Source organism: Lepus europaeus, chromosome 4 (genome assembly GCF_033115175.1).
Source record: "Lepus europaeus isolate LE1 chromosome 4, mLepTim1.pri, whole genome shotgun sequence".
NCBI classification, from domain to species: domain Eukaryota; kingdom Metazoa; phylum Chordata; class Mammalia; order Lagomorpha; family Leporidae; genus Lepus; species Lepus europaeus.
Window position 1 is genome coordinate 30,871,917 of NC_084830.1, and position 72,089 is coordinate 30,944,005.

At 37.5% G+C, this 72,089-nt stretch overlaps 2 pseudogenes; one reads left to right on the forward strand and one right to left on the reverse strand.

Moving 5' to 3' along the window:
* Positions 1-32,470: 32,470 nt before the first annotated feature.
* Positions 32,471-48,779, forward strand: LOC133758662 (phosphoglycerate mutase 1-like; annotated as a pseudogene).
* Positions 48,780-54,868: 6,089 nt separating this feature from the next.
* LOC133758301 (protein-glutamine gamma-glutamyltransferase E-like) lies at positions 54,869-56,073 on the reverse strand (annotated as a pseudogene).
* Positions 56,074-72,089: the final 16,016 nt, after the last annotated feature.

Consider the following 72,089-nt stretch of genomic DNA (forward strand, 5'->3'; position numbering starts at 1 on the left):
ATTGGACATTCTGGTAAATGTTTTCTTAAGTTGTTATCTAATGGTTGAAACTGTTTGCTAAGTATTCATGTGATATTGCTATTGTCAGCAAGCGATCTAGGACTTGCTCCCTCATTTCTCTATTCTAAGCCCAACTTGTTCTTTCATTTCTCTATTCTCTTCAAGGTAGGAAACTAATTCTATTATGAAGGAATCTGTAGGACGCACAATTTAATCTTTAGACCTTATAAAAGAGATAGCTAACATTTTTCTGTAATAGCATAGCCAAAATAAGAACTTAAATAATAATCTCATAGCTAGAAGATAGAAACTATCTCATATTGTTAACATATCCTTCTGTTTACTTCCTCCTCAGAAGTATCTAGCACTAAGAATTCTGATTATTGTAGCCAGCAGAAAGAATTTTTCTTCTTGTTGGCTTTCCACTCTGCCATCCTTGAATTTTAACATTTTTCATTCAAAATCTGTGACCATTTTCCCACTTCCTTTTATGCTCTAAAATTGACAATTCTCATCTGTCCTTATTGCAGTGCATTTATACCATTGCTATTCATAATAAAGTATTTTAGTATTTGAAGATACTTTAAAAAATTATGGAAAATAGAATTAATGTACATTTTTCATAAACTTTTTGAAGCTCCTTTATGTTAGTCTTTCATATAAATATTACCTTAAAATATATATGATATATTAAATGTATATGCTCATAATGTATAATAATATGTAATGAAATAGAAAATTTTATTAAAATTTTGACTATCTTACCTTGCATTTATTCTTGCATTAGATTTCTCTTGCACTCTTTTTGCAGCAGTGATGCTATTGAGAAATCTAAATCAGTATGGTGGGCTGTTCATTTTTATACATGAGTTTACCTTTTTTTAGATTTTATTTTAATTATTTGGCATTGAAGTGTATAAGAGACTGAATTTAGATGCAAATATTTTGGTTTGCTTACCATAAAATTTGTTTAAAACCATCTCATAGTTTCTGGATTTCATTAATTTGGGGAAATTTTAAATACAAGTTCCTTTTCCTCATGCATTTTCTCTTCCCTACCTGTATGCCTGTTTGGTTTGTTGACACACATACTTCAACCCTCCATTCACTCTTTTAACTTTTATTTTATTTTACATTTTTTACTTGGTGATGTCTGCATAAATTCTGTACAATAGCAACTCAGTCTAATCTTTTGCCTCAGTAATTCAATTTCCTGTTGAGCTTTGCAGTTAATCAATTTGTCTATTGTCTTGCTTCAAAACTTTGTCTTTAATATTTGAAGTTTATTAAGAAATTTTTTGGTTTGTGTTTCCATTCCCCTTTTTTACATTTTCAAGAATATTTATTATGCATATTAAATGCCTTATTCTCAGAGATCATTATCTTTTCTTAATAATATAATTTTAGATAGGAAAGGTAAGACTACCTCAGGACAGTATCTGGTATTAATATAGGTTAGTCTTCTCCTATTTCTAAGTTTTCTACTAAATAAGAATTCCCTCAGGCAACTGCCCTTGAATTTGAACTCTTCATTTTCTTCCACTAGTTGCCCTCCTGAATTTTAACAGTGTAATCCCTACAGTAGAGAAGAGAGAAAGTTGGGACACTCAATCTAAAGCCCCTCGGTTGCATACTGAATTGCCAGTGTTTAAGTACCATCACTAAGATTGTGATTTGAGAAAGAGCAAACAGGCAAAAGTGAGTTGTTCTTCCCTCCTGCTTCTCATAGGAACCAAGATGTCTTCATTCCTTCCTCACACAGTAATCAGCCTCCTATGAGCTTCCACATAGTTTTAGTGTCAAATTCACTCATATTCTTATATCATCTTGAGCATTTTATTCAGAGAAGGGACTCAATCATAGCCCATGATAGTTGGCACATATCCATAATAAAAATGAAAATATTATAGGCACTCTATATGCCAAATGATTACTTGAGCTAAAGAATGCTATAGAATCTAGACCTTGAAGGAGATAAGATTAGCAAACTACTCACAGAATAGCTGACAAATCAAGGTCAAGCCTAAAAAATCTACAGAAATAAATACCCAGGGTAAAATCTAGCTAATGAGGCATGCAATTATGCAATTTCAAGACACCATGATTACTTATTAAAAATATTTTGTATATTATTACCATGTTAAGTCCAGGCAGGTTAGTATCTGCTAGCAATTGTAGCTAGCATAGGCTATTAAAAAAAAAAAAAAAAAAAGAAGAGGACTTTATCACTGGTTACAAATAGAGTATATTCAGATTAATAGATGATGTTTTGAATTTATTTATAATGGCCAGAAGATACACTGCTCTTAAAGCAGAGTCTTACAGACTACACATTTAATAAGCAAAATATATGTTGAAAGAGAAGTGAGCTTCAGACAGATGTATTTGTGCATAGGCATCTGCATAAGCTTTGTGTTTGGGAAAAGAGAAAGGAATCATTGTTACTAAGAGAAATGAGACTGAGATTTTGCTGTCTCTGAAAGGCTATTAATAGGTTAGTTTCATTTACAAGTCTTAGAAATATACATTAAATTCTTTAAAATCCCATTACCAAATGTTCATTGTGATCTTTTCACCCAGTCTCTAGCTATATGAAATTTCTAAATGAAATAGCATCCCCACGTGTTTTTTCCCTTTGCACTTCACTTTTTTTCATTGCATTTATCACCAACTCCTGTACTCTCTGTCCATCTACCACAGAATAATCTTCAAGATGATGGAGACATAAATTGTTTTGCTTGTTGCCAAATCTCAGTACCTTAAAACAGTGTGTTCTAGTAGTGTCTAATAAATATTAGTTAACAGGTAAAGAAAATTGCAACCAAGATATTAAAAGGACTCTTTTCTGGCCGGCGCCATGGCTTACTAGGCTAATCCTCCGCCTTGCGGCGCCGGCACACTGGGTTCTAGTCCCGGTTGGGGCACCGATCCTGTCCCGGTTGCCCCTCTTCCAGGCCAGCTCTCTGCTGTGGCCAGGGAGTGCAGTGGAGGATGGCCCAAGACCTTGGGCCCTGCACCCCATGGGAGACCAGAAGAAGCACCTGGCTCCTGCCATCGGATCAGCGCGGTGTGCCGGCCGCAGCGCGCTACCGCGGTGGCAACTGGAGGGTGAACCAGCGGCAAAAAGGAAGACCTTCCTCTCTCTCTCTCACTGTCCACTCTGCCTGTCAAAAATTAAAAAAAAAAAAAGAGGACTCTTTTCTAAAACTGACAGCCCAGATATTTGTAATCAAGTAATCCAAAATCCAATAACCATGTATTTGAAATTTGCAATCTTTCTTTGTGGCCATGCACACGCAGCAGATCATCAGTATCACAACATGTCTGTTGCTGGTCACACTGTACCATTTATGACATTGATACATAGAGTTGAAAACAATATACTTAACTATCCACTTTTTTTTTAACTTTTATTTAATGAATATAAATTTCCAGTGTACAGCTTATGGATTACAATGGCTTCCCCCTCCCATAACTATCCACTTTTTTTTTTTTTTTAACTATCCACTTTTTAGATGCTATTTATTCAAAAGGAGAGTTTGGAAGAATCAGTAATACCAGTCAAGTGATGATCAATATGGGTTGAGTACAAATCAAATTGAATAATTTCCTATCAAAGTAATGGCTTAAATTAGGTTAAAAATTTATTACATTCTCATCTCCTTGAAACTTTAAGTAGAATGAAGGAAAACACCTGGACCCCTAGAGGCTCTCTGATTTACTAAATTTTTTTGTCTATTTAAAAAAAATATCTATTTTTTCCCCTGGCTCTTCAATGTGGGATTGAATCCAAACCAGTCAGAGTGATGAGTTCTTTTCCCAAAATAACAAAGTTGCCTCATAACTGCTTGCTTTATTAAAGATTTATCATGTTCCAAAAGGACAAATATCATGTCTTTCCCTGATATGTGGTAACCAATAGAGCATTAAAAAGTGTATTGTTTATGAACAGAATTGATATTTTGAGAGTTCAATACTGTTTACGGCCCTTGTTTTTGCTGTTGAGAAACAGTGTTTTGTTTTTTTTTTTTTATTCTATTTGTTAAATTCTTTACTTAGTGGAGGGTTCAGCCTATGATTATAAAATAAACTGAAAGTATGTCATTGAAGAAAATTAAAAGAATGTTAAGAAAGGAATGAGACGAGAGGGTAGGAGCATGGGCAGGAGGGAGGTAAGGGTAGAAAGTATCACTATGCTCCTAAACCTGAATGTATGAAATACGTGAAATTTGTTCACCTTATATAACTTAAAAATTACATAAAGAAGATAAAAATTAAATATTTATCTTGTCATCAGAGGAGAATTCTCTTAAGTAGGAAATCATAAGGCATCATAACACTTCTAATAAGCAATGAGAAAGAAAGTGATCCAGAAAGCAATCACTCTGTAAAGATAATGAGGATAATAGTATCTATCCTGGATGAGAGGCACGAAGACAAAAACCCTCGAGAAACTAATGCTCCCTTCACTCAGGACCAGGTCCCTCTCCTAAGTTTTCTGAGGGACTTTGTAGGACAGATAAATCTATCAGGGAATCAAAGACTAAGTATGGCAGGAATTCCTTCCAAGAATTTGATACAGAGTACAAGTTTCAAATACTTGCTTCTCTAGGATTAATGGGACCCATATCTGTACAACCTGATGTGCATGGTATAGTCTTAAGTGGGGAAGCTCTTTGTGCACCATGGTTTTTGATTTTGTCATGTGTGTGTGTGCGTGTGTGTGTATTTGATAAACAGTAAAAGATAAATACAAGAAACATCCTTTCCATGGCACACAAGCATTGAATTCCCCTGTTACTGGTGCTTGATGTCATTGTGAACTGTTGATAACATGTGAAATTGTTTAATACCACAAGGCTTCCATGTGTTTTGTCATGGCCCGAACTAAGATCTAAGAAGTGACAATACTATGAACCTGTTTTACCATCACTTATCTGTTAAATAAGATCATGTAAATTCATCAAGAATATAAGCTTCCCTGAAATAATTTTATAAGGAATACTTCCAGTTCTCAGTTCAGCAAAACCTTCCCAGTCAATTTAATGACCTCCCTGTGAAATGGATCTTTTAGTCATTAAGAGTTAAAAGAGGCCGGCGCTGTGGCTTAACAGGCTAATCCTCCACCTTGCGGCGCCGGCACACCGGGTTCTAGTCCCGGTTGGGGGGCCGGATTCTATCCCGGTTGCCCCTCTTCCTGGCCAGCTCTCTGCTATGGCCCGGGAAGGCAGTGGAGGATGGTCCAAGTCCTTGGGCCCAGCAACCGCATGGGAGACCAGGAGAAACACCTGGCTCCTGGCTTTGGATCAGCGAGATGCGCTGGCTGCAGCGGCCATTGGAGGGTGAACCAACGGCAAAAAGGAAGACCTTTCTCTCTGTCTCTCTCTCTATCCACTCTGCCTGTCAAAAAAAAAAAAAAAAAGAGTTAAAAGAATCAATCCATAATGAGAAATGAAATCATTTACATTTCTCATTTTTATGCAATTAAATCCACTTTTCAGATAAACACAATTAATATGAAAATAAAATAACAATTAGCAGTGAACACTGAAGTCAATTTTCTCTTAATTCGGTACTAAGAAAAAAAAAATCTTTGTCATAAGACATAGTATCTTTTCCTATGAAACACAGTGGAAATATATGGAAAATGCAGGGCTTATCATAATTTTTCTTCAGATAAAATTAAATTTTCTTTTCTATTATAATTTTTGTTCAAATGTTAGAATTTAATCTTAAAAATCTTTTGCATTTCGTAGGAATGATTTTGGAGAGTGTATTTCGCTCTAATACAAATTTACAGTCCTTCACTGAGGCAGATAAAAGGATTTGAAGGTCAAACCCTACCAAAGGTGTTTTCTTTTTTTTGAGGACTTTATGACTAACAATTTCCTTTGAAAGGATTGTCAAATTATCTCAAATTAGGAGTACAGTTTATGAAACTGGATGTGGCCTTCTGATGACTGGGACACACAGCACAAAATCTTTATAAAGGAGAAATTTTAATGTCATACCAAGCATGTATTAGGGAAAATAAAATTATGCAAAACTTAATCAAATAAATAAAAACTTTATATATATATATATAATGTATATATAAAATAAGAAAAATAGTAAAAATTGAAACAAAAAGGGAAAAGTCATGGGATTTTGCTTCAAACATTCACTTTTTAGGTTTTTAAAACAAAGGTTTATTTATTTATTTGAAAGGCAAAGTTACAGAGAGGGAGGGAGAGACAGAGAGCAAGAGATATTCTATCAGCTGGTTCACTCCCCAGGTAGGCAGGGTTTGGCCAGGTCAAAGTGAGGAGCCTAGAATTCTATCCATTTCTCCCATGTGGGTGGCAGGGGCCCAAGAATCCAGGCCATCTTCTGCTTTTTTCACAGAGAACTGGGATCAGAAGTGGAACCTTCAAATACTGCAACTTGAGCTGGTACTCATTTGGGACGCTGACATGACAGGTGGCAGCTTAACTCAGCGTAGCACAATGCTGGCCCCTTCTCTTTAGTTCTATGTGATAAATATGGAAATTTATTTAAAATACTGCAGTTATTGGCTGTCAAAAAATTTGGAATTGTTTTTGGCACCTAGCTGAATGGATCTAGTAATCTTTTTTAAAGATTGCTTATTTGTTTATTCATTCATTTATTTTCAAAGGCATAATGACAGAGAAGGAGAGACTGAGAGAGAAATTTTCCATCTACGGATCACTTTTCAGTGCCGCAAAAGCCAGGTCTGGGTCAAGCCGAAGCCAGGAGAAAGGGACTATTTCTGGCTCCTCCACATGAGGGTAGGGACCCAAGTATTTGGGAAATCTTCTGTTGTTACCCCAGTTGCTAACATTAGCAGGAAGATGGATAATAAACAGAGTAGCCAGGACTTAACCTGGCACTCTGATATTGAATGCTAGATTTGCAAAAGGGCAGTTTTATCCACTGTGGTACAATGTCAGCCACAGAGTAATCTGTCTTTTAAATTTATTAGATAGACAGAGTTAGACAATGAGAGAGAGAGACAGAGAGAAAGATCTTCCTTCCGTTGGTTCACCCCCCAAATGGCAGCAACAGCCAGAGCTATGATGATCCAAAGCCAGGAGCCAAGTTCTTCTTCCTGGTCTCCTATGGGGTGCAGGGCCTAAGCACTTGGGCCATCCTCCACTGCCTTCCCGGGCCACAGCAGAGAGCTGGACTGGAAGAGGAGCAACTGGGACTAGAACCAAGCACCCGTATGAGATGCCTGTGCCGCAGGTGGAGGATTAACCAAGTGAGCCATGGCGTCGGCCCCCACAATCTGCTTTTTTTTTCAAAGCTGATATTTTATTTGTTGACAGTAAATTTATTATTATTTTTATTAACATGTATAACAAGTAAATGCTATTCATATTGATATCAGCTCCATTTATAAATACAAGGCATTGGATTTATCTGATACAAAATTTGTGGTTCTTTAGAGAAGTGGTTTGAAATTTTAAGAATTTTTAAAATGGAAAATTTAACGTACACTCATAAAGATTATTTCCTTAATTTTAATACACAATTACTTTTTAACTATATTAAGACTAAATTCAATCAACTATAAAAAGAAAATTGTCCCATTTAAAAAGAAAATGGTGATTAATTTTTGCTTTAATCATGCCCAGATCCTACTTGAATTTTTATTATTTTTTTTCTCTTTTCTGCGTGGACAGTAACATTTTTCTTTTTACTTCTCTAAAAATTACTTATTTAATAGTTTCTCCTTAAATTGTTACATTACTTTTTTGTATTCTGCATTAGTTACCACAGATCATGAAAAACAATGAATATTTATTTTATTGGGACTGGCTTGTTTCACTAAGCATAGTGGTCTCCAGTGGCTCCCATTTTGTTGTGAAAGACAGGATTTCATTATTTTCTATGGCTACGTAGATTCCATCATGTATATATACAAAGATTTCCTCATCCAGACACCTGTTGATGAATGTCTCAGTTGATACCATATCTTAGCTAAAGTGAATTGAGCTGCTATAAACATGGGATACAAATAAATGTTTCATATGCTTTCACTTCTTTTAGGTACATTCCCTGGAGTGGAATGACTGGATTATATGGTAGATCAGTTTTCAGATTTGTGTCTTTGATAATGGTTGTACTAGTTTACGTTCTGACCAACAATGTAGTACATTTTGACCCACAACCTCACCAGCACTGGTTACTTTTGATTTTTGAATGATTACCATCTAACCAGGGTGAGGTGAAACCTCATTGCAGTAAACTGTAAACATTTGCATTCATCTGATGGTTATTGATCCTGAGCATTTGTTTTATGTCTGTTTTTCATTCTTATTTCATCCATTAAAAAATGCCTGTTGATGTCCTTTGCCCATTTCTAAACTGGTTTGTTTGTTTTGTCATTGTTGAGTTTCTTGTGTTTCTTATATATGCTGGATATTAAACCTTTATCAGATTTAAAGTTTTTCAAATATTTTCTGCCATTCTGTCAGTTGCCTCTTTGTTAAGCATTTTCCTTGCTGTGCAGAAGATTCTTATCTCAATAGCTTCTATTTTTACCTATGATGCTTGTGCTTGAGGGGTCTTATCCACAAAGTTTCTGCCTATGCCAAAGTCTTGTGATGCTTCCCTATAATTTCCTCTAGTAATTTGATGGTTTCAGGTTTTTAGGTTTAGATCCTTCATCCATTGTGAATTGATATTTACATAGGGTATAAGGTGGGGGTCTTATTTCATTCTTTTGCATGCAAAGATCCATTTTTCCCAACATTTTTGAGGAGACTATGATTTCTCCGGAAAGTGATTTTAGCTTGTTTGACAAAGATTAGTTGGTTGTAGATGTGTGGATTAATTTCTGTGGTCTCTAATCTATCCCCTTAATCCACATACTAATTTTTTTGCCAGTACCAGGTCGTTTTGATTATAACTGCCTCATACTATGTCTTTAAATCTGGAATTGTGATGTCTCCAGCTGCATTTCTATTGTTTAATATTGCTTTCACTATTCAGGGCCTCTTGGATTCCATATGAATTTTTGTTTCATTTTTTTAAAGATCTGAGAAGAAAATTTTTGGTATTTTGATTGAGATCACATTATATCTGTAAAATATTTGGAGTAGGATGTACATTTTGATGATATTAAATATTTTAATTAATGGAATGGAAGGTTTTTCCATGTTTTTGTGTCTCTATTTCTTTCCTTAATGTTTTATAATTTTCATTGTAGAGATCTTCCATATCCTTGGTTAAATTTATCCCAGGATACTTAAATTGTTTTGTAGCTACTATGAATAGGACTTATCTTTCAAGTTCTTTCTCAGCTATGATATTGTTTCTGTGTACAAATGCTTATGATTTTTATGTGTTGGCTTTATATCCTTCAAATTTGTCCAACTCTCTTATGAATTCTGATAATCTCTTTATGAAGTCTTTTGGTTCCCCTATTTATGTGATAATGTCATCTGCAAACAGGAATATTTTGATTTCCTCCTTTCCCATTTGTATCCCTTTGATTTCTATCTGCAAGAACCAAGCCTCACCAGCAAATATACACACAGACTGAAAGTAAAAGCATAGAAAAAGATATTCCATGTCAATGGAAATAAAAAACAAGCAGGGGTAGCCATCATGATATCAGACAAAATAGACTTTAACACACAAACTGCTGAAAGAATCAAGAAAGGGCTTTATGTAATGATTAGGATCAATTCAACAGGAAGATGTGATTATATAAATGCATATGAACCCAATGCTAGGGTACCTGACCATATAAAACAAAATTAATGAAGCTAAAGGGAGATATAAGCTCCCATACAATAATAATGGGGGACTTCAACACCCCACTTTCACCAATGGGTAGATTAACTACACAAAAAACATTGACAAACAACAGAGTTAATCTTCACAACTGACAAGAGGGATCTAATTGATATCTACAGAACATTTCATCCCACAGATACAGAACACACATTCTTTTCTTTCTTTTTTAAATATTATTTATTTATTTGTTTGAAAGTCAGTTATAATAGAATACACATTCTTTTCATCAGTACGTATAACTTTCTTTAGGATAGATCATATGGTAGACAAATAAAACAAATTCAAAAGAATTGAAATTATACCATGTATCTTTTCTGACCATAATGGAATGAAGCTGGAAATTAACAACCTAATATGAAAACACATGGAGACCAAACAACATGCTTCTGAATGAGTGGGTTATAGAAGAAAACAAAAATGAAATAAAAAAATTCTTAGAAATGAATATGACAACACAGCATGTCATATCTTGAGATGCCAGCAGAAGCATTGTTAATATGAAAGTTTACAGTCATTAGTGCCTACATTAGAAATCAGAAAAGCATCAAAGAAATGATTGAGCAATATACCTCAAGGATCTGGAAAAACAAAAGCAAAGCAAACCCAAAATTAGTAAGAGGAAATAAATAATTAAAGAAAAATCAAACTAAATAAAAAAAAAATATATAGAAGATCAGCAAAATGAAGAGCAGGTATTAGGAAAAATAAACAAGACTGATACACCATTTGCGCAACTAACCAAAAAAGTAGGGGAGGAGAAGACCTAAATTAACAAAATCAGAAATAAAAAAGGAGATGTCACAATGGTGACTGAAATAAAGAGTTGAGTCATGAAGATGTATAAAACCTAAATAGACCAATAACAAAGACATAGATTGAAGTAGTAATAAAAACCCTTGCGGGGCCAGCACTGTGGCTCTCTTGGTTAATCCTCCTCCTGAGGCACTGGCATCCCTATGGGTGCCGGGTTCTAGTCCCGGTTGCTCCTCTTCTGATAAAGCTCTCTGCTGTGGCCTGGGAAGGCAGTGGAGGATGGCCCAAGTGCTTGGGCCCCTACACCCTTGTGGAAGATTACGAGGAGGCACGTGGCTCCTGGCTTTGGATCGGCATAGCTCCAGCCATAGTGGCCATTTGGGGGTCAATGGAAGGAGGACCTGTCTCTCTGTCTCTCTGTCTCTCTCTCACTGTCTAACTCTATCTGTCAAAAAAAAAAAAAAAAGAAAAGAAAAGAAAAAAAAAAGACCCTTGCAACAAAAAAAAAAAAGCCCTGGGCCAGATGGTTTCATTACTGAATTCTCCTGAACTTTTAAAGAAGAATTAATCCCAATTCTTGTCAAATTATTCAAAACAATTGAAAGGAGGGAATCCTCCCAAATTCTTTCCGTGAGTCCAACATCACTTTAAATTGCAAACCAGAAAAAGGTAAAACAAAGCATACTATATACCAATATACCTGATAAAAACACACACAAAAATACTCAACAAAATACTAGCTAATTGATTCCAGCAGCATATCAAAAAGACCATTCACTGTGACCAAGTTAAATTTATTCCTGGTATTCAGTCAATGTGATGCATTGTATTAACACATTGAAGAATAAAATCCATCTGATTATATCAATAGATGCAGAAAAGCATTTGATAAAAACAGCATCCTTTCATGATAAAAATCTTAAATATATTGAGTGTAGAAAGAACATACATAAACACAATCAAGCAGTTTATGACAAACCCATAGCCGGCATCATATTGAATAGGGAAAACTGAAGCACTTAGTCTCTAAGATCTGGAACCACATAAGGAAGCCCATTCTCACCATTACTATTAAAATATAATTCTGGAAGTTTTAACCAGAAGCATTAGACAAGAAAAAAGTAATCTATTTTTAATAGACCAGATGATGTAGGGGTGGACCTTGCATATGAAATCTCCACAGCATAAGGAGTTTAAGTTTTTTTCTGATATTAAAGATGTTTTAATTTGCTGTCGTCCAATTAGGATCTTTATTCAGTGAAAGAAAAGAGAAATCTTCACCTGAATCTACTTTACAGTCTCATTCTTGGTCCTTTCTACTGCTATATTCATGGAATATCACTGGTTTCCCTATCACAAGAGGCCAAAATGCCTGCCCTCCACCTTCATGGTGTCTGGGAAGAGCTAGCTGCTTTCTTCTGAAACTCTTCATTTTGAAGAGTTTTCACATGAGTCTCCCTTTCCTTGTAATTTCCATTTTCCAAAATGGCAGAGGAGCGACACCTTGTATTCTGTCAGAACTTACAGACTTTGAATAAAAAACTTAATTGTCTTATTTAACTTGGCTAAGCCAAGGCTGTTCATAGGAATGCTACAAGCTTCTAAAGCTTGTAGAATTTGAACAAATTCCTGTTTCTGCCCATCAGACCTTAAGCTTATCACCTTTACCTACTTCCTTCCCAAATGCCTGATACAAAAGATTTTGCTATCTTGTTAACTAGTTTTGCTAATAGATTTTCTACTATTTAATATAGTCCATTAGTAGTGCCTCCCTGACTCTCCTCCCCAATAAATAAATGTACCTCTCACTAAAGAAAGAATAGAATTCAACCGTCTCCACCTATTTTTCCAACTCAAAATTTACCCCTATTTCTTTATGTTTCTTCTTCTGTGACATGCCATGTTTTCCTTTATCTGTTTCTTGTTACATATTCTTCATATCTCAGGAAAATCCACATTAAAACATTATCACACTTGTGAGAGAAAGTTTTGCCATTAAACATTTTAATCACATGTTTGCCTATATCTTAATCTAGTTTTACCTAACCTTGAGTCTGTGAATTTTCATATGTATTCAATTGAATACTCAAAATGGGGTCATTTTGTTGCCATGAGAGTAAGCCCATAATACATATTTATCTTAAGAGCAAGAGAATTGCCTTTTCAAAACCATATCAGCAGAAGTGTCAAGTCCTAATTAAATACTTTTGATTTTAAACTTGGAAGACATCCAATGCAAGTAAATAATCATCCATAGTTTTTGTCTCTAAACAAATTTTCCCTTTGCACTAAATTTTTTTACCTTTCAGCATAAATTATTATGTTGAGCATTCAATAAAAAAGATTTAGAAATTCCCTGAAACAGAGCTCCATAGTAATTACAAGAACAAGCAACAAATGTGTGTACTAAAATTTTTTTCTTCCTAATCACATTTCTTTCAGCATTTATATATTAAAATTATCATGGCTTTAATATTTCAGTGTGGAAAGACTATAAATTATTGTATTAATAGTTCTTATCAACATTGTTGGTGTATAAAGCTAAACTATTAGTAATAGCAGTATTAAAATGTCTCTTTTTAATTAATAAAATATGGCCCTTAGGCCATGTATGTCAACCTTTCCGATGATATAATTTGGTTTAATGAATGGTTTATGTCATTTGAGTAAGTCATATAACCACTTTGTGCCCCAATTCTACATTTGCAAAAAGGGTCAGTCTTAGGCCAGACCCCAAAACTGAAAAAGTTAATACATGCAGATGACCTTGATTAGTGCCTGGCACAAAAGAAAAAGCAAACACATAAAACTATTGCCATCATCATTATTAGTATTTTGAGTTTATAGGTTGACTTATCTAATTTTTTTACCTAATGTATGAACATTTTTATGTTTTTATGTCAGAACACAATTATAATTCTATGCTTAGTGTTTTGCTCTTGAACCTTGTTTTCACATTGTTTACCTTCCTTCTTCTTTAGTAGATTACTGGTATGTGAAAGCAGTAACTATAATATGACCAATATACTTTTTGACTTTGTCATTTAATAAAAGCCAGTAATGGATTTTAAGAGTTCATCACATCTCTTCTTTTCTGCTTTCCAGTTGAAATTCTCAAAGTTGTTAAAGAAAGAGCACATCTGAGCTGAGCTTTTGGAGTAGCAGCTGTCACTTGGGACGCCAGGATCCCATACTGGGGTATGTGATTCAAAATCTCAAGTGTTTTACATCCAATTAAGCTTCCTCCCAATGCATCCTTGAGGCAACAGATTATGGCATCAACTACTCCTGTCCCTGCCTCCCTTGGGGAAGGTCTAAATAGTTTCTCCCATTCTGTCAGTTGCCTCTTTACTTTTTTTGCAGTACAGAAGCTTCTCAACTTGATACAATCTCATTCACCAGTTTTGGCTTTGATCACCTGTGCTTCTGAGGTCTGTTCCAAGAAGTCTTTGTCTATGCCAATGTCTTGCATGTTTTCCCCAATGTTCTCTTTTGATGGTATCAGGTCTTAGATTTAGGCCTTTGATCCATTCGAGAGGAGTTTTGTATAAGGTACAAGGGTCTTACTTCATAATCCTGCACGAGGAGATCCAGGATCATAGTGTCATATGTTGAAGACTGTCCTTGCTCTAGGGATTTATTTCAGTTATTTTTTCAAAGAAAAGCTGGTTGTAAATGTATGGATTAATTTCTGAAGTTTCAGACTTTAATGTAGTATGTCTTGAAATCTGGTATTGTGATGCCTCTAGCTTTGTTTCTGTTGTATAAATTGGTTTAGCTAATTGGGGTCTGCTGTGTTTCCTTATTAATTTCAGTTTATTTTCTAGATCTAAAAAGCATGTTGTTGGATTAGAATTTTGCATTGAATCTGTATATTTCTTTCAGTAGTATGGACATTTTGGTGATATTGATTCTTCAAATCCATCAACATGGAATTTTTTCCATTTTTTGTGTCTTCTTATATTGCTTCCTTTAATGTTTTCTAACTTTCATCATAGAGAACTTTAACATCCTTGGCTAAATATATACCACATTATTCACTTTTTTGTACTTATTATGAATGGGATTGATCGTAGCAGTTCTTTCTTAGCCAGGGCATTGTTTGTGTATAAAAAGTTATTGATTCTTCTTTGTGATTTTATATGCTACCACTTTACCAAACTGTTTTATGAGTTGCAACAGTATGTTAGTGCTGTATTTATAATTCCCTATATAGTATTATGTTACCAGCAAATAGGGATAGTTCAACTTCCTCCTTCCCAATTTGCATACCTTTTATTTCTTTTTCTTGCCTAATGGCTCTGGCTAAAACATTCACGACTATATTGGATAGCAATGGCGAGAGTGGGCATTCTTGCCTGGTTCCATATATTAGTGGGAAAACTTCCAACTTTTCCACATTCAGTAGGATTCTGGCTGTGGGTTCATAATAAATTGCATATTCAGAAATGTTCCTTCTATACCGATTTTGCTTAAGGCTTTCATCATTATATAATGTTGTATTTTATCAAATGCTTTCTTTGCAATATTGAGATAATTATATGGTTTTAGTTCTTCAGTTTGCTAATCTGATATATCACATTGATTGATTTGTGAATGTTGAACCATACAAGCATACCAGGGATAAATCTCATTTGGTCCAGGTGAATGATCCTTCTGATGTGTTGTTGGATTTGATTGGCTAGTATTTTGTTGAGGATTTTTGCACCTTTGCTCATCAAGGAAGTTGGTCTGTAGCTCTCTTTGTTGTATATTTTTCTGGTTTGGTAATTAAGGTGATGCTGGTTTCAAAGAAGGTATTTGGAAGGATTCACTCTCTTTCAATCATTTTGAATAGCTGGAGAAGAACTGGAATTAGTTCTTCTTTATGTACAGGAGAACTTAGCAATGAAGCCTTTGATCATGGACTTTTCTTTTGTTAAGAGTGTCTTTATTATTGATGCAATCTCCATCTTTATTGGTATGTTTGGATTTTTTTCTGTTTTCATTACTCAATTTTGGTATATTGTATGTGTACAGGAATCTATCTCTCATTCTAGGTTGTTCCATTTTATTTTTCAACTATTATTCTATTGATTTGGGTCTTCTCCCTTTATTTTACATGGCCAACAGTGTATCAATTTTGTTTATTTTTCAAAAAATTAGCTCTTCAGTTCGCTGATTTTTTAGTACTTTGCTTCAATTTTGTTTTTTCTTCTGTATTTTAAGTATATCTTTTCTGCTACTAATTTTGAGTTTGGTTTCTTGTTCATCTAGGTCCTTGAGGTTTATTGATATGTCATTTATTTTGTGTCTTTTTTTTTTTTGACAGGCAGAGTGGACAGTGAGAGAGAGAGAGAGAGAGACAGAGAGAAAGGTCTTCCTTTTTCCGTTGGTTCACCCCCCCAGTGGCCGCTGTGGCCGGCACACTGCGACTGGCACATCGCACTGATCCAAACCCAGGAGCCAGGTGCCTCCTCCTGGTCTCCCATGCGGTGCAGTGTCCAAGCACTTTGGCCATCCTCCACTGAACTCCCAGGCCACAGCAGAGAGCTGGACAGGAAGAGGAGCACCTGGGACTGAATCTGGTGCCTCGACCGGGACTAGAACCTGGTGTGCCGGTGCTGCAGGTGGAGGATTAGCCTATTGAGCCATGGTGCTGGCCTTATTTTGTGTCTTTTCAATATCTTGATGTAGGCACCAATTGCTTTAAACTTACTTCTTAACACTACTTTTGCTGTATCCCTTAAGTTTCAATATGTTTTGTTGTCTTCATTTGTTTCAATTTATTTATTTCCATTTTGATTTTGTCTATGACCCACTGTTCATTCAAGAGCATGCTGTTCAGTTTCCATGTGTCTGCATATGTCATAATGATTCTTGATAATTCCATTGTACTTGGAGAAGATTTATGATACAATTTCAATTATTTTTTTGAATTTGCTGAGATTTGCTTTATGACTTAGCATGTGGTCTATGCATGACACTTGTGAGAAGAATACATATTCTGTAACTGTAGAATGAATAGTTCTGTAGATATCTACTAGGTCTATTTGGTCTATAGTGTTTGATTAACTCTGTTGTTTATTTGCTGATTTTTCGTCTGGTTCATCTGTCCATTGCTGAAAATGGAGTACTGAAGTCCCCCATAACTATCTGTTGAGATCTATGTCTCCATTTAGATCCATTACATTTATTTTAAATAGCCAGGTGCCCTGTAACTGGGTGCATGCATGTTTATTGCAGTCATATCTTCCCTTAATAATTACATAATGCCCTTCTTTGTCTCTTTTAAAAGTTTTTGATTTAAAGTCTATTTGTCTGTTATTAGGATAGCTACACTGGCTCTTTTTGCTGTTCATTAGCATGGAATACCTTTTCCCATCCTTTCACTTTCAGTCTGTGTGTATCTTTGTTGTGAGATGTGTTTCTTGTAGGCAGCAAATAGATGAGTCTTGTTTTTTTTTTTTTTTAATAGGCAGAGTGGATAGTGAGAGAGAGAGACAGAGAGAAAGGTATTCCTTTGCCGTTGGTTCACCCTCCAATGGCCGCTGCGGCCAGCGCAACGCGCTGATCCGAAGCCAGGAGCCAGGTGTTTCTCCTAGTCTCCCATGTGGGTGCAGGGCCCAAGCACTTGGGCCATCCTCCACTGCCTTCCCGGGCATAGCAGAGAGCTGGCCAGGAAGAGGGGCAACAGGGATAGAATCCGGCACCCCAACTGGGACTAGAACCTGGTGTGCTGGTACCACAAGGCAGAGGATTAGCCTGTTAAGCCACGGCACTGGACCGAATCTTGTTTTTTGATCCATTCAGCCAATCTGTATCTTTTGACCAAGGCCATTTTCATTTAAGGTGATATTAAGGAATAACTTGGCCATGCCATTTTTCTATAAGTATTCCTATTGTTTACTTTGGATGTCCTTTGTACTTTTAATGGAAGATTTTCTGTCTTTACATTTTTCATAGTGATGACTGTGTTTCTGTGTTTCTTTTTGTAGCACCTCATTAAGCATCCTTTGTAAGGCTGGTTTAGTGGTTATAAATTCTTTCAATTTCTGTTATGGAAAGTATTTATTTCATTTTCTTTCATAAATGTGAGCTTTGCAAGGTACAATATTCTGGGTTGACAGATTTTTTTTAAGACTTAAGACTTAAGACTTGGGGCCGGTGCCGCAGCTCAATAGGCTAATCCTCCTTCTTGCGGTGCTGGCACCCCGGGTTCTAATCCCGGTCAGGGGGCCGGATTCTGTCCCGGTTGCTCCTCTTCCAATGCAGCTCTCTGCTCTGGCCCGGGAGTGCAGTGGAGGATGGCCCAAGTGCTTGGGCCCTGCACCTGCATGGGAGACCAGGAGAAGCACGTGGCTCCTGGCTTCGGATCAGCGTGGTGTGCCGGCCACAGCATGCCAGCCACAGCGGCCATTGGGGGGTGAACCAACATTAAAGGAAGACCTTTTTCTCTCTCTCTCTCTCTTTCATGTCCACTCTGCCTGTCCAAAAAAAAAAAAAAGACTAAAGACTTGGAATATATGTCACCATTCTCTCCTAACTTGTAGGGTTTCTGATGAGAAGTCAGTTGTGAGTCTGCAGATCCTCTGAAAGTAATATGGTATTTCTCTCATGCACATTTTAGAGTCTTTTTTTTATATTTTTACTGTTGGAAGTTTGACTACTATACATTGTATTAAAGATCTTTTTTTTTTGTCATGTCTATTAGGAGTTCTGTATATTTCCTGTTCTTCGACTTCCCTTTCTTTCTCCAAATTGGGGAAGTTTTCTGAAATTATTTCACTAAAAATACCTTCTAGTCCAGTCTCTTTCCACCCCTTCAGGAACTCCTAAGTCCTGTATGTTGGGTTGTTTGATAGTATCCTATAAATCTCCAAGACTGCTTCTAATTTTTCTAATTTCTTCTTCTTTTTTTTTTTTTTTGATGTTACTGTAAAATTTCCAGAGATTCATCTTCTAGCTCAGATACTTTCTTATGCCTCACCATGTCTGTTATTGAGGCTGTCCACTGTATTTTTCATTTTATCTGTTGAATTCTTCATTTCTAATATTTCTTTTTGGTGTCTTTAAAATATGAATTTCATGGGAAAAATCTTCTTCAAGTCGTGTATGAATTTCTTTAATTTGTGAATTTGCTTCTGAGTAATCCTATTAACCTTTGAATGTCATCAATCTCTTAAGCTTTCCATTCTAATATTGAAATATTGTGTTCCTTCGGGATGGTCATGGTGTCTTCCTTATTTTTGTTCTTAAATTTCTACATTTATTGTAGGGAATTTGTGGAGATACATTTTTCTTTCTCTGATGGCTTTTATCTTCACGCTATGCTTTTGTGGCTTAGTGGTGTGTCTGCTCTTTCAGTGAACATACAAATGCTTGTACTGGTTGCGGTCAGGAAGATATGTTCCATGCTCCAGGGTGGGGGGAGTATCCAAGGTGATATCCAAATTGGTCATGGCACATCACCTCTTTGTTTTTATCAGAGGGAGAGTTTGATCAGCCCTGTTGGCATAGTATTACCCTCACATCCTCTCCTCCAAGGTGACCAATGTCCGGGCGCTAGCCCCAGTGAGTGCAATATTCATCTATGCTGCCACAAGAACCATACAGAGGATTTGTGCAGTACCCTGTATGAGCACAGATCCTCCTCAGTGACCCATTGTATGCAATGAGGGAGCCCTGAGCATTTGGAGCTGCCCACAGTGACTGCTCAGAGACCTAGCTATACCCTGCACCCTCCACATAGCCATAGTGTTTCCACAGTCCCAGAACAAAAGGATCCCACAGTAAAGGAACATTGAGGACCCACCCACCCACCCACTCTGCCAGTCTGTCCTATTCACAGAGAGGTGGAGATGCCCCAAAGTCAGCATCCTATGGGTACTCTGACCAGGCAGTCTGAACTCCAGAGCCTGTGACATGCTGAGATGCTGCAGGTACCTCACCATCTTATAGTAGGTTCTCAGCCCTCTGTCAACCCTCCTAGGCAGGCTAAGGCATCTCCTCTCAGCTGGTTGAAGGGTGCATGAACAGAAGCTGGTATAGCAGTTACATGTGTCCAAAATGTTGCCTGTCCTCACTCAGCCAGTTGCAAGATACCATTGTTGGGAGAATGGGGAGACAGAACTGTGCTGCTTTTTTCCCTCTAGGTTGGTAGGTACACTGTCCCCTTAGGATTCCAGTTCAGACTCATGCCAGGCTTTCCCTGCAGCTATATTACCAGTGGCTTGAGTTGCTGCATGCTAGTCTCATCTCACTCTCCAAAGCCAGTGCTGAGGCTCTCGGCTTCTGGGGCCCTGTGTTGTGTCTGTGTTAGTGCTGCACATCCACATAGAGCCACAGTGTTCCTTTTCCTTCCATGAAGTTTCCACTGCTTTTTTCTCCCTCTTTCCTAAAATTGCACTCTCTCCACTCTTTTTTTTAACTATCTTCACCCAACCTAGAGAAGTAAGCTCTGACCCTATTCCACCATCTTGGAAACCATTTTCTGTACTCATTTCTAAAGAAACAACAGTGTTCTAATCAAAGCAGAGACTATGGTAGCAAAAGATAATATTTTCTTGTATTAATAAATGTAGCTAATATAGATATAAAATCATGTCATAGTACATATTTTTCATTCTATGCTTATGTTAAAAATTATTTAAAGCTTCAAATCATTACTTATAAATTAAATTTTCTATAAATATTTGATAAATATATGCTATAAAATAAAGTAATTATTTTATTCAAACTCAACTGCAAACTTTAGTCAAAATAACTAAAGCCAAAGAATACAAAAATTATCTTTTTAATCTTTCTATAAATTGTAATTACTGAAATTAAATTATAAACTTTTTAAACTTTTATTTAATGAATATAAATTTCCAAAGTACAGCTTATGGATTACAATGGATTTTCCCCCCATAACTGCCGTCCCACCAATAACCCTCCCCTCTGCCGCTGCCTCTCCCATTCCATTCACATCAAGATTCATTTTCAATTATCTTTATATACAGAAGATCAATTCAGTATATATTAAGTAAAGATTTCAACAGTTTGCACCCACATAGAAACACAAAGTGAAAAATACTGTTTGAGTACTAGTTATAGCATTAAATCACAATGTACAGCAAATTTAGGACAGAGAGCCCACATGAGAAGTAAGTGCACAGTGACTCCTGTTGTTGACTTAACAATTTGACACTCTGCTTTATGGCATCAGTAATCACATGAGGCTCCTGTCATGAGTTGCCAAGGTTATGGAAGCCTTTTGAGTTCCCCAACTCCAATCATATTTAGACAAGGTCATAGTCAAAGTGGAAGTTCTTTCCTCCCTTCAGAGAAAAGTACCTCCTTATTTGATGACCTGTTCTTTCCACTGTGATCTCACTCACGGAGATCTTTCATTTAGGTCATTTTTTTTCCAGAGTGTCTTGGCTTTCCATGCCTGAAATACTCTTATGGGCTTTTAAGCCAGATCCGAATGCCTTAAGGGCTGATTCTGAGGCCAGAGTGCTGTTTAGGACATCTGCCATTCTATGAGTCTGCTGTGTATCCTATTTCCCATGTTGGATAATTCTCTCCCTTTTAATTATATCAGTTAGTATTAGCAGGCACTAGTCTTGTTTGTGTGATCCCTTTGACACTTAATCCTATCATTATGATCAATTGTGAATTGAAGCTGATCACTTGGACTAGTGAGATGGAATTGGTACATGCCACCTTGATGGGATTGATTGGAATCCCCTGGCATGTTTCTAACTCTACCGTTAGGGGTAAGTCCAATTGAGCATGTGCCAAACTGTACATCTCCTCCCTCTCTTATTCCCACTCTTATATTTAACAGGATCACTTTTCAGTTAAATTTAAATACCTAAGAATAATTGTATGTTAATTAAAGAGTTCAAGCAATAGTATTAAGTAGAACAAAAAAAATACTAAAAGGGATAAAGTATTAAGTTGTTCATCAACAGTCAGGACAAGGTTTGTTCCAGACATTGTTTCTCATAGTGTCCATTTCACTTTAACAAGTTTCCTTTTTGGTGCTCTGTTAGTTGTCATCAATCAGGGAGAACATATGATTTCTCTTCACTATCACACTTTCATGTTCTACTAGTTGCTTCATTTAATTTTGATTCCTCCTTAATATTTCATTTTTGCAAGAGGGACTTTCTATCCTGCCCAGTAAGGATTTCTGTAGTTCAAGAATTTGATTTTTGAGAACTTCTTCATGTTCTTATCAACTTTTTCTTAAACTTTTATTTAATGAATATAAATTTCCAAAGTACAGCTTATGCATTACAATGGCTTCCCCCCTCCCATAACTTCACTCCCACCCTCAACCCTCCCCTCTTCCGCTCCCTCTCCCCTTCCATTCACATCAAGATTCATTTTAAATTCTCTTTATATACAGAAGATCAATTTAGAATACATTAAATAAAGATTTCAACAGTTTGCAGCCGCATAGAAACACAAAGTGAAACATACTGTTTGAGTACTAGTTATAGCATTAAATCGAAGTGTACAGCACATTAAGGACAGAGATCCCACGTGAGGAGCTAGTGCACAGTGACTCCTGTTGTTGAAAACAAATTGACACTCTAGTTTATGGTGCCAGTAACCACCCTAGGCTGTCGTCATGAGTTGCCAAGGCTATGGAAGCCTTCCAAGTTTGCTGACTCTGATCATATTTAGACAAGGTCATAAAAGACAGGGTGAGGATAGTAACCAATGATCCTAAGAGTGGCATTAACCCGGTCTGAACAATTATACAGCATTAAGTGGGGAAGAGGACCATCAGTACACACAGGTTGGGAGTAGAGCCATTGGAGGTAGAGTAGAGGTTATGATTACAAAGGAATGAGGCCCAAGTGTGCTAGACAGGATCTAGAACAAAGGGCAGAGTCATTATTAGAGGAGCTAAGAAAGGTGCTGTCTAAGCTACAAGTAATTTTTCTGATTGAGAGGCAAATAGAACCTGACAGAAGGGGCTTGATAATAATCTGGTGGGCTTTAGGCCTTGTAAGTTAAGAGGCCCAGACCTATGTATCTCTTCACATAGGGTCCATCCTAAGGGAGGTGTGAACCTCCTAGGGGAAGGCACTCTGTTGACTTTCATTACTTGGCTGGCCTGGGAGGAGAGCTAGCCAGGTCAAGGCAAGGGGCATCTCTAACAAGAAATTTACAGTTCTGCCTTCAATGTTGCTGACCCTACTTGGCGGTCCCCTCAGCTGCAGTGGTCAGTTTGGAAGTTGGGCTGAGTGAAGGGCTTTTCAGCTTAGAGCCAATAAGATCTGTGGCTCTGACCTGGGCATCCTTCGACTCCAGGGCAGGTCCATTTCCAGTGATCCAACTCTTGGCAGAGCTGCCAGGGCTCTTCACAAGCTGACTTCTGCTGAAGCCCAGGCTTAACCACATTGAAAGCCACTGCAGTGGACTGGCCTGTTGGGTCTCCTTGAGGGCAGATCACTGTACAGATCAGCCATTAATAGGCCTGCCACCCATTGCTTCTGATGCCTAGCTTTCTTTTCCTCCTGGTTTGTGTTAAAGCAGACCAGAGGGTGCAAGTCAAGGGAGTGCCCGTGTCCCATCTCTAATCTTCGGTGGCCTGAACTACAAGTCTATAGTCACAGGCATGTTCTGTAGTAGTTTTTCTAAGGTAGACAATGCCCATGAGGAAAATTATATGCTCACTTTAAAACTTTCTTTCCCTTTGGTCTGAAAGGGAGGTTTTTTCTACTTACTGTTTACTTTGCTGATGGCGAAGTAAATCTAGCTATGAGATTATTATTTAAGTTCTTATTTTGGCTATGCTATTACAGAAAAATGTTAGCCATCTCTTCTATAAGGTCTAAAGATTAAATTGTGCGTCCTACAGATTCTTTCATAATAGAATTAGTTTCCTATCTTGAGGAGAATAGATAAATGAAAGAACAAGTTGGGCTTAGAATAGAGAAATGAGGGAGCAAGTCCTAGATCGCTTGCTGACAATAGCAATATCACATGAATACTTAGCAAACCGTTTCAACCACTAGATAACAACTTAAGAAAACATTTACCAGAAGGTCCAATGCCTTCTATAAATTTTAAGAATCATGTATTTGAAAACACCTCTTAAATATCTAACATGGTGTAGTTTGTTTAACCAGTAAACTTAAGCACAACCATCTAAAATGTTTTTAGTTTCTTTCTACCAACAAGTATAAAACATATGATGCAGAGATTCAGGTCACACGAATTAAAATGTATCTTTGATTAATTTTAGCAGCTTAAATTTATGGACAATCTTATCTATAAGCCAATTAAAATAAAGTGTTCTTATCAACTTTTTGAGATCTTTTTCTTACATTTCTTCTATCTCATCATCTTCTTAATCTTGAATTGGGGTGTCTTGTTCATTTGAGGGCGTCACAGTGTCTTCCTTGTTCTTGTTACCTTCGTTTTTGCATTTGTTGTTTAGCATTGTGGAGATATTCTTTGGTTTCTTTGCTGTAGTGCTTTTTCTCATTATACTATGACTCTAGATTAAGTGGACTGTCTGCTTTTGATGGATCCTTAGAGGCTGTGATGGGTGTGGCCAGAGAGCTCTGTTTGGTTCTTTAGGGTTAAGGGTGTGCCAAAGTTGAATCACCCAGGTTGTTCTCTCTCTCACTGGTTCTCTCTCTCTCTCTCTCTCTCTCTCTCTCTCGCTTTTGACTCAGAAGGGAAGTAATTCTGTACAGCTGAGTGGAATTGAGGGTAGTTGATGTATGAAATCTGGCCCCTGTGTGTATTTGTCTACTCTACCCCAGGGACCACACAAAGCATTTATGCAGCCCTCAGTGTGGTCTCAAATTTCTCTGCAGTCCCTCACCTGGTTGCCAAGGTTACCGAGTTTGTGTACTTGGTGAGTTCTCTGGCCCACCCTCAGACTTTCACAGTCTCTGTTTGTTAGCGCCACACTTTCACTAGGTCCTAACCTCCTGTTATTTCTCCCCATCATTGTCAGGTTTTTCTGCTTGGCTGATGGCGTGCTACACTTTACATATGTCCAAAATGGTGCCTGCTCTTTGTCTTGCTCAGCTTTGTAAGTTGAGTGGAGAGAGAGGCTAGTGTCTGTGCCAGTTCCCCTTATTTATTCATTTTTTTCTCTCCTCCAGTCAGCCTGGTGAACTTTCCCCAGTGGGGCTTGCAGCCTCATTCCCTCTAGGCTCTTTCTGCCTTTCCCTTTAACCTGTCTCAGGTTACTGAGGTTTTTGTCTCACCTCCCCTTCCAGTGCTGGCGTGCAGACTCCGTGGCTGTCCTCCACGATGTGGACATCTTTGCTCTCCCCATAGGTCCTCCGTGTCACCTCCACTAGCTCTGGGAGAGTTTCCTCTGTGATTTTTTCCCGAGCCTTTTCCTGAGACTACACTAATTCCACTTTTATTAAACTATCTTTTCCCTGACTATCAGTGCGCGCCCTCACTATTACGCCATCTTGGCTCCTCCGACCTCTGTTTGGTTTCAAACCTTCTATTTGCTTGGAAAAAATTTACTCATTTAATTTGCCAAACTATGACCTTTAATGTAGAATATCCCAAGATGCAGCCTACTTTCATATTGTTCGCTTTGGCTTCTTTACAATGGAGCTATAAAACAGAAATATTGAAATCTGCCTGAGTCTGCATACATACATATGCTAAGTTAGTAGCTTGAATAAGTAGAGTTTAATCAGTGGGACAAGCAAAGAATCTTCTGTCATATTACCAAAAGTGACACATTTTTATTAGTACCTAAAGGAATGAGTGATTGAAATAGAAGGGGTTTCTGACTGAGAGGGAACAAGGTATAATTACGGGGTATTAAGCAATCAGGTATTTTCTGAGTGACAGTAATAATGACTACATTATAATCAATTACTCTTCCTTGGAGCCATTCAGCTTTAAGAAATAGTCCTTATGCCAAGCTCTTACCCTTATTATGAAACAGGGCCATTCACTTCACTACACCAGGACATGGTGCCTATATTGCAGTCCATACAAATGGACGATTTGAGCTGTAAACCACAATCCAGACTCCTTGGCTATGGTTTTCCTTCAACTGGGTTTAAGTTCTGATATCTCTAACCTCTTATTGACATTAATCGTGGCTCTTACTGACTTAATTCTTCCAGCAGTTGGAAAAGCTTATTTCAATGCATTGTAAACATGAGCAAAATTAAGTAGAAATATCTAGGCTTCTTAAACACAAGATAGTTTGGAGTAGGGAAATATTTATGGTTAGATAGAATAACATGATGCAATCTCGTACTATCTTATCACTCACTTTAGATGTAGACTATTTCTTCTATCAAAAACTGTCATGGAATCTTTGGAGTGTAAACAGTAATCACAATTATGATTCCAGGTACAGTTTTCCAAATTAATCTTGTATACTTGATTGCTAGCAGTCTCTTAATAACTAAGGAAAGTGAAAAAAATAGTTATCAGATCTGCTATTTTTTCTCACAGGAGAAGGCAATGCCCACTATAATGACTTTGCCAGCTGAGTTACAAAGATAATGCATACCTTTGAGAATCATTTTCCAAAAACCAGAGATGAAAGAAGTTTGCTGTTTGAAATAATTCATTTAGAAAATAAATAAAAGCCATTGCATAGGAATGTTTTCATCTCACCCTCTCACCATCATAAAAATAACCTACCTTTTCTCTAATTCTACCTTTGTTGCTCTAACAGCAAAATAAATGCAAGGACACTTCAAAAAGCTAGTGGAAAAACAAAATTAAAAGTAGAAGTTTATGTTTGCTGCAAAAGCAATTTTAAATCATGCATAATTTCTCATAATATGCATTTTCCACATGTTATTAAAAATCTTGTACCAAATAAGGTCATACTTTTTATTCCATTTCCCACGAACTTTTTGAAATATCTTCATACCTTTGCTACCATCAAGGCCACCCTCCTCCAGAATTTTCTTTAGCATTTCATTCACTAAATTCTTAATGATGTTAAATTCTCAATGATGTTTTTCTTTTTATTTTTTTGCCATCTGACATTACTGAAGCATCCACCTACACTGAATCATTCTCATCAACCATCAAACATGTTCTTGAGTATTAATGCGTTTCTTGTTAAAAAAAAAAAAAAGCTTTTTACCATGTATCTTCTAATTTCTGTGGGGTTTTTTTTTTTTTTTGTCTTTCATTAAATTCTGGGTAGAATGATTTACATATAGTTTGTGGGTAGATTTGCTTATCTCCCATTCTCTTCTCAACTCTCACACCCTTATCTTTTTCCCTGATCTCACTGAGGATATTTGCCAAGATCATTAATGAATATATTTTTGTTTAAAGTTTTGCAGGATCTGGAACTGTTGTTTAACCAATTCTTCTTGGAAAAAAATTTTTTTTCTTATGGGCTTGTGAGACTAAAGTTGTTTTTTGTTTCTACTTGCTTAACTATATTGCCTACTCAGTCCCTTCATTGTTCCTCTCCTCTGCTTGAACCCCTTGAGATGTGGTAGTGACCTATTTGTCTATCTTGGAACCCCTACTATTTTCTTTATATACATACTTCATGGATGTCTTGTTTTAAACTATTTCTTCCACAATTCCAGGCTCACACCACCAATTCCAAATGTCATGTTTCCAAGTGTATATATTCTTGGCACCTCAAATTTCATGACAGAAACTGATCTACTGATTTATCTCCTTAAATGAACTCCATTCCTTGCCTCGTTGTCTACATCTCAGTAAATGGTAGTACTCAGTTGTATGAAACCAACTTATAGCAGTTTCATCACACTCTTTTTCTACTCCTTTTTCTACTCTTATATGATCTAGTCCTGTTGAACTTATCTTCAAAGCATATCACAGAAGGGTCCAATTTTCTCTATCTCCACTAATTACTTTAGCCCAAACTACCACTATCTTTTCATGGGACTATTTTCTTTTTTTTTCAGGACTAATGTCCTACCATCATAACTTATTCCTCTCCTAAAATCCATTTGCTATCTCGCTTCCTCTCCTAAAATCATTTTCCCACATAACTAGTAAAGTGTTCAGCTCAATCTGTTAATTAGAAAAATCATCTCATGGCCAAAACCCTTCAAAAGGCTCCTGTCAAAACACACATATGATTCACTTATTAAATGAGTTGTATTGAGAAATGTCTTAGCACTGCAATTCAAAATCACTATTGGAATGTTTCCTTGAGCTGATTCTATAGATTTTTCTATTCACATTCATTTATTAATGAGCAGTCTTGTTTTCTGATATTAAAAGACCAGACTAGTGAAATATAAAATCCTCAATCTGTCATATAATTTAAAGCATCTCAAAAAAAAATCTATTTGATAGTCCTAACTTGATTTTAAGATGGCATCAGAGAAAAAGCAGCATATTTTACTTCTTTTTTTTCCTCACTATCTGCTATTCCTGGCTTTTGTAGATTATTATGTAGAAGAAAGGCAGATATAGAGGAAATGGGAAAGTTATGCGATTCATGCTGTTGTATTTGCTGTTGTGTCTTACTGTGGAGCAGAAGCTTTAAAATACGTTTTTATCTGTTTGCTTTAAGATTCTTGACTGTATTGACACCTTCCACTTTCTCTTTTTCTGGTATGAGCCACATCCTCACAATTTGCTACTTATAACTCACCTCTCAGTTCTTCCTTCCGATGGTATTCCTTTTCCCTTAATTCTCTCCTCACTGCATTCCTTCTTTCCTTCTCTCTGTCTCTCTTTATGATTAATATGTAATGATTATACTTATTTACAGAATGCTGTGATATTTCTGCACATAGGGTAATAGGAATATTATTTGTTATGTGGATTCTTTTTTAAAAATGTTTATTTCATTTATTTGAAAGGCAGAGTTATGGAGAAGTGAGGGAGGGAGAGAGAGAGAGAGAGAGAGAGAGAGAGAGAGAGGTCTTCCATTTGCTGATTCACTCCCCAGATGGCTGCAATGGCCAGCTCTTGGCCAGGACGAAGTCTAGAGCCAGGAGCTTCCTCTGGGTCTCCCATGTGAGTAATAGGAGTCCAAGCATTTGGACCATCTTCTGTTGCTTTCCCAGCACTTTTAGCAGGGAGCTGGAGGGCAAGTGGAGCAACCAGGGCAGGAACTGGCACCCATATGGGCTGTCAGAGCCATAGGCAACAGATCAACCTACAAGCCTTTTTGATGAGATCCTATCAACAAATCTATTATCTTCATAAAAAATATGGGGTTGAGGAGTTAGGAAATGGATTCATGGATGCAGTCACTCTAATGAACTATCAATGCTTCCTCACCTCCTTAATGAATCCATTAACTGTTTTAATTTGACTTACAGGTTCCAAAAAAGCAAGAGCTACAAAATTGGCTTTGATCCACCTTCTCAACAAGTTTATTATTGAGTAAGCCCATCATTTGAAATTTCATGTTTCTTGCCTCCCTTTGTACCTGTTTAAAGTCAGAACTACAGAGAGGAGGAGAGACAGAGAAAGAGAGAGAGAGACAGAGACGGAGACAGAGAGAGACAGAGAGATCTTAGAGAGATCTTCCATCTTCTGGTTCATTCCTAAAATGGCTTCAGTGGCCAGGGCTGGACCAGATTGACGCCAGGAGCTTCATCAGGATCTCTCACACGGGTGCAGTTGCCCAAACACTTGGGGCATTTTCTACTGTTTTCACAAGCTCAACAGCATGGAGCTGGATAGAAAGTGGAGCAGCCAGGACTTGAACTGGAACCCATATGGACTGCTGGCTTCGCAGGTGGCAGCTTTACCTGCTATGCCACAATGCCACCTGCTTTTAGGTTCTATATTTAACAACAGCAATGTGTCTTTAACATGTGACTACATGTATGGAAATCTGGTCCTCTTACCTTGGCTTGCAGATATTCACAGGATATGACTCTTGCAAAATTCTATTATCCTGTCTTTTTTAACAACTCTTGCCCACACGGATGCCCAAACAGCAGCAGCCTCATTTCAGTCTTAAACACAAATTCTTCCTTGTCTTATGAGGTTTTGTTTGAGATTTTTTTCCTCCTAGAATATTTCTCTTGCTATAACAATGAACAACTTTTCTGTTTAGTGTTTTGATTAAACATCCCTACTTGAGATAATCCCATACTGATCTTTGTATCTATGGGAGTGGCTAATTCACTGTTACCTCAAACCTGTTACATTTTTATACAGAATTTACTGTCCCATGCTCTCAATTATTTCATTTCCCTTGTTTCCACAAACACCACTATTTTATGTTTTCTTCTTATTTTGTGACTACGTTTCTCATTTCTCAAAGAAACCAGAAGCAATGGTAAGGAAATCATGTCAGTTCCCTTTGAACAATCTTCTGTATTATTTATGTCTACACTCAGATCCTGGCTTCCTGTTCCTATGGATGGACTATCTCTAGTCATATTTAATTCAAGACCCTATCATTTTGGGATGGGTCCATCTCACCTATTCAAGCATGATAGATTAATCTGTCTCATTCTCTACCTTAACCAATTTTACAATCCAAAAATGCTATCATATTTGTTAACAAAGCAAACCTCTTTTAGTGTTACATTCCTCTCTAGTTTCCATTCAGTTCTGTTTCATGTATGAAAAGGTTCTCAAAGAAATTTAACATGGCAATCCCCATTTCTAAAGAACACATGCAACTGGAATCAGTCCTGTGGCACAGTGGGTTAAGCTCTGGTTTCCTTACTTCTGATCCATTCCTGTGCTAATGTGCCTGAGAAAGCAGTGGAAAACAGTCAAAATTTGTGGGCCTGTGCACCCATGTGGGAGATCTGCATGGAGCTTCAGGCTCCTTGCTTCAACCTGGCACAGTGGGCATTCAAAGAGTTAACTAGAAGATGAAAGACCTCTCTCTCTCTTTCTCTCACCCTCTGTCATTCTCCTCTTCTCCTTGTCACTCTGTCTTTCAAACAAGTAAATAAAATAAATTTTAAAAATGCAATTGCTTCTTAACCAACACCATTCACTCTAGCATTATTCTGGTAAATGTTACTAAATATTTCAGAGATGACATAAACTGTAATATAATCTCATTTTTCTTTTGTGTTTAGTATTCATCCGTGCCATCTACAAAATTAACACTGGAAAAATCTATATATAAACCTTGCATTTATTCCAAAATGCCAGAATTCTCTTACTAATTCCCAAGGTGTATTTCTGAATCAGTGTCTGACAGGCACTTAAATTTGTATGAACTATATCACTTGATCCAAGATTTTGAAACGATGAAATGATCTACAGGTACAATACATTAACACGTGATCAACTTACTTATATGTTAAGAACATAAAGTAGAAAGTATATTGAAAGAGCCTGAATGGCACCCATAGATCACTATTGACTAGCAGCCAATATTCAGGAATACCTTATTGTTTGCTCTTACATTTTGGCTCTCAAAAGCAAAGGATAGAAGATGGACAATGGAAAAAGCTATCTTCTTAGTACTTTACCTACCTTTTTTATTGTTTCTTTCATTTATCAATGCATGCTAATTTTAATCATCCCCAAGCCACTTGCAGTTTTTAAAGTAGGAATTTCTTACATATACATGATTGGTTACCAAATGCACGGAATCATCAAAATGTCTATGCAGAATGTATATTATACAAAGTTATGTGCAGATTGAAGAAAAATTTTGTCAAAATAAACTCATATTAACTTGTTAAAACATGTATCAACAGACTCTAATTTGAGACACTAAGAAAGACTAGATATCAGTGTGAAAATTTCCCTTATCAGAACAACATGCATTCTGCTAAAATGGAAACAAGAAATTAAATTAGTGGTGAAGTTTAGGTGGAAGAACGTGAAAACATCCATTTTTAAAAGATTCGTTTATTTATTTAAGAGATAGAGTTAAAGAGATAGGGAGAGAAATGCATAGAGATCTTTCATCCTCTGGTTTACTACACAACTACCAGAGCTAGACCATCCTGAAATTAGGAGCCAGGAGCTTCTTCCTGGTCTACTTTGTGGGTGGCAGGGTCCCAAATATTTTGGTCATTTTTCTCCATTTTTCCAGACCATTAGCAGGGAGCTGCATTGGAAGTGGAGCTACAGGGACATGAACCGGTATCCATATGGTCAACAGCTTAACCTGCTAGGCCACAATACCATCCTCCATTCATGATTTTTGTGGGAACAATGTCCCAAAGATATCAGCAAATTGCAAATTGTTTTAATAAGAAAGGATAAGATGTTGAAGATGGGGCCTGCAGCCCCATATCATCCATCTCAATTTGTGAGGAAATACATAATATTATGTCCTAATTGAAGAGGACTAAAAGTTAATAGTAGAAACATTAGTCAACATCATAGACATCATTGTCCAACTTATGCAATGACTGAAAAAAATAAAATATAACAAACGTTTTACAAAATAGGTGCCAACATTGTTGTACCTATATCAGTTAGACAAAAACAGTGCTCTCAATTGGAATCTTGATGAAGTGGGATCAGGATCTTAAAATGTTTCACTGAAGAAGTGTAAGAGGAGATGAAACATAATTTTACCATTACCATCCTGAGGACAAAACACAACAATAGCAATGGTTACCAAGAGAAGGAAATGAGCCAGTCAAAGCCAAGCTGAACTAGTCAATAAAGGTCATGTCAATAGCCCTTTGGGATGCTCAAGCTATTTTCCTTCTTAATTTTGTAGAGGGCCAGAGAACCATAAGATCTGCTAATCATGATTGTGTTTGAGAAGCTGAGCCAAAGCTTTCAAATAAAAATGTACAGGAGTGAATGCAGAGGTGCAGCCAGTGAATGGAGCTACAACTTTGGAATCTCAGCAAATCCCAGTGGAGCTGCATTTCTGCGTTGCTGCTGTGGCTCCCTACAACTGGTACTGAACTGACATGGTGATAACATCTAGAACCTGAAGAATCAGCTTAGGGCTGATAGGATGCCAACCTGAGCTCCAAGCCCTGGGAGATGTTGGGGATACGTTGGCATCTTTTTCACCTTGGTGCAGAAAAGAGCCCTTTGGACCCTCTGGATGTTGCTCGATGCTATTGATATGTGGCTGCCAGTTTTGTGGACTTGGAACCTCAAAGAGTGGCACGGTGGGGGCCTAACTGACCTCAATAAAGCAGAAAATGCTTCCAAGCATGGGGAGGCCCAGGCAAAGACTGGAGGAGCCTCTGTGATGTTCCTCCACACTCCCACGGAGCCTGAGCATCCCTTCTACAGCAACATCAGTAAGGTTCACAGGTATGCAGATCACGCTGAGGAGCCATGCCCTTTTGGAATGAAGAGATTGTGCCCAAATCAAGGAGAGGAAATGGGCACTGATCACAGCCAATGACAGCAGCCTTCTGGGCATTGTCAAGCATCTGGAGGGTCTCTCTGGAGAGGTTATCATGGAGCTGAAGCTGCTGATAATATTCCTGTTGCCTATGAACTGGACAAGAAGAAACCCATCAAGCCCATGCAGTTCCTGGGGGATGAAGAGACTGTGCACAATGCCAAAGAATCTGTTGATGCCCATGGAAAGGCCAAGAAGCAAAAGCAAGTGAACAGACTACTGTCCTCAGGACCACTCTTCCTGCCTGCCCATTCCTCTGCACCTGTCCCCTGTACGTGTCACGTTGACCACATCTGTAGGCACTTGGATTGCAGCTGCAGGTGGGGACTGGTAGCTCCTGCTTTCCCTTTAGCCATTTTGTCTCTGCACCATTCCTTTCACAGAATCTAGTCAGGACAACAAACCTGGGGTATAGGCTCTTTTTTAAAAAATTATTTATTTTACTTGAATGTCGGAGTTACATAGGGAGAGAAGGAGAGCCAGAGAGAGAGAGAGAGAGAGAGAGGTCTTCCATCCGCTGGTTCACACCCAAATGGCCACAAAGGCCGGAGCTGTGCTGATCTGAAGCCCGGAGTCAGGAGCTTCTTCCAGGTCTCCCACATGGGTGCAGGGGCCCAAGGCTTTGGACCATCTTCTACTGCTTTCCCAGGCCATAACACAGAGCTAGATTGGAAGTGGAGCAGCCAGGACTCGAACAAGCATGCATATGGGATGCCGGCACTGCACAAGTGGTAGCTTTACCTGCTACGCTACAGCGCCGTGCCCTGAGGTATAGGCTCTTAGTATAAGTGAGGGAAGGGTCCTCTCACCCAACAGAGTTGAGAGGTCTAAAGGCCCACATCTGTTAGTGCTCCATTCACTAAGGGCCTCCTGGAGTAGGGAGAGGGAGGAGCCGTGCAAAGACCTGACCAATAAGCAGAGGTAGAAGAGTCTGCTGTGTTCCCAGGAGCCAGTGCTATGAGCTTGTGCAGTCAGTTCATGTCCTGGGGGACTCTAGTCATTCCAGTGGAAGATGAATGTAATCTGCATGGTGATTGTAAAAAAATTACCAGCACTTCCTCCCTGACCCCAGAGGGGCTGGCTCCAGAAGGTTGGGATTATGCCTGAATTAAGTTTTTGTGATGCATTTACTTTTACAAAAAAAAAAGTGTGTGTATTATATATGTATGCATATGTATATATATATTCAAATAGTGCCCCATGTGATCACCAGAAAATAAGCCATTCCTCCAATCAATTTGGGATAAGCTGGGCATCTAAGGGGTAGGAGTGCCGCCTGCTGCATATCTTAGGAGCCCTCCCCTGCCTTGTTTTGTGGCAGTGAAAGGCATCTTAATGGTGTCCAAGTGTGTTGCTCTCTGATTCTACATTTCCAGTTACTTGGCTCCGCCATGTAGGCCCAGTACTCATTTTAAGCATAAATGTACTAAATTATTTTGCAAATCAGAGTAATAAAGGAGTTATGTGCAATTTAAGAAAACATGTCCAGGAAAACTTAATTGGGAGTCTTTCTCCACAGCAATGTTCCTACTTGTGTTCATCAAACTGAAGATTTGGAAGAATTTCTATGGGAAATCAGACATCTATCCTATGATCCTGATTCAGTTTCTTTTGACTTATTTTTTCTAATCTGAAACATCCTTTAGAGATTAATCATTTTTCTTCAGATAATAATGTGAAAAGACTGCATTAAATTCCCAGGACCTTCAGTTCATTACATTTCAATGGACTAAATAACATGGCTTACAAAAGTGTCCTGAACATGATGGAACTTATGCTAAAAAAAATTATATTTTCAAAATGTTCTTCTTTTCATTCCATTTTCCATAAGCTTTTAGAAATCCCTTCATATTTATCTATTTTTTCATAACCTTTCTCATTGTATTAATGGGTCTCATTGATTCTTCTCTAAACCATATTTTAAATCTGACCTTTCTCATTTGTTTATTTCACTGCCAATGACACAACCCAAATCTACAGCACCTGCCTTTTCTAATGATCCTTCCTTAATTCTTTAATTCTTCATCCTGTTTCTTCCTCTCCTACCTCTCATCACAAGTAGGTAAGCCTCTTGGGAACACAGATCTAGCACGATTTGTTCTCTGAAAATTCTCAATTTTGATAGCATTGATTATCATTTAGTCAGTACCTAATAACTTTTTATTGAATAAATAATCATCCCTTTCCTCATAATGAAATAATTATTGCTATTGACTAGTTTCTTTGTCAACCCTCATTAAAATGCATTGATGTGGTAGGCATTTGATGTAGTGGTTACGAGGCTGCTTAGGATGCCTACATTCCATATCAGAGAGTCTATATTTGATTCCCACCTTTGCTCTCAACTCCAGATTCCTGGTAATGTGGAATCTGGGAGTCAATAGGTGGTGGCTTAAGTGGTAGAGTCACTATAACATGTATAGGAGTCCTAGGTTGATTTCTCAGATCCTGGCTTCGATCTGGCACAACCCAAGCTATTGCAGTGGATGGGACCACTCTGTTTTTCTGTCCCTGTTTCTATTTCTCTATCTGTGCCTTTCAAAACAAAAATTAAGATTTTCAGAAATGCTTGATTCTTCATATGAATAGAGTTACTCTTCAGGATATCTTTCTTTTTAAGATTTATTTAGGGAGTCCACTCTGTGGCACAGTAGGTTAATCTTCCACCTGTGGTGCTGGCATCCCATATGTGTGCTGGTTCTAGTCCCAGCTGCTCCACTTCCTATCCAGCTCTCTGCTATGGCCTGGGAAAGCAGTAGAAAATGGCCCAAGCACTTGGGCCCCTGTACCCACGTGTATGACACCAGAAGAAGCTCCTGGCTCCTGGTTTCAGATCGGCTCAGTTCCACCCATTGCGGGCATTTGGGGAGTGAACCAGTGGATGAAAGATCTTTCTCTCTGTCTATCTCTCTCACTGTCTATAACTCTACATCTCAAAGGAAGAGATACAGAGCAAAAAGGAGAGAAAGAGAGGGAGGGAGAGAGAAAGAGAGAGGACTCTATCTGCTGGTTAATTCCCCAAATTGGCCGGCGCCGTGGCTTAACAGGCTAATCCTCTGCCTTGCAGCGCCAGCACACCGGGTTTTAGTCCCAGTTGGGGCGCCGGATTCTATCCCGGTTGCCCCTCTTCCAGGCCAGCCCTCTGCTATGGCCCGGGAAGGCAGTGGAGGTTGGCCCAAGTCCTTGGGCCCAGAACCTGCATGGGAGACCAGGAGAAGCACCTGGCTCCTGGCTTCAGATCAGCACGATGTGCTGGCCGCAGCGGCCATTGGAGGGTGAACCAACGGCAAAAAGGAAGACTTTTCTCTCTGTCTCTCTCTCTCTCACTATCTACTCTGCCTGTCCAAAAAAAAAAAAAAAAAAAAAATTCCCCAAATAGCTGCAATGGTCAGGGCTGGGCTGAACCTAGGAGCTAGGAGCTTCTTCCAGGTCTCCCATGTAGGTGCAAGGGCCATCCTTAGCTGCTTTTCCCAGGAACATCAGCAGGGAGCTGGGAAGTGGAATAGCTGGGACTCAATCCAGCACTGATATGGGATGCTGACACTGCAGGTAGAGGCTTAGCTTTCAATGGCACAGCATCACCCCCAGGATATCTCTTTTACACAAGACTTTTTGAGACCACATTATATTTTGTGTTCAATTTTTATTATGGTTGTATTTTTCTTATATCATTTAAATGATAAAGCTCCATAAGTTTTTATTATATTTGTGTAGCACAAGACCTTTATACATACTATGCTGGCAAAAAATATAACCTGTGGTGTGAAACTACATGGAATAAAATTTTACTAACATTCTTCAGTTCATCCTCATTTCTGAGGAAAAGTAATAGTTACAGTTAATAAAAAGACATCATAATGGACAGAAAATAAAGTGTCTGGAAACAGTACTTCATCATTAATTTATACCAAGACTCATCTTGCCTATTTGAACCAGTGATTTACATGTTGTATGTTCTCAGTTACTTGAATTCCATATCCAAGGTTTTCTGACTAACCTTAAGTGTTCCTAAAAACTATTATAAAAATAAATGGATGGGATAAGTGCTATGACACATTGGGTTAAAGCCTCAGCCTGCAGCGTCGGCATCCCATATGGGCGCAGGTTTGAGTCCCAGCTGCTCCTCTTCAGGTCCAGCTCTCTGCTGTGGCCTGGGAAAGCAGTAGAAGACAGCCCAAATCCTTGGGCCCCTGTACCCCCATGCGAGACTCAGAGGAAGCTCCTGGCTCCTGACTTCGGATGGGTGCAGTTCCGGCCATTGCAGCCATTTGGAGAGTGAGCCAACAGATTGGAAAACCTCTCTCTCTCTCTGGCTCTAGCCTTCTCTGTAACTCTGTCTTTCAAATAAATAAAATAAATATTAAAAAAATAAACAGGTGCATCAATTTAAGCTGTCTACTAATAATCTGAATTGTTTTGGGAGAGATTTTGATCATGACTGCTTATTTTAAACCTCAACTTTAGGGAAGATACATGGTCTGTAAGAACTTCTACCAGGTTAACATTTACCTACCTGACTGAGGAACAGGAACCTGAAAACTCACGAGGGCCACAGTTAGGACAGGGTATTAAAAAGTTTGTCTTCAGATTGTAATAGGGTTTCAGAGGTGTTAATGTGAGTTTTGTTAACTAAAGGCAGGAAGGAATTGAGACTAAATAAATTACTCCTTTATTTCTGACTCTTAATTGGAAAACTACTATCTAAAGAGATATACTTGCTTTTAATTTTTTTACTTTAATTTTAATTAGTTTTTAACAGATTCAATGTGGCTTGTAGATACAATTCTAAGAACATGTTATTCCCTCCTTCCTCCCTCTACTTTGTAGTCATATACAAAATTAGACCTATTTTCCCCACCATCGTGCACTGTCAGTTTGAAAAGAGCTTCGTGTTAGTCTTCTGCAATGGTACTTTTTATTAAATCTGTTAACAAATACATTCTATATATTTCAAAGTATGCCTCTTCAAGGCAAAGGTTATATGTTATGGTCCCAGTTATCATTTTTTTCTTTCAGGTCCAAGTTCATCTTTCAATATTGCTCTCTGATAGTAAGTGGAGTCTCTTTAAGCATTCAAGAGAGAACAATATTAACTGTTTTCAGTAGCGGTGCTGAGGGACATTGCAGGAGGAGGGCTTCAGCCGCAGGTTCTTCATGCTTTACAGTGGGGCAGCACGGTGGAGATGAGGACATCTGGAGGAGCTTAGCCCCTGTCATACTCCCAGAATGTGTGGTCCCTATAATTGCAACTTGGTCCTGGAGCCACCCATTAGCAGCCCTTCTGTTTGCTAAATGAATTTGCAGGTAACCTGTTCCCACCTCTACTCCAGAGGTTTGATGACCGCTAGCCTACTAATTATATTTCAGTGGAGGTTTGGAAAAATGGAATATTAATCTGCAGCCCAGTGGAATGAACAGCAGCTTTTCCAAGCAGTTTCCTCTTAATAGTTTGTATTTTAGTACTTTCCATTACTCCTAAGGTATCATACAGTTTTCTTATATTGTGTAGCTGCTCTTTTCATGTGCAATTATCCTTAAATTAAAGTCCTGTTTAACACATGGTAGAGTTTTTAATTTCCTAAACTATCCCTAGCATTTAGCACGCTTACTGACAATGTATGAAACATGCTCATTAAGTGAATAATCAACAACACATTCTTTATTCCAACTTCACTCTCTTCTCATCAATACCAGTGGATTACCTTCATGAATTTATTTCTCATGACACTTTGTTTCTGGGTTTCCATAGCATTTTGACATCTTTCCTAATTAATCAAATTTACACTTCTATTAAGCTTTTCTAACAACTTATTTCTCTCCCATATTTAAATAAATGACATTTAGGAAAATCCTACCTTTTATTTCCTTTTAATATTTAATACCCATTGGATTCCAGTACTTTTTGACTATACATTGATATTAAGATATAAATCCTTCCTCTGGTTCCGACTGAACATAGCAGACTTTTAGATTATGCATTACTTAGATATTGCCCTTTGGTATTAAACTTGTTCAATAGGAAACTATAAAGTTCATTAAATGGAATTCGATTCTATTGATCCACAAATGATTGTTCACATATGGCCAAATTTGTAAAATTGCTTGGCAAGTAAGTATTCTTAACATCTTTCACTTTTTAATCAAAAAAGTGATCCATATTTACATATTGGATGGGTTTCAGGATGTAGATATTTAGAAAATCACTCTATGGAGTTCGAGTTTTCTGGAAACTAGTAATAATTTTTACTTTCCATGTTTCAAGAAATACCATTAAAATATTTTAAATTAAACATGCTATCAGTAATAGAAAATGATAAAAGAGCACTCCATTACAACACATTTTATATAATTACAATGCCTTTGTATAAGAAGTGTTTATTTATTAGTTTTATTTATTATTTATTTATTTAGAGTAAACTCCCTTCCACTGGTTTACTCTCCAAATGTCCACAATGGCTAGGAACTCAATTCAAGTTTTCCATATTGGTGGTAGGAAGCTGGAATGAGGAGCTAGAGTCAGAGCTGAAACCTATATTCTGCGATGTGGGATGCTTGAGCTTAGGTCTTGACTAGTGACTTAATCAGTAAGCCAACTGCCTGCCCTTCCTTTATAATTTTTTTTTTAAAGTCTACATTATCTGAAATAATGTAATTGTTCAGAATGATGTCATAATCCCAATGTCACCCACACATTTATTTTGTAAGATTTTTAGAAATGATTAAATCTATTTAAGGCAATAATTTTTTTTTTTTTTTTTTTTTTTTTTTTTTGGACAGGCAGAGTGGATAGTGAGAGAGAGAGAGACAGAGAGAAAGGTCTTCCTTTTTGCCATTGGTTCACCCTCCAATGGCCGCTGCGGCCGACGCATCTCGTTGATCTGAAGCCAGGAGCCAGGTGCTTCTCCTGGTCTCCCATGCGGGTGCAGGGCCCAAGGACTTGGGCCATCCTCCACTGCCTTCCCAGGCCATAGCAGAGGGCTGGCCTGGAAGAGAGGCAACCGGGATAGAATCCGGCGCCCCAACTGGGACTAGAACCCGGTGTGCCGGAGCTGCAAGGCGGAGGATTAGCCTGTTAAGCCATGGCGCCGGCCAAAGGCAATAAGATTTTAGAAAGTATCTCATCTGTCTAAGATCTGGGTTAAAAGGTAGATAAGATTAAGTTTTCTTCCTCAACAAATGTTACAGTTGAGTGGGATAGCTCATGGAGATGTTCAAAATGTTAGGTTTGAGCCGACAACAGCAGAAAAAAAATAGCTTAAGTTCAAAATTAAAGTCCTGATGATGTGAGATAATTTAGGAAACTATAGAGCAAATTAAGCTGTGTGAGCTGAAGTTTTAAAATATAAGTTTTAGCTCTTTTTTTTTACCATAAAATGAATATATGCTGATTGTGAGCAGATTCAAGCATTTTATGCAAATATAAAGAGTGAACTCTTATAAATTGCTGTTACCTCTTTCTTAATTACATCTCTCAGTCTTAGATTAAATATATGTTATTAAAACTTGGGTGTGCATTCTTCCATACCATTTTATAATCACTTACAAACATTACATTATGTTTTATAGAATGTGGAAAAGAGCCCAGGAACTTTGTTTATCTTACTTGCCACTTTGTATTCTATGAGTAGAGCACTTTTAGTACATAATAATTCCCCAAGCAATATCAATATTTACTGAATTATGAATGAGCATATATGTGTGTGTGAATGTGTGTTTTTGTGTGTGCCTGTTTATATGTGTGTAAACAAAAAGTACATGCCAATACAATCTGAATATTGTATATAACGTGATTTCTTTTCTCTAACAATATGTTTGGAATCTTCCATATCAATATAGTCAACTAATTTTCATTAATTGAAATAACATGGCATCAATTTATTTAGCAAGTCTCTAAAAATGAAGTTTTTGGCTGTCTGTAACTGTTTACAAATATTGACAAATGAATATTCTATTCTCTTTTATTTAACTGATATATAAAAATTGTACATATGTGTGGGGTACCATGTCTTATTTCAGTGCATGCATACTTTGTGTTATGTTGAAATCACAACAAACATATCTATCTCTTCAAGCATCTATCTTTTTTTGTGTGTGTAGTGAAAACATTCAAAATCCTTTCTTTTAGTTCTAGGGTTTTTAGAAAAATATACATTACTCCCACCATAATTGTCCATAATCACAGTTACACAAAATAGAACACTGGAATTGTTTATCTTATATAACTATAACTTAGTACCTGTTAATCAACCTTTGTCAATCCCTCACACCTCCCCACTATTCCAAGCTTCTGGTAACTAGCATTCTACTTTCAATTTCTATGAAATCAATTTTTTAGCTTCTACTTATGAGTAAGATAATGGTACTTATCTTTCTGGGCTGCCTTATTTCACTTAATATTATGATTCCCTATTACATCCATGTTGCTGTAAACACAAGATTCTATCCTTCTATGGCAAATAAACCCCATTATGTATATACATCACATTTTCATTGTCTAGTCATCAATTGATGTACATTTAGATTGTTTATATTCGTTGACTATTATGAATAATGCTAAAGCAAAACTAGGAGTCCAAATGTGTCTCTGACAGATTGATTTCATTTCCTTGACATATACATCCAGCCATGGGTTTTCTGGATCATGTGGTAATTCCATTTCTAATTTTTTGAGGAAGCTCCATAATGTCTTCAACAATGGTTCTGTTAATTCACATCGCTCCAATAGTGTGCAGGTGTTCCCCATTCTCCATATCCTCACCTGTTCTTGTTATCTTTTGACTTTTTCATAATAGTCATTGTACCTAGCTTGAAGTGTGAGGAAATACTCATTGTGGTTTTGATTTGCATTACCAGGAATTAGTGGCATTGAACAGTTTCTCATGTACCTGTTGACCATTTATATCTTACCTTGGAAAATGGCTGTTTAGATATATTTCCCATTTTATAATCAGATTATGTATATTTGATTTTTTTCTATGGAATTGTTTGAACTCCTTGAATATTCTGGTTGTTAATCCAATGACAGATGTATAACATGCAGATATTTTCTCCATTTTGTAGATTGTCTTTTCACTCTGTTGATTGTTTCCTTTGCTGGCAGAAGCTCTTTAGTTTGATGAAAACCTATTTGTCTATTTTTTGTTTGTTTGTTTACTGTGCTTTTGAGGGTATGATGTAAAAAAAATCATTTCTCATTCTAAATTGCTGAAGTGTTTCTTTGGTTTACTTTTAGTAGTTTCACAGATACAAGTCTTTCCTTTAAGCTTTTATCCATTTTGAGTTAATTTTTATATGTGCTGAAAGATAGGGATATAGTTTCATTTTGCACATGGAGAACACATTTTTTTTTTACAGTAAGTTTATTGAAAAGACCTCAATGCATGTTCTTAGCATCTTTGTAAAAGATCAGTTGAGTTGGATACATGGGTTTACTTTTAGGCTCTCTATTCTTTTCTGTTGGTCTATGTGTTATTATGCCAATACCATGTTGTTTTAGTTACTGTAGCTTTTTTGTAGTATAGTACTTCTACATTTGTGATTCATGCTCAAGATTTCTTTGGCTATTCAATGCCTTTAGTGGTTCAGGATGAATTTTAGTGGTGTCTTTTTCTCTAGTTTTGTGGAAAAAAAGACCTTGGAATTTTGATAAGGATACTGACTCTGTAAGCTGCTTTTGGTTATGGACATTTTAATAATATTAATTCTTCCAATCCATGAACAGAGTATGTCTTTCCAATTTTTGTGTCCTCTTCAATATATCTTTTATTCTTGCAAAGTTTTCAAAATGGAAATTTTCATTTCTTTGGTTAAATCTATTCCTAGGTATTTAATTTAAATTCTGTAACCATTTAATGTGGGATTGGTTTATTCATTTATTTTTCAAGAAAATTTTCTCTTGGTGTATAACATAACTGATTTTATTCATTTATTTTTACATTTATTAAAATATATTTATCCATTTGAAACAAACAATTATAGAGAGACAGAGAGAGAGAGAGAAATCTTTGATCTGCTGGTTTACTCCCTAAATGGCTGCAACAGCCAGAGTGACTGCTTTATTCCCTATGCCACAGTTGCAGCCCACAATACTGATGTATCTTAACTTTGTATCCTGCAAGTTTGCTGACTTTGCTTACTAGTTCTAATATATTTCTTGACCTATTTTTTATCACTAAGGGAAAAATTGAATTCCTCTAATTGTGACTTTGTAAACAGAAAAAAATTGTTTATTTCTCCTAACTGGACCTGTTTTTTTTTTAACTTTTATTTAATAAATATAAATTTCCAAAGTACAACTTTTGGATTATAGTGGCTTTTTCCCCCCATAACCACCCTGCCACCTGCAACCATCCCATCTCCACTCCCTCTCTCATCCCATTCTTCATCAAAATTCATTTTCAATTATTTTTATATACAGAAGATCAATTTAGTCTATACTAAGTAAAGATTTCAACAGTTTGCACCTACACAGAAACACAAAGTATAATGTACTGAGTACTAGTTATACCATAGTACAACACACTGGCAGGCGCCACGGCTCAATAGGCTAATCCTCCGCCTGCAGTGCCAGCACCCCAGGTTCTAGTCTTGGTCGGGGTGCCGGATTCTGTCCCGATTGCCCCTCTTCCTGTCCAGCTCTCTGCTGTGGCCCAGGAGTTCAGTGGAGGATGGCCCAAGTGCTTGGGCCCTGCACCCACATGGGAGACCAGGAGAAGCACCTGGCTCCTGAATGCCTTAAGGGCTGATTCTGAGGCCAGAGTGCTGTTTAGGACATCTGCCATTCTATGAGTCTGCCATATATCCCGCTTCCCATGTTGGATTGTTCTCTCCTTTTTAATTCTATCAGTTAGTGTTAGAAGACACTAGTCTAGTTTAGGTGATCCTTTGACTCTTAATCCTATCATTATGATCAATTGTGATGTGAAACTGATCACTTGGACTAGTGAGATAGCATTGGTACATGCCACCTTGATGGGATTGAATTGGAACCCCTGGCATGTTTCTAACTCTACAAATTGAGCATGTGCCAAATTGTACATCTCCTCCCTCTCTTATTCCCACTCTTATATTTAACAGGGATCACTTTTCAGTTAAATTTAAACACCTAAGAATAATTGTATGTTAATTACAGAGTTCAACCAAAGCTATTAAGTAGAATAAAAAAGCACTAAAAGGAATAATGTAGTAAGCTAGTCCTCGACAGTCAAGACAAGGGCTGATCAAGTCATTGTTTCTCATAGTGTCCATTTCACTTCAAAAGGTTTCCTTTTAGGTGCACAGTTATCTACTAACTGGACATTGTAACAACCTCTTGCATTGTGTAAAATGACAAAATTTTATAACCCCCATCCAAAATTTGAAGAATACTTGCATTCAATCCAGTATTTTTTCTATTCCTACAATCTTTCATGGATTAATTAACTCATAAGATAGCAGTAGTTACCAAGCATCTCTCAGTTCTGATCTCTTATGAAGCCTTGGTGAGCAGGGCAAACATAATATCTGAACTATGAGAGGTAATGGTCTTATGGGAAGATAGTAAAAATGATATTTATAATAATGTGACAACTGCTGTGTTTTTATAATATAACTGAATGATACAGTGAAAACACAGATTGTCCACCTAATTACATCTCTAGTAACTATGTGATAATCAGGTATGACCTTGAAGAGAAAGCAAACTGGGACTCTAAGGAAAAGTTGATTTAGTCAAATAAAAATCAGGAAGAATAGTGATCCTGACAAAAGAAAATTAACGTATAAATTTATGGAGAAGTTGGCCGTGGACCTAAAAACAATTCAGTGTGTCCAAAGAATTCAACTAGATGTTATTTTAAAGAAAACTTTCTTTTACATTATTTTACAAATTAATACTTTTTGGAAAAAGGTGTATTTACCTGCTATGCCTGGATGTATATCATTTTTTGCTGTAAATTGAAGAATTTATAGTTTCATTGTTCCATGGTAGATTTTTATGAAATTTATCCCTGGATAGTACTTGAATACTAGAAATAAATGCTTATTCAGATAGTTGGGACTACTACAACTACAGCTTAATGACATTTTGTACAGTTATATTGCTAGGTTTGAAGTGAGTTAACGCTTGTTTATAATGTATAAGTTATGAATATATAACCTTACCTTTTAGAAAGAATCACAAGGTACATAAAATAGCTGATAAAAAAAGTGGACAGCATATAATGGTTGTTGTCTAAATTTATAGACTGCTGAACTTACAGGGTTTGCCAAAATGGCATTAGCACTCATAAATTATACTTGAAGTAAAATATCATGGTGTATTTGGAAACTCTCCATTTAATAAATCATTATATTCCAGAAATGAATTCATACTCTAAGAACATCTAGTGTTAATATGATAGAATTTAAATTTCTCTTTTATTCCAAGTATATTCTTTTTGCAAGACATCTAAGTGAGCCAAAAGAATATATCAAGTAATTTACATTTTTTCTTAGTGTTGAACAGAATTAGATCCTCTTGAATTTACAGCCACATTCTTTAATCTTCTAGCACATAATCCTGGCAGCTTTCTTTAACTCTTATTTTAGTGAGACTTACAAGAGTGATTTCTATTGTGTGCCAGCCCGAATTTCTGGTCTTAGGTTCATGGTTAACTCACACAACACAGAATTTCTAGCTTTAAAGCCTTTCATAATAAAACTTTAAAGCCATAGTGAGTAAACTACTATCTGACCATGCTAATTATATAAGCTGAAAATTTGATTTGATTTTTATAAAATGATTTGCATTGATGTACTCATCACTTCTCAATAGGGGAATAATAGACATAAAGCAAAAGAAAAAATATAGCAGTGTCCATTGTTTTCCCAAAATTCTGAATGTGATAAAATGACTAGAAAATATACATTGTACACAGTAATTTACACTTACTTGGAATTTTCAGTTTCCACTTGCTCTCTGGCAGTATCCTGTAATCAGTTTGCTTTCACTTTAATTTAGATTGAAGCCCTGAAACTTATTTCCTGAAGTGGTTTCTGTGCAGGAGTGTAGTTGAAGCATCTTATGTCTAACAGATACTTCATTTCATTTTGGTTTTCATAGAGGTTTTTCCTGACAATTATTCAGGAAATGTAGATTACAGTGCTCTGACAAATTTTGTGCCAGAATCATTTAAAGCAGATTTTCCTTTGAGGCTCAAACTTTCTAAAGTAGTGATCCTTTTTTCCCAAAATTGCTCATGATGATAGAAAGAGAAATGATAATGTCCATGGAATGTCTTGATATAATATAAAAATAGTTCCAAATCCATCAAAATGAAGGAAAAACTTTTGAAATATTTTAAAATTGGAACTTAGAAGGTCACATAGAGGTCACAACTCCTAGCCTAATCCTTATTCTTTATACAGATAAAACTTTGATTTTACTGAGATCAGAGGTGTATCTATTTGAGGCCTTAAAGGTTCATGTCCTTTAAACTGAAATACATTTTACGTGGCCTGTCAAGCAGAATTGAAATAAAGCCTTAAAATAACTGAGATATTTTCAATATAAATGCATTTCGATATGGATAACATGTGCATATTTACAACCTTCCTGATATTAAATTTATACTCTTTAAAGGAACAAAATTGTGCAGGCACAGAAGTCATAATAAAAAAGCAACACTTTGAATCTCTAATGTGTTACATTTGCTCAAGTTATACACAAAACTAAAATAACTTTACATTATTAAATTCATAGTTTAATTTGAAAGGTACTTGAGTAATTGAAGGTACATGGTGTGGAAATGTAGTACCCATCAGTGCTCTATATGAACAACACCTGTGGTTCCCAAGTTTTGAATACCAGAAGACTGATTGACAGTTATGACTAGATGTTAAGCTGTCGGAGTATATGATCTTTTAAAAGAATTCAAAACATTTAATTTGAGGGAATATATCATTGTATTAGTTCTTATGGTTGCTACAAAAATCAACAAAAATTCACTGGCTTACATTCACAGACATTTGTCTTCTCATGTTTTTGGAGACTTGAGGTCCAAAATTGATATCATTCTGCCCTTATAAAGATGGCAACACAGCAGCACTCCTGGGGGCCCTAGGTTGCTATCCCATCCATTTCTTCTCCATCCCTGGGGTTGATGCTAGTCCTTGGCTTGTGGCCACATCACGCCAATCTTGTCTCTGTAATTCACACTGTCTTCTCTTCTTCAGTCTGGATCAAATCTTTGTCTTCCCTCTTATACTATGATGTTCTGGAATAAGCTTCCATTCTCAAGTCCTTATTTAATCATATCCACAAATGTCTTTGCCCTTTTAGTTTCTCGTGAAGGGAACTGATTTCCTGGGAAGGTTATTATTTAGCCAACTATAGTCATAAATATTGAAAAAGATTCTTACAATGTTAAGAAATGTTTATTGAATTAATGTTTTCAAGGACTTTAAAATACATGAATCATTTATCTTTGTACTTCTTGGCATGGCTTTGATATTTTTGCATTTATCAAGAGGAGAGAGATCTGCTTTAGAATGCTGCTCTAGGTTTGTGATTCCCCATCCATCTCACAAAAGTAACCAGAAAACTGAGCCCTGTTCTCCTCCAGAAGAAGCTGCTTTCAAGTGCAAATATCAGTTCACAGAGCAGCACAGACTCAAATCTATGGACCTCAAAGTTCATTTACATTGATTCCAGAAAAAATCTGCAGAATGCCTTACCTCTAGAATGCAGCTTGAAGATTCAAGATGACTTTTCTTACTTAGGAAAAGGATCCTTTAGCTTTTCTGCAAATATAGTTATTTTAAATATGTTCTAACCTTTTAGTTAAGGAAGAAAAAATTTTAATTTTTTATGCGAGACTTTTGATGAGAAACAAGAAAACACCATATTAACAAAGCACAGAGAAAGTTAGTAAAGTGACCAGGAAATATATTATTTAAAAAATGGAACTCAAATCCTCAAATTTTTAATAACATTTATGGAAGTAAAAAGATATTTTTACCATGCAGTGAGGGCAGTTGTTTAAAGTGCAGCAGAAAAAATTATTTAATTTGGGAAAATACTTATTTAATGGATTTTGTTGCTATCTGACATATTACTTCCAAGTGGTTAAGGAGAAATTACAAATAAACATTAAAAAGTCCTTCATTCTTATTTTGGTTATCTAAAAACCTCAGACTTTAAATATACAAATGCTTAATTTAAGAGGGATGTGAAGAGAAATAATAGAAAACATGTTTTGCCTTGGAGCAGGTTTTAAAAATTTATAACAGATACTTCACTGAACCTTTGTGAATCTCTAAAAGCAATGTGAATTTTTTGTTTTCTTTTAACAAATAAACACCACTTTCCAATAGAATATGTACCAAAAAGATGTCAACTGATTTGTTTTTAATACTTAAAACTAACAATAAAACTTGATATTTGAAGCATTGTGTAGTCTTATAAACAAAAAAAAATATTCACAAGAAAATCATTTACTCTTTCGTGGTAGTTATGATTGAAGTCCAGACTTAATTGTAAGGTCCCAGGCAGACGAATCAATTAATTCACAGGCTTTTATTGGGGTTCAGCTCCCAGGCAAGATTCCCCGGTCCCAACAGAGCAACAGAGTGGGGGCAGGGAAAGTTGTGTGTCAGAGATTGGGAGAGTTCCCTTTATAGATTCAGGGCATGGAGTTAAAGGTTGAGGCGGGTCTGGTCCTCATTGGTTGACCTTTAGGCACCCGCAGGGACCTTGACAAGGACTTTCTTCCCTGGAAGTAGGCCTCTCCATTCCCAGAAGTGTAGGCCTTCCCTCCTTGTGGATCCCAAAGCTACCATTAATGTGTTTATCTTTTATTTTCATTAAGAATAATTCCATATAAATTCAAATGATTTTATCATTCGGTTTTAAAGTTTCTGAAATAAGCATAGTTTAATGTATGTCTATTTTCTTTGATTTTTTTTTTTTCCAATAGGTGACTACAGTGACAAAAGACATGGTGTATAAGAGATAATAGAAAATTATGGTCACAGGTTAATTATTCAGAAACTATGGTGTATCAAAATGAAGCTAGCCTTCAGGTGTAGGAATATTGAGTTTTATATACTGGATATATGATCCTTAGTAGCTGAGAGAGAAGTTACTTAGTTCTTCGTTCTTTATGGTCCTGTGCTTCCTCATTTCTTTAGTAAAGTGAGTGAATTAGCATTTTTTCATTACAATTGGTGTAAAATACAACTAAAAGTGATTTAAGCAACAAGGTTTATAATTGTTCTTTAAAAAAAAAAATCCCAAGGTATTGTGGACTCAGGATTTGCAAAATTCATCATTCAAATACAGTCAGTTGCTCTTAGTCTTGAAATCTTCCTGCTTTGCCATCTCTGAAGCTTTGACTTTGTTTTTAAAACTACTCTTTATTTAGATAGTTTTTGCAGGTCATGTAACCAGACAATATTCAAATGCAAAAGAGACTTCCATTCTGAATCTCTGTTAGTTTGTGTGCCCTTCCCGTTATGCCCCCCCCCATTTTCTTCTTTTTCTCATTTACAAAAGCATTTATACACAGAATGAGACTTAACTTTCATTGCCCAGAATTTGTTATCAGTTGCATAGTTTGCAAATATTTTCTCCCATTCTGTGGGTTGCCTCTTCACTCTGCTGAGTGCTTCTTTTGCAGTGTAGAAGCTTTTCAATTTGATGTAATCCCATTTGTCAATTTGGCCTTTGATTGCTTGTGCTTCTGAGGTCCTTTCCAAGAAGTCATTGCCTATGACAATGTCTTGCTTGAGAAGTCTTTAATTGAAGTATAGGAAATAAAAAGCTTGCTCTATTAATTTTTCAACTAATTATAGCACTATAGTCATACTTCATTTGTGTGACTAAACTCATAAAATATATAAAATACTCTAGAGAAGATATGAGCTTTTTTGTTTACTGTGTGAGCTCTCATATTGCTTATTTTATTTGACTAGCAGAGCAGTTGAAAAGCCCACTAAGGAAAATTATAACTACGAGGATACTTTGAAATTTGTGGGAAATAGAATTAATGATGTTCATTTTGGTACAAATATTATTTAAATTCCATACATAATTTCTTCCATAATGTACACCTTTCTACTATTAGATTGCTCCAGGAGTAGAACCCCATCAAAATAGATTCCAGTGAATTTTGTTTATTTACATATTGTCTTAGTTATTTGTAAAAGTGCAAAAGGCAGACTAACATATGACTTTCAATATTAACATAGAAAACCTATAACAGTTGAATTTTATTTTATTAAGGTACTGAAAGGTACAGTCAAAAATTCTGTTTTTCTTGAAATATGTTTTCAAAAATAAGGGTTAAGCAAAACTATTTTCAGATAAAATTGCCAAATGAAAATTCTAACAAAATTCTAAAACACATAAAGAAACATATTGAGGCACTGAAATGCAAGAAGAAATGAAGAGCAGAGAAAATGATCTTACATTTCATAAAGTAATTATAAAGAATTCCTGTATTAAATAAATGTAATGTTCCACTCTTCAGTTTCAGCTTGGTTTTGTTTTCAATATATATTTTTTGTTTCAATATATATTTTTAATCACTGGAAGAGCACATTTGTCAATTCCTTTAGTCTATCATTTAGATTCATATGGATAAATAATGTATGGACCTGTTTATCTGTTTTTCATTTTTATTCTAGGCATTGTGAACTCATGAGCACCTTAGCATTCTCTTTAACCAGAAAGACAATGTCAACCATAAACGGAGTTGTTCCTCTTCTGTGGTTAAGGATTTCACATTTCTTTCTCTAGGAAAAAATTGAACTTATAATTCTTACTCAAATGTACTAAATGTACTCATCATTACATTGCTTGGGTGTCTGAGAGCTGGTGATGGAAAAATATCTTTTTTATGTTGAGTTTTTTTTTTTTTTTTCAAAAAAATCACCATACCTCACAATGAATTAAGATGGGGATAATTATAGATATCATTTTACCATTGATACTCCTCATGTAGACAAGAAACAAATGATAATTGCCTAAATAATAAAGTGGCAAAATTAACAAAATCTGTGGAAACAGTATCAGTCAAGGGGATGAGTTAAGCAGAAGGACACAGGAGCCCAGAGCAGCTATCAGCAGCATAATTACATGTGAGACCTGGAGAGGATATTAAAGGGGCCCGTGCAAACCACTTAATGAGATTGCCAAGGCACCAGCTGCTGCTGACGGGAACTAAGGTTCACATGTTAGCATCTGGGTCAGGGTTTGCCATATAAAGAAGAAAATGACCGAGGATTTTAATGGGGTGGAGTAAGTGGCACCTTTCCTTCACTCGCTAACACTTTTGCAAGATGATTTTTAAAAGCCTATTTGCCATCACTCTGGGACAAGGCACTAATAAAATGATGCCAGTGCTATAGAAATTTTCTGTGGGTGAAATTTGGAATGAATTAATATTTTTGTTACTGAGAGAGATTTTTAAAAATTCTCATTTTTAGACAATCATATATATATGCACGTAAGGCAATAGAAAGTTAAAGTATCTTTACAATTCTAAAGTAACTTACTAAATAATGGCAATTTGGGCTGTTATCGTGATCATTATAATCTACTGACAATAAACATGGTTCTTGGTGAAAGTTCTTTCTGTCACCACAAAGAAGTACAACTGTTTGTAAATTATTCCGATTCAATACTTTATATGTATCATTCAAGTCTACAAGTCTTAGTTTCCTATTTCTTCAAAAAAGGATTAAAATTTATGTTCATGCTTAACCAACAACCATCAAATGCTTTAGAAAGTGCTTGTGCAGCATTAAATAACACAAAAATTATTCTTATTTAACCCTTAAAAATTAGCTTTTGATTAAATTTAGAAATTTCTCAGTAGTAGGAAATATCATTATTGTTAATTATCCAAATATCATTATATAAGTACCAATTCTACAAAATAATGTTTAAATTTTTTTTCAGTATTGTGGGGTTATCATTGAATAAAATTATTTGTAATATACATTTCAGATGTTTAATGTGATGACTTGCTAAACAAGTGCAGCCTGAAATGATTATCACAGGATAATCACAGTTAACAATACTGTGTTTGTACACATAAATTTTGATAAGGGTATATCTCAAGTGTTCTCATCTTCCAACTGCTTTTCAAAGCAATATTCATTTTTAATTGATACATTAAAATTCTATATATTTATGGCACATGCTGTGATATTTAAAACATGTATACATTTTGGAATGGTTAACTAAAGCCAATTAACACATACATTACTCTGAATATTTATCATATGGTAAGAATGCATAAGAATTTATCTTGTGCAATTTTTTAACAATGTTTTTCAAGTAATATTTCTTTTTGTAAAAGAATTTATTTATTTATTTGAGAGGTAGAGCCATAGACAGAGAGAGAGAGACAGAGAGGAAGGTCTTCCTTCCATGGTTCACTCCTCAAATGGCCATGATGGCTGGAGATGGTTCGATTGGAAGCCAGGAGCCAGGAGCTTCTTCTGGGTCTCCCACAGGGGTGTAGTGCCCAATTATTTGGCTATCTTCCATTGCCTTCCCAGGCCATAGCAGAGAGTTGGATTGGAAGAGGAGCAGTCTGGACTTCTCCTATATGAGATGCAGGCACTGCAGGTGGAGTATTAACCTCCTACGCCACAGTGCCAGCCCTGAGCAATTTCTAAAAACACAATACATTGTGTTCTATTTCACTGAAATTATGAATCCTTTGATCAACATTTCCCCAGTTACCACTGCTAAGCCCTGCTGTCCATCATTCTGCTCTTATTCTGCTTCTATGAGTTCACCATTTTTAGATACAAGATATATGTGGTCAGTATATTTGTCTTTCTGTGCCTAACTTATTTCAGTCAAACAATGATCTGGTTTTCCTTCCATGCTGTTGCAAATTACATGAAGTCATCCTTTGATTGCTGAATAATGTTCCATTGTGGATGTGTACTACATTCCTTTATCCATTTATCCATTGATGGACACTAAGTTCATTCCATGCTTTGGCTGTTATGAATGCTGCAACAAACTTTGGGAAGGCAGATGTCTGCTCAATTGGTTGATTTTATTTACTTTTGATATGTACTAAGTAGTGGGACTATTAGATCACCTGATAGTACTATTGTTAATTTTTTGAGGAACTTCCAGGTTTGTGAATTGACATTCTCACCAATGGTGACCAAGGATCCTTTTATCTCCAATTTGTCACCAACACTTGCTATCATTCATATTGCTGCTAAAATTCATTTTGGCAGGTTTTAAGTGATGTTTCATTGTGGTTTTAATTTTCATTTCCCTATTAACGATGGTATATTTTTTTTGACAGGCAGAGTGGACAGTGAGAGAGAGAGAGAGAGAGAGAGAGAGAGAGACAGAGAGAAAGGTCTTCCTTTACCATTGGTTCACCCTCCAATGGCTGCTTTGGCTGGCGCACTGCACTGATCCGAAGCCAGGAGCCAGGTGTTTCTCCTGGTCTCCCATGTGGGTGCAGGGCCCAAGCACTTGGGCCATCCTCCACTGCACTCCTGAGCCACAGCAGAGAGCTGGCCTGGAAGAGGAGCAACCGGGACAGAATCCGGCACCCCGACCAGGACTAGAACCCGGTGTGATAGTGCGACAAGTGGAGGATTGGCCTATTGAGCCGCGGTGCTGGCCAATGATGGTATTATTTTTAACTTATACATTAAACATTTAAATATCTTCTTTTGAGAATATCATCCCTGGTAATTTGCCTATTTTCTTTTTTTTTTTTTTTTTTGTATTTATTTATTTATTGACAGGCAGAGTGGACAGTGAGAGAGAGAGAGACAGAAAGAAAGTTCTTCCTTTTCCATTGGTTCACGTCACGATGGCCACTGCGGCCCGAGTGGTAAGGCTGGCGCTGATCCGAAGCCAGGAGCCAGCTGCTTCTCCTATGTCTACCATGCAGGTGTAGGGCCCAAGGATTTGGGCCATCCTCCACTGCACTCCCGGGCAACAGCAGAGAGCTGGACTGGAAGAGGAGCAACTGGGACAGAACCTGTGCCTCGACGGGGACTAGAACTCAGTGTGTTGGTGCCACAGGCGGAGGATTAGCCTATTGAGCCGCGGCGCCAGCCTGTATATATTTATGAACTATAAAGGTAGAGTGTACAAAAAAGAGGAGAAAGAGAGAGAGAGAAAACTCCCATTCACTGTCCACTCCCAAACGGCTGGAATATTTGGGTCATGCTAAAACCACACTGCATCCTGGTCTCCCACACTGGTGCCTGGGACCAAGCCCTTGGGCCATCTTCTGCTTAGGAAGAGACTGGATCAGAAGCTAGAAGTCAGCACTCCCATAAGAGATGCTGTGCCGTAACGTGGGCATCCTATTGCCCATTTAAAATCAGGTAATTTGTTAAATGCATTTTGTTGTTTGAATTGCTTATATATTTTGCATATTTATGTTCATCCTTTATCAGATATATGGCTTATAAATAGTTTCTCCCATTCTATAGGTGAGTGCTTCAGTTTATTAATTGTACAGAAGATTTTTCTTTTAATACAATGTCATTTTCTATGTTTTATTTTGTTACTTATACTTCTGAGATCAAACTTTTTTTTTTTTTTTTTTTTTTTTTTTTTTTTTGCGCGGCCATTCGGTAATGTTTATTTTGGATGTGAAGATGTGAACGCCACAGCAGGTGACTGACTGACCGACCGTCTCCTGCCCCCGCGGCTGCCCGAAGGCAGAGTGGGAGGGTCCCAAATGCAGGCTGGGGATCGGCACTCGGTGCAGACCAATCTCCCCGTGTCCATGTGGAGAGTCTCTGGTCAGAGGCCAGCCTGTCCTGCAGCACGGAGGGGCCCAGGGGACTCAAGGAGCAGGCAGCAGAGAGGGGGCATGCAAAAGTGATCAAGTCACAGGCCAGGGTCGACCCAGTCTGGCCCGGGAGGGCGGGGCCGTAGGGGTGTGGCTGCAGAGGTTCCAGTCTGGCAGGTGTGGAGTGTGAGGTGCGTTTCCGAGGCTGGCCTGCCAGAACAGGGCTCTCACGGCGCAGGCGCGCACTCCCTGTTCCGCGCATCTCAGGTTTGTGCTGGGGAGGGGCCGCCAGGGCCCTTCACTCGGCCACATCGATGGACAGCATGGCCTTGATCGCCGGGAACTTGTTGCAGGAGAAGTCGGCGAGCAGCTGCTTGGTGCCGCTCCGGGTGGGCAGGATCCGGAAACGGATCCGGGACCGCTCCTTGGGGGCGCAGCGCAGGCACCTCGATCTTGAGGTTGCCGCGCAGCAGGCCGCTGCCCTCCACCATCAGCACGCAGTCCTTCACGGGCTTGTCCGGGGGGTGGAGAAGAGCATCTGCACGTTCACAGGCTTCTGCACCTGAGCCTGGTCCAGCACCTCCAGGGTCAGGGTGGGGTTGTCCAGGAAGACGTCCCGCGCCACCACCACCTCGGCTTCCTCGGGGACCTTGTAGATGGCCATGGTCCGGATCATGTTGTCCAACCTGAGGTACTTATCATACTGAGCATAGGAGATCGTCACGGGATGCTGAGTTTCTGCTTCAGGGTCCAGGTCCACGGTGAAGGAGTCCTTCCACACCTCGTGCACCGGCGTGCCGTTGTAGACGATGGTCCACGCCGTCATGTTCACGGTCACCGTCTTCTTCTCCCTGGTCAGGTTCTTGAGCAGCAGGGCCAGGCTGACCTCTCTGCCCATTGCCAGGACGCCCGTGATCTCGAACCTGCCAGAGATGCTGGGCGCCCGCTCCTCTTCAACCAAATCCCCTGCTGACGTGGGGCTAAATGCTGTGCGGGGCTTGAGTTTCCCCAGAGCTTTCTGGAACACTCGTTTTTCCTCACTGGAACCTTCTGGGTACTTGTACTTGTCCGTGATGTCCACGCGAGAGTCGCTGCCCACCGCCTTGGTGCTGATGTACTTGCCGATGGAGCGAGTGTCCGGGGAGCTCTGCTTCTGGCTGATGCTGGTGGTGTCATAGATCCAGGTGATGCGGTCCGCGTTCACCGCCGTGAAGACAAAGGGCATGTCGAAGTCCAGGTCCACGTCCCCATCTCGGACGGCGTGCACCGAAGAGGGGCCGCACTGGAAGACTCCTTGGCTCCTCTCCTGGGGAGTGGCGTCCAGCGCCTGCCCAGGTCTGTCCACACAAACCAGCCTTCGTTCCAGATGTGGAAGTCCCACACGCTGTCACTGCCTCTGTCCAGAGAGTTTCCCATGGGGTCGTAGTACACATCCACGCTGAGGTTTCGGTTTGTGTCATGGGCTGAGTTGAAAATGGTGATCACCCGGGAGGGAATCCCCAAACATCGCCGCACTTGGAACTTCTGGGCAGGGTCATCCTGTTTGTGCATCTCGAGATCATACTTTAAAAATTACACCAACAAATGTCTTACTTAACTCTTCTACCCTTCTCCAACATGATTTATTGAAGAGACTCCTTTCTCCATTGTATGTTCTTGATGTATTTGTCAAAAATCACTTGACTGCAAATGCATGCATTTTATTTTGTACCTCTCTATTTTACTGGTCCATGGATCTATATAACTTATTTTCATTCCAGTAGCATACTTGTGTGTGTGTGTGTGTGTGTGTAGATATATAAATATTAAGTGTCTGGAACTAAAATGCCAAATGAGATACATTATATAAAATTTATAAGTATTCTTAACCTAGAAGAAAGCACGAATAATTATATCCATACTCGAAATAAAGATGCAACATTAAAATTGGGACAATTTCATAATGACTTTAGTTAATAAATTTTGTTTAAAGGTGTCTACTTTTTGTCTTTTGTTAAAAACTTCCAAAATGACCATGTCTTTTGTAAAGTTCTTTTTTGAGACCTGCGTGATTGATTCTATCATTATTTTTACTCCCAAAAAATCACCTGCATATTTTTGTGATTATCTGTACAAATAGTACCCTAATGCTTGAATCGCTCTTTTGAGTGTTATACAAGTCACGTTCAATATATATTTTCTGGAAACAAGAATACAAAATTTTTTCATTTTATTTCAAATGTGGTCCAAAAGAATCCAAAGTATCTTAATGTAGAATTTGTATATTCTAGGTAGTGAAAATAGATTAAGATATTTGGTAAAAGTTTATATTACAAGTCAGAAAATTAATTTAACGTGTTGTTTCTAAGTAAGGTGAAGGAAAATATTAAATAAGAAGCTCACATGTTAGAAAGCATGTGACGCTGGCATCCCATGAGTGGTAGCTCATGTCCCAGTTGCTCCACTTCTGATTCAGCTCCCTGCTAATGTGCCTGGGAAAGCAAAAGAAGATGGCCCAAATCCTGGGGCCTCTGCTCACCACATGGGAGACTTGGATGCAATTCCAGGAAGAAACAAAGACATTTTATGTGCAAAATAGTAACTTTTTTTTTTATTGAGATCTGCAAGTTTTAGTGAAACCATCTATTCGCTGATATTGTTTTTCCTTTTTTTTTCTTTTTTTAAAGATTTATTTATTTATTTGAAAGTAGAGTTACAGAGATGTAGGGGCAGAGAGGGAGAGAGAGACAGAGACAGAGAGAGAGAGAAAGGTCTTCTATCTGCTGGTTCTCCCACAGGGGTGCAGGGACTCAGCCATCTTCCACTGCTTTCCCAGGCTAAAGCAGAGAGTTTGATTGAAGGTAGAGAGGCCAAGACTTGAGCAGGTGCCCATATGCGGTGCTGGCACTGCAGGCAGCAGCTTTACAAGCTATGCCACAGAGCCAGTCCTGATATTGTTTTCCTTAAAGTTTTGTGTAGAAAGATCTTTTCAGAAAAATATTTTTAAAAAGATTTATTTGTTACTTGAAATTCAGTGTTACAAAGAGACAGAGAGAGGTCTTCCATCTGCTGGTTCACTCCCCAATTGGCCACAATGCCTGGAGCTGTGCCAATCCGAAGCCAGGAGCCAGGAGCTTCCTCCAAGTCTCCCACACAAGTGCAGGGGCCCAAGGACTTGGGCCATCCTCCACTGCTTTCCCAGGCCACATCGGAGAGCTGGATTGGAAGAGGAGCAACTGGGACTAGAACCAGCGCCCATAAGGGATGCTGGCACTGCAGGCGGAGGATAAACCTACTGGCCCCAAGAAAAACATTTCTTAACAGAAGGAATGCTTGCATTTGCAACAGATGAAAATAACTCTATTCATTAAAATTAATAATGATAAATATTCTCATTTGCTCATTGGAGGTGCATAATCCAGATTGAGTTAGTACTACAAAGTAATTGGTTTCCAAAATTGGAAGTTTGCAGTGATGCCAAATAAGTATAAGTAAATAAATGGATTAATGGATATAACTAATCAATTTGAATGTGGGATGTTGTCAGAGAGACACTGAACAATTTTGTTCTACTGACACAACCTCAGAATGGTGCCAAACAATATATTCTGCCTTTGATCATATTGTATGTAGAAAGATTATACCTTGTATTTATTTATTCAAATAAACTAGTTAAAATTTGTACATTTTCCCTCACAAAACTTCAGATGACATAGGTGGAATACCAAAGAAGTTATTTTTTAAAAAATATAAACAGATAGTAATATATAATTTCCCAATTTAGAAAGGTATGGTGGAGCTAAGAACAAAATAAACAAATCCTCACAAACCAGTAACAACAGATACATATGAATCCAAAAAACGGGGGCATTTCTGGATGTGGCCAGAGGACATCCAACAACATCCCTGGTGGCTTAGAATGTAAAAATATATATAGAAGTACTTGCTCAGACAGGAACCCATCTAAGGCAACATATCAACTGGGAACAATTTAGAATAAAACACACTTAGAGTGAAGTGCTTTTCAGATTTCTTATCTGCTGTAGCTTTGAGGCAGGGGGCAATGAGTATAGGAAATGGCATTAAAACTTTTTTGAGGCGGACACCGTGGCTCAATAGGCTAATCCTCCACCTGCAGGGCCGGCACCCCAGGTTCTAGTCCCGGTCGGGGTGCCGGATTCTGTCCTGGTTGCCCCTCTTCCAGTCCAGCTCTCTGCTGTGGCCAGGGAGTGCAGTGGAGGATGGCCCAAGGGCTTGGGCCCTGCACCCACCCAGGAGACCAGGAGAAGCACCTGGCTCCTGGCTTCAGATTGGTGCAGCGCGCTGGCCATAGCAGCCATTTGGAGGGTGAACCAACAGGAAAAAAAGGAAGACCTTTCTCTCTGTCTCTCTCACTCACTGTCCACTCTGCCTGTCAAAAAAAAAGAAAAACTTTTTTGAGGGGATGGGCATTGTACCAAGCAGAGGTGAAAGGCGATAATTGGGATGTTCACATCCCATATCAGAGTGAAGATTGGAGTCCTAGCTACTCTGCTTCTTATCCTGCTCACTGATAATGCACCTGTGAAGCAGCAGATGATGGCGCAAGGACTTCAGTTCCTGGCTTCAGCCTGGTCCAGCCTGGGTTGTTGTAGCAGTTTGCGGGATAAGCCAGCAGATGGAAGAATTTTTCCCTTCCCCTTCCCTTCAAAATCAACCAATATTAAAAGCATTAATAGCTTTATATTTCATAAAATAGAGATATCTTGACATCATTGCTTCCTAATGAAATATTATCACATTCTCTATGAGGTAATTTTACCAAAATGGTCTAAATAGTACGTGAGTTCTGAGATTTATTCGCCAATTTACAATAGAGATGAAGTGATTTGTTAAACACGGTGATGCATTATTGAAAAAAATGTGATTAAAATTAAAACTCATGCTTCCATTAACATAACTTGACTTCAGTTATTATTATTATAATGCATAAATTAAATTTAATATGAAGGGCTGGTGCTGTGGTGTAGCAGGTTAATCTGCTGCTTGTGGCACCAGCACTCCATATTTGTGCCAGTCCCAGGTTAGCTGCTCCACTCCTGATTCAGCTTCCCACTAATGCTCCTAGGAAAGGAGCAGAAGATGATCCAAGTGCCAGGGCCCCTGAACACACATGGAAAACCTGGAAGAAGATCCTGGCTCCTGGCTTCAGTTTGACCCAGCTCTGGTCATTGAGGCCATTTGGAGAGTGAAACAACAGGTGGACAATCTCTTTCTCTGTCTCTCTTTATCTCTCTCTCTCTTTACCCTTTCCCTGTAACTCTTTCAAATGAATAAAATAAATCTTTTTTTAAAGAGAATTTAATTATGAATGTCCTAATGTATAAATGATAAAATTGAGAGACTATTCAGGAAAAGAATACAAGACAGTAAGTTAGTGTTATTTAAGAAATATTTATTAACTGTCTATATCAAGTAGAGTGCTAAGTACTAGATATAAAATCATGAATAAATCATGAATATTTTTCATAGGAATCTCACATACTTATAAGAGATACAGATGCCTAGAAATATATAAGAAGAATTGCATAATGAAAATGTTTATATTAGTAAAATTGGAAGACTGGTTGTTTCTCAACTGATTTTTTTTATGGTAAGAGAAAAAATCTGAATTTTTTTAGCAGGAGCTGAATGTCAACATATGATTAAAAATTCTCCAAGCAAATGACGGGTGGTACATCCCAAGCAGAAAGGTAAAAGCACTTTCAAGATATAAGGAGTGGCAGGTGCTGCAGCTCACTAGGCTAATCCTCTGCCTGCAGCATCAGCATTCTGGGTTTTAGTCCCGGTTGGGGGCCGGATTCTGTCCTGGTTTTCCTCTTCCAGTCCAGCTCTCTGCTGTGGCCCGAGAGTGCAGTGGAAGATGGCCCAAGTGCTTGGGTCCTGCACCCACATGGGAGACCAGGAGGAGAAACCTAGCTCCTGGCTTCGGATCAGTGCAGCACACCATTTGTGGAGGTGAACCAATGGAAAAGGAAGATCTTTCTCTCTGTCTCTCTCTCTCTCACTGTCTAACTCTGCCTGTTAAAAAAAAAAAAAGATTCAAGGAGTAAAATGAAAGAGTGTCTTTGGTTCTATTTGATGAGAATTATTGTGTTTTACAGTAAAGACTCAGGAGTGCTCTGAGTACGGTACAGAAATGTGGGCGGGTGCCAGTGCAGCAATGAAGTCATAGCAGAGTGCTTTGTTTGAGTTCTGGCTACTCTGCTTCCCATCTAGCTTCTTGCTAATGAGAGAAGGCAGAGGTTGATGGTACAATCACTTAGGCTCCTGCCGCCCATATGGGAGACAAGGATGGAGCTGCTGGTCTCTGGCTTTGGCTTGGTCCAGGCCCAATTGTTGTAGGCATTTGAGGAGGGAGCAAGTGGATGGAAGTTCTCTGTCTCCATGTCTTTCTTTCAAATAAAAAGAAGAAAAGAAAAGAAAATGACTCACCTCTAAGATTTATTTTTCCTTTTACCAATTCCTAAAATAAAAAGTTATTCTTGACCTACAACTTCAGGTTGAGCGATATTGTAATCTGTCTAAATAAGGTATCCCAACTCTCACCTTTGCTAATGAGATTGGTGTTCCTGGAGATTCTTCCTGAACTTAATAGGTAGAGAAAACAGGAATTCAAACTCATAAGGTTCACACTCCTTTACTTCTAGGATTTTTGTGATGGAAAAGTAATTTAGCTTTGAAGCAGAGTAGTCATTGCTGTGCCACAATTGTAAAATACTGATAACATGATGGATTCCTCAAACCCACTCACTGGGGTTGTTTTCTGGTATTTCTGATTTGGCCGACTCCACTTTGTCCTACTCCAGGTACCTTTATTAAAAGTACTTCTTCCTTACCATCAGATCTGCTAATTCTTTTTTCCCCTATGTTTGACTTCTCAAAATAGGCCAAAATGTTAGTGAACTTAAAGCAGACTATACATAGCCTAACACATCTAGTAGCTTTAAAACATTTATGTAGATATTTCCTCTGTTCTAACCTTCTTTCCATCACCTTTGTCTGGTTTTGTTAAATGACGTAGTTTGGATTGGCTGCTAGTAGTGCATAACAATTTCTATAGACTGTTTTGTATTCCATCTCCATTCTTTATGTTACTACAGTCTCTCCAAATATAGAAAATATTTCCACCATTTTCTTCTTCCCATATTTTTATTAGTTATTCAGTTAAAATAAATCACACACTTCCTGTTTTTGTATCAGATGAATACAATAGCCCTAGAGCAGAACTAAACTAAATGTGTAAACATGTAACATTGTCATCAAAAATGTCAGTTTAGCATAATTTGGTAACATTGTAATTTGATCAAAGTTCAAAATTGTATTATATTTTGCACATTATTGTTGCTCATATTTCACTTGACTTGTGGAAAGGCAAGCAACTGATAGGAGTCTGGTGGTATGCATTGTAGCAGCTGCTATCAGACATAAGTACTAAAAAGTTGTCAGTTTTGAAATTAAAATTCCTAGCAGACCACAAAGCTTTCTTTCATAAGCATTAGAATTACCTTAACTTTGCAAATAAGAAAATTACTTTGACCCCATTCTAACACTTATTACAAGGAACATTTTAGAAAGTGGATTAGTCAAAATATGCATTGCCTTCATTGATATTCTCTGCATCACGTTATAACTAATGGTTTCTATTACTAATAGTCATTACTAAACAGGTCTTATTTGAAAACTTTATGACAAATTTTAAGCATTCTTTTACTTTAATTGTTTTGAAGAAAAGCAAACTTTTATTATATAATTATATCATCTTTCAGCCAGTTAGCAAAATAAATTGGTTACCCACTGTGTGAATAATACTATGGTAGAACAGTTAGGAGCTACAAAGGAAGGGAATGGCATTTTCTTTCTTTTCTGAAGTTTATAAGAAGTTGGAAAATAAAGTATAGCCATGTGAAAAATACATCTAAGTCCCTTTGGAAAGCTCAAAGAATTGCTCTGCAGCACAGGTTGTTTCTTCTTGGAATTGATTCCTGATAAATCAGTAGTTTTTAAGGATACAATTATTGCATTAAATAAACTTAATAATTCATAGACCTAATTCAATTTCTCTTGGAATGCTCCCCATTTTGGGCTCAAAGTTTGTGACCTAATTTTAAAGAATGGACTTTTGGCATTGTTGGTTCTGTGTTTAGCTGTCCTCCTATAGGTTCCTATGGACTTTTTCCAGCCACTTCTATTGTATTCAGTACTTTGGGATGGCTCTGTAAACAGATGAAGCCAATAATGTATTAACAGTACCAACTGAGAGAAAGTATGGTTAACTGAGGTTACTAAAAACAAAAAGCAATTCAAATCAATTGGCAATCTACAAAAAGAGTTAAAGATTTTAAAAGCTATTATTAAAATTGCTATATTGGTCTATATTATATGTGTGTACATATTGTATGTCCACATGGGGAAATTTTATTAAGAGTTTTATTTTAACTGGCTTATAGATAAGATTGTCCATAAATTTAAGCTGCTAAAATCAATCAAAGATACATTTTAATTTGAGTGACCTGAATCTGTGTATCATATTTTTTAAACTTGTTGTTAGAAAGAAACTAAAAACATTTTATATGGTTGTGCTTAAGTTTACTGGTTAAACAAAGTACACCATGTTAGATATTTAAGAGGTGTTTTCAAATACATGATTCTTAAAATTTATAGAAGGCATTGGACCTTCTGGTAAATGTTTTCTTAAGTTGTTATCTAATGGTTGAAACAGTTTGCTAAGTATTCATGTGATATTGCTATTGTCAGCAAGCGATCTAGGACTTGCTCCCTCAAGTCCCTGCTAATGTACCTGGGAAATCAGCCTGAGTGCTTGGGTCCCTGCCACCCCCTTGGGATACCCGAATGATGTCCCAGGCTCCTGATTTCATCTGTTCCAGCTCTGGCCTTTGTAGCCATTTGGGGAATGAACCAGCAGATAGAAGATCTCCTAGTCTTTCTCCATCCCCCACGCCCCAAATCTGTAACTCTGGCTTTCAAATAATTTTTTAAATGATTCTTTTAATGCAGCTTTTCTGGCAGTGAATTCTACAGTATTCTTTTATTTTTGCCTAAGAAAGGTTTTTTTTTTTATTTTCTTTTTTCTGTAAGTAAGTTTTATGATATTTTTTAACATTTTGGTTACTTACATTTTAGCATTTTTAGATGTCACTCCATTGTCTCCTGGGTTTCATAAATTCTAAACAAAAATCTACTATATAATTTTTACTTTGATCTTCCGTGGTATCTTTTCTCCCTGGGTAACTTATATATATATATATATTTAAAGATTTATTTATTTATTTGAAAAGCAAAGTCACAGAGAGGCAGAGGCAGAGAGAGGACTTACACCCACTGTATGAACTTGAGTTCATTCACCAAATGGCTACAATGGCCTGAGCTGGGCCGATTCAAAGCAAGGAGCCAGGAGCTTCTTCCAGGTCTCCCACAGGAGTGCAGGGGCCCAAGGACTTGGGCCATCTTCTACTGCTTTTCCAGGCCATAGTAGAGAGCTAGATCAGAAGTAGAGCAGCCGAGGCTTGAACTGGTGCCCACATGGAATACTGACTGTGCAGACGGGAGCTTTACCCACAGTGCCGCCCCGTATCTTCAATGTATTCTATTTTTGGATTTCAGTAGTCATAATATAATATGTCCAGGTAGGTGAGTGTGCGTGTGTGTGTGTGTGTGTGCTGTTTGTATAAATATGAAATATCCTCTTTGATCTGTGGTTTGGTAACTCTCATTAATACCGGAAAATTCTTAGTCATTTCTATAAGCATTTAATCATTTGTCCTGTTCTTTGTAGCTTTTCTTTCATGAGTTCCAGGTTGCCAAAATTAAATCATTGAATATAGCTACCAAGCTCCTAAATGACTTATTTTCTTTTTTCAGTCATGGTGTACTATGTGTTGCAATTTATAATATTTCTATTGAGCTGTCTTTATGTTTTCCGATTCTCTCTTCCTATTTATTAAATCCTTTAATGAACCACCAATGGCAAATTTCATCATATCATATTTGTTATGATCATCATATTCATATTTGTTTACATATTCATCTCTAACATTTTTATTTGATTTTTTTTATAATTTCCCTCACTCTGTTCACAGTATCAAGTTGACAATATACTTTGTCCTGTGTTTCAACTTAAGCATTTACATTTTCATCATGATTATTTTAAATTTCCTATCTGACAGTGCCAAAATATGTATTGTATCTGAGTCTGTTTCTGTTATTTGTTTCTTGACAATAGAGTATGATATTATCTTGCTTCTTTTATGCTTTATAATTTATGATTACAGTCAAGACATCTTGTGTTGGAAAAAATTTTGCATCCCAGGCTGGTGCCGTGGCTTCACAGGCTAATCCTCTGCCTGCGGCTCTGGCACACCGGGTACTAGTCCCGGTTGGGGCACTGGATTCTATCCCGGTTGCCCCTCTTCCAGGCCAGCTCTCTGCTATGGCCCAGGAAGGCAGTGGAGGATGGCCCAAGTCCTTGGGCCCTGCACCCGCATGGGAGACCAGAAGTACCTGGCTCCTGGCTTCGGGTCAGCGAGATGAGCCGTCCGCAGCAGCCATTGGAGGGTGAACCAACGGCAAAAAGGAAGACCTTTCTCTCTGTCTCTCTCTTTCTCACTATCCACTCTGCCTGTCAAAAAAAATTGCATCCCTGAAAATCAGCATGCTTTTCCCGAATTCTGAATCTGTTTGGGGCTGAGTTGAGTTGATTAATTTAATATATGTGCTTGGTTTATAATTTGGCATTTATTTTATTTTTTGTTAAAGATATATACATTTATTTATTTATTTATTTGAAAGGCAGTTGAAGATACAGAGGGAGAGACAAAGAGAGAAAAATCCCCCATTCACTGGCTCACTCTTCAAATGCTCACAACTGCTGGGGCTAGGCAGGTGGAAGCAGGTGCCTGGAACTTCATCCTAATCTCCCACAATGAATAGCAGGGACCCAAGCACTTGGTATATCTTCTGCTGCCTTCCCAGGCATATTAGCAGGGAGTTGGATCAGAAGTGGAGCAGCCAGAACTCTAATGGTTGCCCCCCAATATAGGATGTTAATGTCACTGATGGCACCTTAAGTTGTACATACTGTGGTCCTGGACTTGGCTTTCTATGATTATTTATTTATTTATTTATTTAACTGTAGAATAGGCTTCACATTTCCTTAGCATCACCTTGAGTTTAGGTTTCAAAACTTTCTTGGCAGAGGGCTTTTCTTTTTTGTTTTTTTTTTGTTTTTGTTTTGTTTTTCCCATGAACATCTCCTCTACTTTTATGGTGCACTAGAATTTGTGCTCTGTTTTTGACCCTCTTTCAGCAATCAGTTTTTAAAAATTGTTCCTTTTTACTTCCCATTCGTTAGTCTGGTAGTAGTGGATGGGTGAGGGTAGATATTGTCTGAGCAGATTGTGAGGCTCAAGCTTCACAATGGACACTGTCTTTGAGTCTCCTGAATAGGACCCTCTCAAATTATCCTGCCCCACACTTAGCAATAAGTTTAGGCATAACTTATATTTATGCCTCTCCTCCATGGACGTTCTTGTTTTCCTTCAGTTACAATGGGATTTTGCAAGCAAGCCAAGTAGTCTGACCAGACATATTGGTTGCCTGGGGCTGAGGTGTTTTCAGGAGGTAGATGTTCAGTTTTAAAACTATGACTGCATAGATACTACTCTACTAAAGACAGATCCTGAATGAGGCAATTTCAGGGCAAGCCAGGGAAATTATAAGACAAGATACACTGGTGACCTTAGAACTAAAGGTGATACGTTTTGCATATATATATATATACATATATATATGTGTGTGTGTGTGTGTGTGTATAGGGGTGTCTGTCTATTTAACAGGAAGAATCAGGTATTTTAAGAATATGCATTGCCTTTGACACCTTAAAATAGATGTTAAATACGATCTTTTTAAAATAATATACTTTAGATTATAATTGTATTAAATATTTTCTATAACACTATGATACCTAAAATGATGTACTAATACTAGTCCCAGTCTTGTGCATCATCTTTACCCAAAGCTTTTAGAAATTCATTAAAAATCCATGAAATTTTGGATGAACACTAAAAATATAATCATGAAATATGAACCTCTTTGCTTTCATTTACAGTTAAAGATAATTTTCTCGGCCGGCGCCGTGGCTCAACAGGCTAATCCTCCGCCTTGCGGCGCCGGCACACCGGGTTCTAGTCCCGGTCGGGGCACCGATCCTGTCCCGGTTGCCCCTCTTCCAGGCCAGCTCTCTGCTGTGGCCAGGGAGTGCAGTGGAGGATGGCCCAAATGTTTGGGCTCTGCACCCCATGGGAGACCAGGATAAGCACCTGGCTCCTGCCATCGGAACAGCGGGGTGCGCCGGCCGCAGCGCGCTACCGCGGCGGCCATTGGAGGGTGAACCAACAGCAAAAGGAAGACCTTTCTCTCTGTCTCTCTCTCACTGTCCACTCTGCCTGTCAAAAAAAAAACAAAACAAAACAAAACAAAACAAAACAAAAGATAATTTTCTCATGATTTTTAATGTCAGAAAGCATCTTATCCTGAGTTCCCAAAATAGAACAAAATGAGAAACTTCATACTTGTTATCCATGGGTCTACTGAATAAAATAATATGTGAAAGTTAAAAATACTTTCCTCAAAATTCAGTAATATTAATTCATCTTCGCTCTTTTGTGTTAAATTCTCTGAATTACCTGTGCAATATTTTAAATAGTTCACAGAACAAATTAGAATCTAGTAACTTTGTATTTGTTGACCACCTGTATCTTTAGAGACTTTTAAATTACCTTAATGAATTTTCCTTTAGCATATTTTTTCATGCTATTTATGTGAGGTTAGATAAAATTAACTTCCTTTTATGCACAAGAAGACTACATGTACTAAGACTGAGTGACATTCCCAAAGTCACACCTACTTAACACAGAAACATGATAGCATTTATTTTTGTACATATACCCAAAAAATTTGTCTTTATATCAAACAACCTGACCAATTATTTCCCAAGATGTTAATATGGATTTTTTTCATTTCCTTGGCAAGAAATATAAAACCTAAGCATACATTTTGTAGTATCTTTTCATTATGCAATTAGATCTTCTGTTAAAAATATCAGACTATACAAAAAGTAATTTTAATTTTGCTTTACTTATGTTAATATTTAATATTTAATGGAAAGTATATGTAGAAGCTAAAGCTATATGAGTTTTAGGTTAGATTAATCACCATTTTGGATGGATATTCTTAAATTATATGCCTAAATATATTTTCGATTATTGATGAAGTTATAAACAATTAATAATTTAGATTAAGCAAACTTTGATAGAATATAAATCAATGAAATGTTACAAATCTGCGAAGCAGGGCCGGTGCCGTGGCTTAACAGGCTAATCCTCCACATTACGGAGCTGGCACACTGGGTTCTAGTCCTGGTTGGGGCGCCGGATTCTATCCCGCTTGCCCCTCTTCCAGGCCAGCTCTCTGCTATGGCCTGGGAAGGCAGTGGAGGATGGCCCAAGTCCTTGGGCCCTGCACCCCATGGGAGACCAGGAGAAGCACCTGGATCCTGGCTTCGGATCAGCGCGATGCGCTGGCTGCAGCGGCCATTGGAGGGTGAACCAATGGCAAAAAGGAAGACCTTTCTCTCTGTCTCTCTCTCACTATCCACTCTGCCTGTCAAAAAACCAAACAAACAAAACAAAACAAAACAAAACAAAAAAAAATCTGCAAAGCAAATATCCTTTTTTTTTTATTTTATGATAAAAAGATGTTTGTAAATGTTTTATTAAAGAGCATATGTTGCATTCAGAAGCAGATGCCTTGTCAAACAATTAAATGATTTTATTTATAAAAAAGTTAATGAATCACATGTTTTTACCAGGATTTTAATATCAAATAACATTAATTTCTTAGTAATCTATTTATTGTTCCTATTATGTCCAAGTATTAAATCCAAAATGGCATAGTTATTAGGGAAATTTAAAAAAATCTGCTGTTCTTTATTTCATGTAGCACACAGAAAAGATCAAACATTTCCAATATAATTCTTAGTATCTTGATCTGAGTCACTAATAATAAATGCTTTGGCTTAAAGATATGTAATATTTCTCATGCAATTGTCATTCATATTAACCATGAATTACTTATAAAATAATAAAAGAAATAGAGTTTATGGTATTAAAGGAAAAAAATGGTTTCAGATAATTTGTTTTTGTCACATTGTATGTTGCCTTCTCAGGTTCTCTGATTTCTTGAGAATTATCATGATATTATGATCTCCATTCATTTGATAACCATTGAAATGATTATTTTTAACTTTTCAGTTTTCTTATTTTGTTTTATTTTTTTAAAATAGTGTATTAATAGAGTAGATTTTCAGAGTCACAACAAATATAAAATAATTACTGCAATACAATTTTTATCAATTCTCATGTTAATGTGATGTTACTAGAAGCAGAATTTCAGTGTGGTTCATAGATACAATTCTAAGAATGAAATGACACTTTCTCTGTTTCTCCCTCCTTCTCCTCTCTCTCTCTCTCTTCTTCTTTGACCTTTATTCCATTTTAATTTTTTGAGATAATATATTTTAATATACACTACAGCCAAAGGCTTAATGCTCCATTAAATAAAGAGGTTAACAAGTAAAATGTAAAAAAAAGAAAAAGAAAAAATCCTAGCTTAGTGGAAATATGTGGAAAGGCTATAAACAATAATCAAATGGACATATATACTAAATTTTAAAATAATTCAGATAATTAAAACTATAGTAGTATATAATTTTAAACATTGTTTAGACAGAGATATAAAATGAAATTTGACAAAACTATGTTTGCAGCAATACACAGACATCTCTTTATTTTTTGTTTTTTGGCTTTTTTCTCTTTTCTTTTAACTGCCACATGTGATTCATTACTCAAACATCAAATTGACTGGCAAAATGGTAAAAAGTGACTAAATTCTGTAAATCAATTGCTTGCAGTTTGTATGACTTGTTGAATATTGGTCATTTGTGCATATCATTCTCTGTCAGTGTGAAGTGTATTAATTAAAGAAACTTCACTGTGATGTCTAAAGCAAGTCAAAGTTTATGTTTGTCCTATATATTGGAGAAGTCTGGGGGTAGCTATTCTTCTGTTGGTTAGGTAACTCAATAGTTACCAGGAAACTGATCTTCTTGTGTCATTCCACTCTTTCTCCTTAGCACTCATTTCCAAATTCCTGCTTTTTTAAAAAAATATTTATTTATTTATTTGGAAATCAGAGTCAGAGAGAGGAGAAACAGAGAGAGAGAGAGAAAGAGGTCTTCCATCCGCTGGTTCACTCCCCGGTTGCCTCAATGGCCAGAGCTGCGTGGATCCAAAGCCAGGAACCAGGAGCTTCTTCTGAGTTTCCCATGTGTGTACAGGGGCCTAAGGACTTGGGCCATCTTCTATTGCTTTCCCAGGCCATAGCAGAGAGCTGGATTGGAAGTGGAGCATCTGGGTCTCGTCCATATGGGACGCCGGCACTTCAGGCCAGAGCATTAACCCACTGTGCCACAGCGCTGGCTCCAAATTCCTGGGTTTTAAAAAAAAATTAATTTATTTTATTTGTTTGAAAAAAAAAAACAGTTGGAAGCTGAATGAAAGAGAATAAAAAGAGATAGAAACAAAGCTAGCATCTAATAATTCCTTTGGCAAGTACTCACAATATTATATGCTGAGCCAGTCCAAAGCCAGGAGCAGGAGACTCCATGCAGCTCTCCCCCAGGCATGGCAGGGACAAAACCACTTGAGTCATTATGTGCTGTTTGCCAGAGTATGCATTAACAGGAAGCTGGAAGCAAGCTAGGACTCAGACTCAGGTACTTCAATATGGGATGCAGGTATCCAAAGTGGGGTCATAACCACCACACAAAATTCCCACCCTCAAAATTCTTGTTAATGGATGGCATCACACAAGATGATTGCTACTGCCCTAGTATTCAGTTCTGCCTTTCAGCTAGTTGGAAGAAGGAAGGAAGGAAAATCCCATATGCTTACAGATTCTTATCCAAAACTCTTGTTTTTATTTCTTTTGATACTACCTGTAAAAATAAGGAGACTAGGAAATGTGGTCTTTATTCAGTGAGGTAGGCTCATCATTCATACATTACCATTCTATTGTAAATGAAATTGGGAAAAGTAGTATTGGGTCAGTAAGGAGGAATCATTATCATAAAGATAACACATAGGAGATCTAGGAGATAGGTGGTCTTTGTGTCCTATTATTAAACTGAAGTGTAGGAGAAATTGTTAGTGAAGTAAAAATAAATAGGCACATATTCAAGGAGGAGCAGACATAACAAAGAAATGATTGCATGCTTGAGTTCCCATTCCATGAATTAGCATTTTTGTCTTCTTTAATTTTCTACATCATAGGCAGATGATAATATTGTTGAAATAAAGTTCTCCTTAAAATTAAAAGATAATATTGTTATTTCACTATAAAAGGGAAAGTTTTAATTGTTTTATGATGGTATGATTTGATTATAGAATATGTAAATGGATTGAGAAACCTAAAGTTTTGTATCAGGACTTATTCTATCAATTAATAAAAAAAAGTAGTAAGTACCACTTTACTGATGTCAGATACAGGACGTGGGAAAGGAAGGATAGGGAAGGAAGAAAGAAAGAATTCCAAGATGGTGGAACAGAAAGGGAGTTTACTGCTCTAGACCTGGAAAAATAGCTAAAAATTTTTTTTTAAAAAAAGGTGCAGTTTCAAGGAAGATTTAGGAAGAAAACTGCAGGAGAAACTCCGCAAAAGGAAGAGAGATGCTTTGGATCCACATGGAGAGTGTGGATGTGCAACATGAGCACAGACACAACATCAGAACCAGCAGCCAAGAGCCTCAGCACCAGCTTTGGAGAGTGAGATGAGACCAGACTGCAGCAGCCTGTACCACTGGCAATACAGCTGCAGGGAGAGCCTGGTGTGAGTACAACCAGGAGTCCTGTGTGGGACAGGGAACCTGTGCATCCCACCCACTCAGGTTCATGAACTGCACAGAACAAAAAAAATGTTCTGTAGTGTGAGTGACATGCCCTCTGCCAGTTTCCTTCCCAGTGTTCAGAGAATTCTGGGATTCTGGATTTGGGCTCAATGATCGCCCAGAAGCCTGTCACACTGTTATAGGGAACTGGTAGTGGAAAAAAATATTACCCTGATTCTTTATCTCACATGGAAGAAGAATTTCCAAGTGGACAAGCAGAGAAATTTAAAAGCAAGATTTATTAGAAACAGAGACCTCCAGCCAGAGTGGCATGGAGAGGGGCTCCAAGAGAGGCAAAACCTGAAGGGGTCAGTGATACTGGAGTTTTTAAACACAGTTTTGGGGAAGAAAAAAATCTTAACAGTTTGACATTCAGTTACAAGGTGGGGACAAAATCCATCAAAAGACCTGATTTGCAATTTTATTTATCTTGTCTGGCTTGCTCATAAAACAAAAAAGCCATCCAGAAAGGTGGGGT